This window comes from Ostrea edulis, chromosome 1 (genome assembly GCF_947568905.1).
Source record: "Ostrea edulis chromosome 1, xbOstEdul1.1, whole genome shotgun sequence".
Taxonomy (NCBI): domain Eukaryota; kingdom Metazoa; phylum Mollusca; class Bivalvia; order Ostreida; family Ostreidae; genus Ostrea; species Ostrea edulis.
In genome coordinates this window covers 109,533,593-109,596,062 of record NC_079164.1, presented here as the reverse complement: position 1 = coordinate 109,596,062, position 62,470 = coordinate 109,533,593, and the positions used below count along the sequence as shown (strand labels likewise).

The following is a 62,470-nucleotide window of genomic DNA, read 5'->3' as shown; positions in this document are numbered from 1 at the left end:
TGGATCAGTGGTTCTTGAGAAGATTTTTCCATTATAAACACATGTGAAAATGGTTTCCCCTATTGTGGCCCCAACCAAATCCTGGGGGTGGGAGGGGGGGAGGGGCATGCTGGTTCTGGAGAAGATTTTTAAAAAAAAAATAAGTGTAATTTCACTCTTTTGGAGAAGGGTGTTCCCCTTCATTTGAAAAAACTTGAATCTCTTTCCTCCAAAGATGATTTGTGGCCCTGTGGTTCTGGAGAAGTAAAAAATGTAAAAGTTTACAGACAGATGGATGGACAGACAGGTGACCGACAATGAGTGATCAGAAAAGCTCACTTGAGCTAAAAATGAAACTCTTGGCCATGAGTCCCCCTGAAGCAGAAAACATATCAGACACCTGCAGGAAACAGGGTTGTATAATGAAAAGACTTTAAAAATACAAGTGCTATAGGCCAAAAAAGAATTCTTTAGTTTCTTAGGCCAAAAATTTCAAAATTAAATGCAGCAGGCAGGTTCCCACCTTTTTTTCTTTTTAGGTCCTAGATCTTTAATATCTCTTGTAAGTCAATAAACAAAATATAGCTCTATCATTTGATTATTATACTCTTTTGACTTTTTACATGTACAGTGGAGCCTCATTAATCTGGACAATTTTTCTAGGGAACAGAATTTTTACATGTTATATTGCATCAGTAATCCGGAAATTTGTGTTTCAGATCCGGACGGTAATTTTTTTTAAAACCACAAAATGTTTTAAAAATGCATCATTGAAAATTGTACCGTTAATCTAAACAGTAATTTAAATTTTTTTGGGAAAGATCTGCCTTGGATAATTTTAGTAGGGTGTGAATTATAAAAAAAAAACCATACATCATCACACAGCCTAATTGAAGTGATTATCTGTATCTTGTCAACACTTACCTTAACTTAGGTCATGTATTGTGATGACTGTCAGATAACGCACTAATTGAGACATTGTATTGAAAATTATATAATGCGTGCAGTGTTTGCAAATAAATCTGTAATATATTATAGTCTTGGTCAGTAGTGTATTAATAAATCAATGATATATTCCATGGAACAGCTTTGTTACACATTTATAGCACCCTATTCAAATCAAAAATGTGCATATTATACCATTGGTCCACATACATGGATTTCATATTATTAATTGAAGTGAATTGGCATATTGGTAACTTATATAAAGATCCAGAATATGTGATTCAGTTATCCGGATGCTTCATTTATACAGACAATTTTGCCGAGAACCAAAGTGTCCAGACTAATGAGGCTCCCCTGTATCTAATAAAAATGTTTATCTGCTAGCATATGTTTGACATGATGTGATGGTGCAAGAGAAATTAAAGATTAAAGTTTTGCCTTAATTAATACAGAATTTCAAAATTTAATTCTAAATCAAAATATGGGGGGGGGGGGACTTTGATTGCTTAGGCTCTCTACAAAAATTCTGATTACTGCAAGTGTAATTACTATGTTTCCATCTTCAGTATTAGCTGCTCAGAGGCAGGGGTATCATCTGGTGCCACCAGACTCATTGTAGCTCATTTCAGAGTGCTCATGGGAAGATCATGACAATTCATCACATGAAAGCAAACAATATGAGACATGGGTGAAAATTTGATACTGTACAACAAATAGCTAGTAAGAGAATTAACTGATTTTAAGTAAAAATTATATGGGTGGTGGCAGTGCATGCCATCCTAACATCCCTCCCAATACATATTTCAGCTAGCTGAAATATCATCTGGGATAATTCCAGTAAAATTATGACCTAAAATTTGTGTTCAAAGTTTCTAATGCACTGCAATATGAAAAAAGATGTGTTTGTGAAACATAAATGCCCCCGATAATGGGCAATTCCAAAGATGGCCATGGTCACAAGGACAAATAACTTGGTACCAATAGAAAGATCTTGTCACAAGAAATGCTCATATGCAATATGAAAGCTCTAATATTTACCATTTAGATGTTATGACCAATGTCATTTTTTTTAAAGTAGGTCAAATGCCAAGGTCAATAGGTTTAGTACCCATGGCGAGAGGTCTTGTCACAAGAAATACTCATGTGAAATATCAAAGCTCTAGCACTCAACTGTTCAAAAGTTATTAACAAGGTTAAAGTTTTCAAAAAGTAGGTCAAACTCCAAGGTCAAGGGCTATAGAAGCTGAAGCTAAATCTGAGGAAAAGAACCCAAGAAAGAAGAAATCTCATGAAATGGGCTTCCAGAAAATAACTGCCAAAGAACTTCAAATAAAGGAATTGATGGCTTTTGCATGAATTGACTCTATATTCCCAACATCTCATGTGCTATCACCTGCAAAGGAAAAACAGTGCAACTCCACAGAAAAGGCCTCAGCTTATCAACCAAAGAGACTCGAGACAGCAACAAAATCTGTGACACCAGCAAAGGAAAAACACAATGCAACTTCACAGAAAATGACCCCAGCTTATCAACCAAAGAAACTCGAGACAGCAACAAAATCTGTGACACCAGCAAAGGAAGAACACAGTGCAACTCCACAGAAAATGACCTCTGCTTATCAACCAAAGAGACTCGAGACAGCAACAAAATCTGTGACACCAGTAAAGGCACAAAAAGATCTGTCATATTTGTCCGTCCATTCGTTTGAGCTCACATCTCCTAAAGCTTTCATCAGAAATTTGATAGACATGTAATTGATCACAAATATCAGGGTTCGAAATTAACTCATGTCCGTAAGTCCGAGACTAGTAAAAAATGTGTCGGACTAGTGAACTCTCTATAGCACTAGTCCGTACGGACTAACGAAAATCCGGAAATCAATCTTGAATATGGTAAATATTTTTAACAAGATTTGTCCGAGTCTCTTAGATGTTTGAACTTATGGTCGATTAATTACCTGCATGGTTAAGTGTTTGCGTGACTATGACATCCTGATCTTCCAAACACATGGAGTGCATTCAAGACCACCGTTCTTCGAACGTGCACAAATTGTCAAATTCCTGCCAATTCCGAACGCCGAGTACACATCACAAGAACGTGTTCTAGGTGCAGGAATTGCAAGTAGTGTGGTCTGAGAACATGCACGTTTGTGTACACATGTTTTCATCATTCGCGACTCTAACACAGTAGTTCATAACACTATAGCTCATGACTTGGTCAATCGAGTGAATTTTATTGACTTTATTGATAACATTTCGAACTCCTGTGGCTCTAAGATCTGAGCACCAAAACAACGGGAACGTCGATCTCGAACGCACTTATGGATTAACTCGGAGGTTAATATTGTATGCTTCTGAAGATCTTGAATGCGAAATAAAATATGGTGGTCTCTTTTATTTGTAGGTGTCAGAAATTAAATTGATTGCAAATGTGATGCGTTTGGTTTCATTAAATACTGTTGAATAAAATGAAGATCATTTAATATGATGTACTGGATTGCGAATGTGATGTGTTTGGTTTCATTAAATACTGTTGAATAAAATGAAGATCATTTAATATGATGTACTGGACGGACTAGTGAAATGCTTTGCGGACTTGTGAACATCAATAGTGACTAGTCCGTACGGACTAGTGCTTGAAAATGTTAATTTCGAACCCTGAATATTCCTTGAGACAAGGACTTATGGACCATGGTCATTTTGGAAAGATCAAGGTCACTCAGAACATATAAAAGTTTCTAATTTCAACAGTTTTTGATATAAAAGTTTCCATCTTCTAAACCTTTCATCAGAAATTGATATAATTGATCACAAATATTCTCCGAGACAGGGATTTTTGGACCAAGGTCATTTTGGAAAGGTCAAGGTCACTCGGAACATATATACATATATATATACACTTTATATAATTAAAAAGTTCTTTATTTCAAGTTTTTGAACAGGTATTGATCATATATCACACGAATAAGTAATAGGCAAATGGGTTTCAGGCAAAGGTCAATCAAGGTTATTTTGTAAAGCTCAAGGTCACTCAACATATACCTTCTATATAAAAAAAAATTCATTTCAACAATTGATCATTTTGACCAAGGTCTCTCAAGGTTAGTTTGTCAAGGTCACTCAGAACATACTTATATGAGGAAAAAGTGCCTTATTTCCAGTTTTTGATCATATATTGCACAAATAAGTGATAGGGAAATGGCTTTCTGACAGACAAAGGTCACTCAAGATCATCTTCTAAAAGTCAAGGTCACATAACATATACCTTCTATATGAAAAAACCCTTCATTTCAACAATGTTTCAATCGTTATTAATCATTGCACGAGTCATTCCTTATATGTAGGAGTTCATTGGTTAGATGTATTTCGGGGAGCATCCATCAGTTTTACTGATATTCTTGTGTTTGTGACACGGTCGATATTTTCCACAAAAAATGTTGAGTTGATGCATTGTGACATCATCTACTGATACGGAATCAGAAAACCACAGTGTGGTGATCCAGAAAATGTGAAATCAACAGTATCAAAAAACGAAACATTGATGGGTATATATAATACTTGGTTGTGACTACCTCATGCTCAGTTATCTAAAACAATGGACTTTAATTGGAGTGAATTAATTTACACTGAATTTATAGGACTAGACATGAAATCTGCACAATGGACTTTTCCTTGTTGTGCCGACTTTCTTAAATGTTAACTGTAGCACACTCGTGCTTGTTGCTCCAATGGAAGCAGCCATTTCGGACATAGTAAGATCCGGATTGGACCAGAAACATTTGTTCTGGAATTTGAAAGAAAAAAATTGAAGTTGGGGGTTTTGAGTCCAGGTCGGTCGGGCAACAGGACAGACATTATAACCCTGAAGAAACAGGCTTTAGAAGAATACACCAAGAAAATGTAACAAGAGGCCCACAGGCCTTATCAGTCACCAGAGTGCTAGTGAAAAAAGTACCACTACTCCAAAGGGCTATGAAATCTAGATTTTTTTTTACTCTTCTGAATATCTATGCTAAATTCTAATGTTCAGCAACAGTATAAAACAAGATGTGTAAAATTACCATTTTTTGTACATCCTTTTCTGCTATTCCTATGTATGCATTTAGATTTTATACAGTATCGGCAAACTTAGATAAATACTGTATTCTAAGTTTTGAACTTTGATTATAATTCCACTCAAATTTTTGAAAATTTTAAGGACTGGAGGGGGGAATTTTCTGTACAATAAACATACCATCTCATCTTTTTTATGTGATGAGATTATGATGTGATTATGAGAAATACATTCATTTAACGTAGTTCCACACTCCTGTGACGGCATAAGATTTTGCAAAGTCAATGATTTAATGACTTGAACATAAATTTTGTTGGAGTCTTTTTCAATAGTTATTTTTAAAAAAATTGTCAGCCATAAAATATTTCAAAAGTCTTAGTTATATTTGAATAGTCAATGATATGTTTCAAAATATTGAATCCAAGGACAATAACTCCGTTTTCAATAAATTATTTATCAAGCCCATTATGCGATAGATTTCCTTTATTTTTCACAAACATTTTACCAAGGTGATAAGGAATCATTATCTGTGTCTTTGTGAAATTACATAAAATTTTAATCCATGAGTGATTTTGAATAGCTCAGCTGTATGGTGCCAGAATTCGGTTTTTTATGGGGGTATACATACTCTAGAAGCTATAAATTCGAAAATATCAAGGAAAGGTATGGATTTTTTTTCGATAAATAACTATAATAGATGTACATGTACTAATATAAACAGAAAAAATGATATGTAAACCATGCTATAAGGAAACTGTGTCCACATTTATTTGTTTTTTAACATTTTGGAGAACAACGCTAATTCAATAATTCTGCACTTATTATTCTAAAACTTGATGAACATATTGAAAATGACATGTGTTTTAAAATAACGACAAATAACTGTTTCCAATGAATTTCATAAAAATCTACATAGGGGTACATTACTTCAGTAGTGTCTGTAATGAAAATTAATATGGAAATCCTTAACTAATTTGCCTTTTTTCATTACTCTGAATGTTAATTTATTGATTCCAAACAAAAAAATGCTACCTAAACCCCAAAAATCCAGGACTAAGGACCCACCTTAATGCACCTTTCAAAAAATGCTTATGGCCTCAAGCCTGAAATAAAACAAATTTTATTCTTTTACTTCTGGTAGTTTTGAAGTCCTGATATTTCATCAAAAGTCCTAGGATATGGGAATGTTGTTAAAATACATAACTCCTGACTCTCAATCAAATGTACTGGCAAGAGTTGGATTTGATTAATGTAACAAAAAAGTCCTGAGATATCCCAGGAAGTCCTCTGTTCATATGTCAGGATTTCTCAGTCTCAGGAATTCCTAAAAGCAGATTGTGAGGATATCCTAGGAATTCTTGGGATGTCTTAGGAATTTCTGAGATGTATTTCTATGTTAGGAATAATTTCTGCAAGGGTTAAGGGGCCAAAATTGACCAATTTTCAAAAATCTTCTCTACAACCGCACATGTGTAAGAAATACTAAATGCATAGTGATATAGAGCAGGAAGGCCTCTACCGAAATTCTAACTTTCATAGTCCCCTGGGGTATGGGTTCTGACTTCAGGGTGGGGCCAAACTTGTTATATAGTGTTTATGTGTAAAACACTTGAATAACATCTTCTTTAGTGTGGTTGATACTAAATTGAAACTAAATGGATGTTTAGAAAAAAACAGGTAGTCCTTTACCAAAATTGTAAATTTGATGATCCCCAAGGTAGCTAGGGGTTTCTGACCCCAGGGTGTCTTGCAGATTATGTTTCACACCTAGGCCCTTTGTAGTGTTGGTCCTGTTTTCCATTTGAAGATCTTAATGGCGCTCTACTTCTGTACATGGAACAGGAAATGTCTGTTTGCAGATACTCTGAACAGTTCAAGCCCAGAAGAGATTGTCAGTTGATTCCCAGTTTATTGTTGGAAGGTCAGTGAAGGCAAAGTCCACCGCAAAGAACTGTAAAATTGCTGGACATCTGCATCCTGAAGCAGTTGATAACGAAACTGCTTTCAAACTAAAACTTGCACTTGGCATTTCACCAGACAGTGATTTAGGAGATCTTTTTAAAGCTTTCAGAGTAGTTGTAGGCATTGATTGCATCATTTATAGTGAAAAGTACTTTCGAATGAGCAAGCGCATAGAATTTGTTGTTCTCGCATCTATTCAAGATTTGAAACTAGCTATATGGTGAGTCATTTTTTATTTCATGCTTCAAGCAAGATATGTTTTGCTGTTTTCAGGAAATTGGACTTGAATGATGGAGACAATTCATTGCTCCATCCCTCCGTATCACATATGATGAAGATAAAGCCATTTGAAAACCAACATAAAGAAGAGCACCTAATCCCCACTGATACAATTATGGAAAAATTGTTACTTTTACAAGGAAACAAAAATCATATTTGTATTGCAAGACTGTCAAATTTGTATGGTCAATGCTTTTGAAACTACCATGCTTGAATTGGATTCAGATTGTTTTCAGCCCAAGCCAATGGAAGTATTATTTAAGAATGTGTTTTTTGGACATAATCATAACTTTCCAAAATGCCGAAACATAACCTATCTCCGAATGCTCCTGCAGCAAAGAAGACAAAATATCTAGCAAAGTTCAACACTGCTTGGAAATCCGAATTTAAGTGGTGCCAAGCCATCAAGTCTGCCCCTCTGAAAATAAATCCCTCTTTCTTGATTATTTGAAGGATATCCCTGGAAGTCCTGGGATTTCCTTTTCCAGTCCTGCTTCTTTCTGTCCTAATGCAGTGGGATAATACAGGACTTCTTATTCCTGCATTTGTCCCTTAATATCCCAGTAACATTGTGACTTTGTAGGAATTTGTAGGACATATACATTACTCAAATGTCCTGCGAAGTCCCACTACCATTGCAAGAGGATTTTTCAGGACTTTCTTTTGTTTTTCAGGACTTAATAATGAAATTATAAAAAAAAGAAGTCCCATAAATTTCCTAAAAGTCTCACACATGATATATTCAGGACAATACAGGACTTTATATTGTTTTTCAGGACTTATTGATAAAAGTAAGTGCAGAGAAAAGTCCTGCAATTGCCCTTAAAATCTTGTAAGTGGTTAAGTAAGATTTTACAGACTTTGAAGAGTGAAACAGAATTTCCTGGGAATGGAGTTTTAAACTTAAAAAGCCTAACATAATATAAACAAAAAGATCAACATTTCTCTTTAGTAGTTGACAAAATTGCTTCATAGCTCAAACAACAAAATAACAGTGGCATTTTGGGGTTCAAAAGTTTACAACAACAACTGACATAGCAATTTTTATGATGGTATATTTATCCAAAAGCTGACATGTAAAATTCTGGATGTGAAAAGATCTCTAATAAGAATCAAGAATGACAGAATTCCATACTTGAATAAAAACTCTCTTAGACCTAAAATTTCAAAACAATAAATACAGTTTTTTAATATATACTGTGCAAGTTTATAATGTTTTGAATAAATATAGATGTCTATTACTAAATTACCCTGGAGAGTTTGAAAGCTGAAATTGTTCATGAACACAATCCATATAAATTTGGCAATCGAGCAATGCAAGCATAATCTTTGTTTCCATTAAGAAACAACACTTTTTCACAAATACTTTCAACAAGGATCACTTTCTCTTGGTTGTCTATCTTCTCAACTCGGATAAGATGGTGTACTTCATTATGAACATATGGGCTGCCTTCATGGATACGAAGAGGGCGAATTACTGCAAAACATTTGTTTGTTGCATGGTGGAGGATAAAATACTGAACTGCTGCAAGATTAATTCCAGAGGCTGCAGGGTCAGTTGTAACAACATACGCAATCCTTTTTTTCATGCGACTGTAATGTTCACTGTAGAATACTACATCACCACGAACAATCCTGAGTGCTTTTGATAGCCTTCCCAAATCATGTTCAATGTCTAACAATGCTCGGATATCATTTTCGAATGGAAGATTTTCTGTAGAAATGCCTGTTATTCCCCCAGCTATTTGACAATTCTCAGCTCTTTGTTTGATGGTGACAGTCCTTCTATTAGAATGGGTCATTTCCTCCACAAAAGTTTTGAAAATTGGATTGGAAATATGCGAGGCATCCAGAGAGAGACGTTTTTGGGCTTGCACCATCCACATTATTTGCAAGCAAACATCTCCTGTACCATGGACGGAATCAAGGATGGAACCATTCAGGTCCTCAAACTGAAAACAGGACCATGCCCATAAAGGTCCAAACTTCCTAACATATGTTGTTAAATGGCAGCCAACATTATGCAAGTTAAGGGTGCAATTGTTTGTACCATATAAAACTGCAAATTCCCTGTAAATATCGGCAAGAACATAGTCTGCTCTTTGCAAATCTTGGTTTGTTATCTTGTCTGACAGAAGAAGATAGCTGCCTTCTACAAGGAGGCCTAAATGGTGCAAATATTCCTGGGGCAGAAAGATCATCAGAGATGGAATTGAATAATACAGCAGCCACATCTGTAGTTCAGAAGCTTTAAAATGATGGAGATTTTTTTCAACTTTTCTTGGCAAACGAGAAATTTGATCTGTTGGTTTCATATTTTTTAGAATTTTGTCAATACTTTTGATGTTTTTTCCAATGAAGTATGGTTTTTTTTAGAATTTGATGGTGAAAACAACAGGGAAAGAATTTTTTTGGTCACTCCCAGCAACAAACCGTGCATGTAGTCAGGTACCATTCCATACACCATGTCGAACCAATCTAACTCAAGTAGGGAAGATACACCTTTAATGCCCATTTCGACATTCCCACTCTCCATCGCCGACAACCCATGCTGTAGAATACCTATTGAACACAAAAACTTTGATATATAACAAGGTATTATGAGAGAACTCAACAAAATATAACAGGATAACTTGCTAAATTATTTTGTTTCCAATAATATGGAGTATATCCTGAACCACAGATAATTTACATCCCTAATGGGGTCGAATTTACTATATAAATAGAAAAGCAAACATTTAAGTCAAAAATGGAGACCAATACCACGAGGTATTCAGCAGAGTCTGTATCCAAAGTATAAACTTAAAGAATTAAAACAGATCACCAACACATAGTGAGAATGCAGGATACACTTTTATTAGTTGACCGGTTTCGACCAGGGGGCAGTCGTCATCAGAACCACTATGTGTTGGTGATCTGTTTTAATTCTTTAAATAAATAGAAAAGGTACAGAACTCTAAATGTAGAGTACACAAGTAAGTAGCTGATGTAAAAAGCAATTGCCTGTGGCCTGAACTATATTACGGTATATATTATAGTTACCTGTCGTTGTTCGAATGGTTTGTTCATGCATGTTTTTGAATGGATAGACTCTTGTGTGGCCTTTCCCCTGTTTTACAACCTCTCCTTTGTAAAAGAAAAGAAAATCATTGTCCAACAATTGCAAGTAATAATTAAGAGTTAAATGCGTCAAATTCTATTATGAGAGATTCCCTTCGAATGTAGGATTTGTAGTGAATTCATTAAAAAAACCTTTAAATTTTATAATAGTCTATCAGAAACAAATGACAAACCAACCAAATTTGATTTATTCTTAAAGCATAAGACCTAGAAAAAGAGAGGTTGCCACTTTCAGGCTGATTCGGGTATTATTAAGGTAGGTCCCATTTCAAATGTTTAAGAAAAATTGTGTGTTGATGAAAATCAAGTTTTATAAGACTTAAGTTTGTACCTTCATCTTCACATGTAATGCAACCATGTCTACCATTGAACATGGTCATTTCTGTCAAATAGGCTTTTGCCTGTAGATCTACGGTTCCTAGCAAAAGAATTGCTTTGGAACAGATTTCCTGTCCATGATGTTTCCAAACAACTCCTGTTTCTTTCAGCTGCACCATGTGTTTGATAAAGGGCTGAAAGAAAGTTTGGAAAACTGGTTTTCCACGAGCCTGCCATACACCCCATAATATCATATTCTTGCGTGAAAAACGCATAGATGGAGGAAGTTCATTAATTGCCAAGTAAACTGGCCATAAACTTATTCCAGAGGATTGATAAAGTGGAATTCCATCCGTGTTGAAAATCAATGAGAGATTATGCTCACTATCCAAGAAGTTCCCTCCGCTTTTCAAGTTTTTACATACTTCGGCATTTAAAATGTCTGATATGAAGTTTTCTTCCGCACATTTACTTTTGTAACTTGTAAGTGCTTCCCAAATACCTTCTCTCTCGCGAAGGTCCCTTATCTGCCTTGTAACAGAAAGACTTGTAAAGAAACTTTTTTTCTGCTTCTTAACTTGGTTCTCTTCACTGCCTTTGTATCTAAGTCCCGGACATCCTTCTTGTGTACACTTGTACACTTCCAAATCTTCTGGAAAAATTGTGAAACACTTTTCACAAAAATGAATAATATCTGCATCACATGCTCCAACCAATTCTTTAAGTTTTTTTAATGACATATCACCCATCTGGTGTTCACTTTTGCCTAAAAGTTTCAATAAGGTTAGTAAATCACTTGAAGCCTGGCCACTTAAGTGATGCTTCATTGTGAATGAAAGAGTAACCATGAAGCTTTCATCGCACTTTGAAAAGGTTGGCACATCTTCTTCTGTTTCACTGTCTTCAGTGTCCTGTGAGCTAATGTAATCCTCACTGTCACTTGACAGACTACTGTAAATTGAGTCTTTGGATTCTTCATCACTAGAGAAGTTCGAAGGTTTGTCAAGATCAGAACATATACTATCCCGTACATCAACAAGATCCTGTTGGTAACCATGGATATCTTCATCAAAATATGGTGGATTCTCTACGGTGAACATTTTTTCAAATTCTGGTCTATTATCTTCAGAAAATTCTGTGGTGGCTTTCTCCATCTCTAGAGATGATGCAGTTTCTATGTTCAAAGCTGAACTTGAAGCGTCTGTAAATGCTGGTGATTCTGGCTCAGGTGATGATGAAAAGTTAGGATTCATGGATGTATCGCTTGAAGTACTAGGCATATCAACATTGGAAGCTCCCATAGAGTCTTGCAATTTATGTCTATATTTTGTGCGTTCAGGAATTGGTATATTCACATCCTTCTTGTATAGCATATACCTTCTAGGTTCTCGATCTCCTGCAATAAAATTAAGAACATTAAACCTAGCGAACCTTGAATTAATCTACCTTCAGGTAAAAGTATTCATTTTATACCCTACATATTCATTAAGAAGGTTTAAGTGCTAATATCTGTTTAGTTAACAATTATAATTGATATCGGCATTATAATAAACACTCTCTTGGTCAGAAATGTAACAATCATATAGAATTTGTTGTTATGAATAATATATCTATAAATCTGAAACAAAACAATTTATAAATTCTCACAACATACCCTGAATCATCATGGAGTCCAAGTTTGCAATCTAACTTCGAGGTTAAACAAATCAATTGACAAAAGTTTTCATCCTGTTTGATTGTGGTAACATTTTTAATTTCTAAAACTTGATTTCATTTTGTATCACTATAGTCATGTGCCTTGCATGTGATATAGCAGAATTTATTCCAAAAACTTCTACGCGAGAAGAAAAATCTCTTGCTGTGACCTTCAATTTGACATTTAGATATATCGATGACGTATTACCTAATAAGAATAATAATTTTGATTCATATGTCGATTTGACCAGTGAACTCGAAATAAAAGACACCACAGTCGTCCACTTCTGCTTCATACTTAAGATATTTTATTCAAAGTAGATATTAACGTCGAACTAACAACTCAACTTTATGACAAACGGGATGATTTCAGCTTGTCCATCGTCAACTTCCCATATTTATGTAGCAATATTCCATTACCTCATGCATTATGGTGTTTATATATCTCAGCTGATTCGATACGCAAGAGCTTGTTAATGCTCATGATGCTTATGGTTAGTTTTTAAATTGAAGCAAGCTACTGACAAACAAGTTGATGAGTGAAGGTATTCGTACTTAAGTCTCATTTAAAGTCAGCATTTCGCAAATTCTTTGGTCGTTATAACAATCTAGTTAGCCAATACAACCTATCCTTTGGGTCAAATGCTGTTTTACGTGTTTCATACCAATTATTGGTATGAAACACGTAAAACAGCATTTGATCCAATGTCAGGCCATTCTCGGCACACTGATTTTGACTACAGATAACTCAATCTACCTGATCAAGATATAATGAACGGCGGGGGTGACCGGTCGACAAGGGATGCTTACTCCTAGACACCTGATTCCACCTTTGGTATTAATCTAGGGGTCAGTGTTTGTTCAACTCTTTATTTCATATTACTTATATGAGATTGATCACTGTTCGTTATCTTCACCTAAAGTTCACAGTATTAGAATACAACAAGTACATCACACATATTTCTATCTATGTCAATAAGTGCGTTCATACAAGACTTTTAATAAATACATTGTACTTGCCTTGTATACCATGTGCAGTCTGTAAATGCGTTTCTAGTCACTGCTTCCGGCTTAACTTTCTGCCACATATACTGCATTCAAAGGTCAACTGTTTCTCCATCTTGCAAACTAAGTGGCTAAAAACACTGAAATGTAAACATTACAAAGTGTATTCAAACTGCATGATTTAATTTAACTTCTTATGTTCACACACGTGCATGTTGGAATTCATTTTACGACTTGAGAACTTATGTTAATGGCTATTCATTATTCCAACCATTTAATATTAATACGATGTTCTGGAAAATAACATTAACAGTCACAATTTAAGTAAACAAATAATTAGATTGTTACATTGTTAAGCCCTATACTTAGAATCTTAAGAATCTATAATATATATACTCTGTATTTGTATGAGTACACTGCAGATCCCGATTCCGATTTGCTAATATCGCAAATGAGTACGGAGAAAATTCGAGTGGTCAAATATTTTTCATGGCAAAATCATTATCGTGTTGTACTTACATAGAACTATTTGTTTATGAAGAACTCCTTCGTTTATTTCGTCATTCTTTCCACATCAACGTCGTTATTTTGTCACAAATCTCTTGTTCAGTTGTTGTTCACATCTTGAAGCTGTTCAATATTGTCCCAAAATGACTTGTCTCTAACTTCCGGTGCTGATGTTCTGCCAAAATGGGTACATCGTCCGGGATAACATAGTTAATTTCGATCATGTTTATAACGATAGCCATAACATCTAATTATTTTTTCTTTCTCATTTAATTTTGGAATATCAAGACATCAGATTTTCCAAAGCAAATGGTACTTACAGTATTATTGGCCACGAATTGGCCGTTGTACGAGTCAGTCGTTACGCGACTTGGCCTTTTATGATTTAGGCGCGTTTTTCGATTGTCTTCTGGGCGTGAATTTACAAGGATGGAAAGAACTCAACAAAATCAGTATGCCATAATGGAGTGGCTTAACGATGGAAACAAGTTATCCATACATCATCTTAAGCATGTTGTGGAACCTGTGAAGTCGTGGAATGATTTTCAAGCAGGGGATTCAGGACTTGCCTTGTATCCAGGAACTGGTGACAGTCGTTGGCAATTCAAAATTCACGATGTTGGGGGTAAGTTTTTTCTCTTTCAGTTTGTGTACTAACTTGAATGATGTAATTATATTATTAACTTTTCAGCATTTCGATTTTTGTTGTTGTTGCTGTGTTTTCATTTTGTTTGTTTTGAAATAAGTTACTTGTATCATGTGCATGTCATAGTATATGGATCCAAACACCTTATAGGGTCTATGCCTATAAAAATAACCATGGTGGATGAAAAAAAGAAAGTAATAAATATTGTCATTTTAATTTTCAATGGGGAAATATTGGCATATCAAGAGGGGGGGGTGAAATTTAGCTGACTGTGACGTCTCCATTTGAGTGAAATATTCTCGAGAGCAGTTTTTGTTTTTCAAACTACCTGACCCTCCTTTTGAATTGGGAAAAAAATAGCGACATTTTCCTCAAATTGGGAAAAATCATTCATAGTAAATTAAAATGATAAAGATGCATAAAATAATCAAATAACATTTTCTTTGTTTAAAGTTTATTTCAGATTTGATTTAAAATCATAAAACTAAAGAAATAATTATTTAACATTAAATATGTATTGGAAGTCTGTATTTCTCTTTTTCTACTAGTTTTTTTTAAATTTATGTTCATATTAACCCCTGCATTTTTGTTTTATTTAGTTTAGATTTGCATTGCTACAAAAGTTTCTGAGATGACCAGTGTCAGTTTCCAACACAGATGTATCAAGATGTAAGATAGTAAATATGTCATTGTTTGACATTACATAATTTTCATATTATAGATGTATCATTTAGCAGCTTTATTATCACAATGTTTCACTTAGATGTAAATGTTAGATTGAGTAGACTTTTCTTTTTTTTTTTAATAATTTTTTTTTTTTTTTTTTTGGTTACATACATTACATCAAACACTTACACAAACATACCTTTCATAGATTGAGTAGACTTGATATTAAGGTATAGATATAGATAGAATGTACTCAGTCTATACGAAAGTTTTTTGGACCACATAGGACATTCGGTCCTATGTAATCTGAATGAACACACCGGACCGAACCAAATTTTGTCAGACCGAAATTTAACCTAATGTACAAAAGAGAAACACGTGAAAATGCAAAACCAAGGCAATCTTATTTATTATACTAGTAATACTATACCAGGGATCCCTCCCGCATAATACTTTAGACGGTCCATGCGGTTTAATCACATTCATTTACGTATTTGGATTTGTGTGATATTTTTTACTTATAACAAACATTTAATTGACTCCGCGTCAAAATAATAAAGCTTAAAACCGAATACTGAGACATCGGACATTCCGGTCCGGTGTAAAAAATGACACATCGGACCTGAGGCACTGCACATCGGTCAGGTCCGACGGTCCGATGTCTTTCGCATAGACTGATGTACTATCATTGAAATGATGTCAACAGACTTTAAACGAAAGAATTTATCCCATGTGTTTGCAGTCACAGTAGCAAAATAAACAAGGGCAGATAATTCTGATCTACAACTATACTATGAACATGATGAACAATCCAGAGAGTTCTGATTGTGAAAATTTGAAATGAGGTTAAAGGGAGGAGGGTGGGAAGTATTGATTTTTTTTTTTGATTTTTTTTTTATACATTTTATGAATTTATTGTGTCAAAGGTATTAATTAATCTCAAAAAGGTTTGCTATGATTTAATTTCATGTTTATTTCCAAATGCTGCTTCCATTCTTTTCTCCAAAATCAGAAGTGATTCTGCTACAATTTTCTACTACATTCTGGGTACATGGGAGGCACTCTTTAATACAGTGGTTTAGAACCAGTAATGTCCCCAGACACAGATTAAAGTGATGTCTGACAAGAATCGTTTTCAATTATGAGAATGGTTTATATATATGTTAATTAATGGGTATCCATGCAATTTTTGTAGCATCTAGGAAGGATCTTGCAGATTTATTAAAAAACATCATTAGGGAGAGAGAATCAGAAAATGTGAATGCATCAGGTAAGAAAAAAAATACAGTTTTAACTTTTTTTTATTCATTTCATTGAAAAAATAATTCCAAGCTATTTGAATATCAAAATTTAATATTATACAACTTTAAACAACAAGAAATATATGTACTGCAAGAAAAACAAGAGATGTTTGTACAACACATGCCCCTATTGCGCAAAATTGAAAAGGTTATACACACACACATTATTTAATTCATAGTAGCATCATCAATTCAAAATATTGAGCAGACAATATCTTCCTATGTCAAGAGTGGATTGACCATGTGACCTAAAAATCAATAAGGGTAATATAATCCTTATGCTGTTACACCAGTGTTAAACCAAGTTTGATGTCAATCAAGCAAATAATTCTTAAAACATAGGAGACAATATATTACTATGTCCTGTTTAACCTTTGACCATGTCATAATGTGACCTAAAAATCAATAGAGGTCATCTACTTCTAAGGATGTACCTGGTGGGTCAACTGTACCATGTTTGACATCTGTCAAGCAAATTCTCAAGATGTTGAGTGAACTGTGAGTATGATATTCCTATGTCCAGAGTAGATTGACCTTTGGCCTGAAAAACAATAGGGGTCCAGTGCTTCTTACTCAAAACCAACTAACATATGGAATATCAGTGACTTTTTAGGCCCATTTTGGGTCTGGATTTTGGCCCTTTCCTCTCCTAAAATTTTTCCCCAATTTAGCTTGCATTTTCCCCAATAATAAAATTATTGAAAAAAAAACATATTTGAAAAAATCATTCGATGTGAATTATATACCTGTATATGACTTAACAAAAAGTTATGGGAATGATGATTTGGATGGAATAGTTGAAAATTTTAGAAGGTTAAAGAAATTTAGATGTGTAAAATAAAGATAATATAATGTTTGATTTGATTTTAAAACTTATTTACGATAAAATTGATTTTTCCCAATATGACTGAAATGTCAATAATTTTTCCCAATTAGAAAGCCCGGCGTCAGGACCCATGTAAAAATGTAGAAAAATCATTGAATATCATTACGATCAAGTGAATGGTTCTCAAGATATTGAGCGGACATGTGGTGTACTGACCGACAGGTGCAAACTAATATGCCCCTCTCCTTTGAAGGGGGCGTAAAAATTATTGCAGTGATTCACTTTATAATTTCTAAAGATAGATAAGAGGTTTTCATCTCATGTCAGTGTTTCACTGTGTTAGATATATTCATCACTGATTGTGTTAGATATATTCATCACTGATTGTGTTAGATATATTCATCACTGATTGTGTTAGATATATTCATCACTGATTGTGTTAGATATATTCATCACTCAATACCTAATAGTAATATTTTCTGCATTGTTTTTTTAAAAGTGTGTGGATTTAGTATAAGGAAACACAATATGACATTTTCTCTCTCGTTTCAGAAACAGTTGACAATTCAGGGCTCATTTCCAACAAAGAAAGGCCAAAGATGTGAACCAACCCCAAGAATTGGATCCGAAAACTTGAAATCGGGGGTATGTGAAGCATTGTTCCCCGTGTATTTTGATGTCAATGTCTTTAGTCAAAATCTCAATACCTAATAGTAATATTTCTGCATTGTTTTTTTAAAAGTGTGTGGATTTAGTATAAGGAAACACAATATGACATTTTCTCTCTCGTTTCAGACACAGTTGACAAATCAGGATTCCTTTCCTTCTGAACAAGGCCAATCATATGAACAAACTCCAAGATCCCAAAACTTGAACTCAGGTGTAGGTGGTATTGTTCACAGAGTGCTTTGTTGCTAATGTCTTAATTGGCCAAAATCTCATAATGTAATGTTTTATGCATATATATTGGAATTAGATATAAGGAATGTCAATTAAGGGAATTTTCTTTTTTCAGACTGAGTTGACATTTCAGAGCTCATTTCCAACAGAGAAAGACCAAAGACGTGAACCAATTCCAAGATTTGGATTCCAAAACTTAAACTCAGAGGTATGTGAAACATTGTTTACAATGTGCCGTGTTACCAAAATCTTGGATGAAGATTTCATCATTTAGTATATATATATATAAATGTTGTGAAATAAGCATAAGGAATTACAATAGGATATTTTCTCTCTCTTTTCAGGCTGAGTTAACATTTCCTAGCTCAATTCCTCCAGGAAAAGACCAAACATATGAACCAACCCAAAGAGTAGGATTCCAAAACTTAAATTCAGGGGTAGGTGGAGCATTGTTCACAGTGTGCTTTGTTGCCATTATGTCTTAAAACGCCACGGTGGTCTAGAGGTTACAGCATTCGCCCTGCATGCGGAAGACTCAAATCCTGACCTTGACAAACCTAAGTTGTTAAAATAAGTAGTCTCAGTTCCATCGTCAAACACTCTACATCAGGTGTGACTGTCGCGGGTCCTCGGAGATGACCATAAAAATGATGTGATTGTCCCGTGTCAAAGTAGGGGTGGCATGCTAAAGAACCCTCGCTGCTCATTGGCCGTAATGCCGAGTATAGGTCTAAATTTGAAGCCCTTTCCCTGTCTTGTTGATGTCTCTATATGAGTGAAAAATTCTCAAGCGAGACATTAAACAAGATACAATCAATCAATAAATATTTTTTAATAGACTATTATAGTAGCATTGGGTATTAGAAAATTTAATGACATTTTCTCTATCGTTACAGACACAGGTGACAATTCAGGGCTCATTTCCTGCAAGACAAGACTACTCACATGAACCCAACCCAAGATTTGGCCAAAACTCAGGGGTAGGTTGTCACAATTATTCACAGTGTACTTTGATGCTAATGTCTTTGGCCAAAATTTCATTTAATATTTCTTGTAATTACATTTTAATTGTGTGTGGAAATAGTAAAAGGAAACCCATATGACATTAAATTCTCTCTGTTTGCAGGCAGAGTATACTTTTCCATCACTGCAAACTGTAAATTCTGGGGTAGGTGGGGAAAAAACCCATTCATTTCATGGTTTGTGCTTCATAGTTTTCCTTTTTAGTTCAATCTTTGACATTTCTGACTTACTAAGAGTGCAACTTACTACATGTATATTCTAAGTAAGCAAAATCTAAGAATTCTTTATCTACCACAGTTTGCTGGGATGTTGGAATCAGTATACTCTACACCTGAGCCTGAAAGAGTTGATAATTTAGAATCAACATCAAGTGCAATACAGGGGGCGTTTTCAACCCTATATAATGAAGACTTCCCGCAGGCAACACATTCATGCCATAGCTGTGGTAATATTATTCATCAGCTTGTGCAGGATATTAAAGAATTGAGAAAAGATGTAGATACACTGAAGAAGAAAGTAAAGGCAAGTTTTTGTTATCAGTAACTTTCCAAGAAGTGTATTAACACTTTGACATAGCTATTCTTTCTTAGATTGAACAGAAAATCTTTAAAACAATCCAATCTTTTTATTTAGAAAAAAGAATTTATCAGTGATTTTTTTTAGACCCATTTCAGATCTGAATATCAGACCTTTCCCCTCCCAAAAAGTACCAATTCTCCTCCAATTAACTTACACTTTTCCCAATAACAAAAACTGGCAGAAACTGTATTTGTTAAAAAATAAGTTCAATGTACTACATGATGAATCAATTCTAGATGATTTAAAAAGAATTACGAGTAAAATTTATATATATATATATATATATTATAAATATATATATATATAATTTTTAAATAAAGAATCACATCAATTTGTGTTTGATTTCTAAATGTTTGTTATGACATTTTAGAATAATTACAATGACTATGTTTTCCCAATTTTAATGTTAACAATTTTCCCCAATTCAATAGTCACAGGACCCTTTTAAAAAATCAATGTGTGCATCATAACATACTATTGTAATACCTAGTCTCAAATTTCAAATTACTTTGTAGAAAAGCAAGAGTCAAGGAAGTGACATAGAAGAAGCTAGTTACAATGGCTTTACCAAAGTAGGTGTAGATAAATGTACATTTAAGTAATTTGTGGCTGAATTTCAGAGAAAATTGATCTTTTGTCGGGAAATCTCAAACTATAAAAAATGATTATATTTTATATTTGGCAAAGTGTTCTCTCAAAAATATTAAATCTTGTCACTAAACAAATATTTTTCTTTATCTAATCCTGCTCTCTTTCATTGTAGCATCAACTAGGAGAAATGGTTACCAACTTGACCACCCCCAGTGATGTCATCAAATGCCTTTTTAAGGCACTATTTACTGTTGAAGAATTGACGTCATCAAGTGTGACGGGGAAGAAGACAGTGAAAGGGGACATGAAGGATGGATTAGAGGAAACTAAAAGACAATGTGCAGAAGGTACATTTACAAACCCAAATCGATATTATAAATTGTGCATGGTGAATTTGTTTTAAAACCTCTCAATGTTTTCTTTTTGCTATCTTTTCAGCCGTTGTTCAAAATAAATTTCCTGAAATGTCCATCAAAGAAATTTGAAATAAAATGAGGGACAGACTAAAGATGTTCAGGAGGAGCCACCTTCCCCAACCATCAGAATAATGAGATAAGATTTCTCAAAAACAATTTATATTTTGAACTATTTTAGTTGTTATATTAAGTAGTAGTTTTATTTTAAGTATGAAGTTATGCTTTGGTATGGAAAGATAATACTTATCATTTCCATTAGTGGAACTCTTCAAATTAAAGGCGCGTAAAGTCGTGCTACCGGGACAACATACGTAAACATTACTTAGGCATACGTAATATAAATTGTTATCGAATACATATTATAACCCACTGCAAACCACAACACTGATTAAAATTCTAAAGGCAAATTTAGGAATTGATTATTCTTACAAGAAAACAGACGAACTTACTAAACTATGTGAAGGAGTGCAGGTATTAATCTGCCAAATCTGACCGATATAAAGCATCAATCGCAAGAAGAACTGTGAAGGGGAAAACCAAAACGCACATCCGACACAATAACTTTTCTTGTAATTAATGGGATTCATATGTTATTAAAATTATTCTGTCAGATTATGAAGACATTCTATTTTATACAATTTGGACAGGTTCATATATGTCATGGACTTTGTAATTGTTAATGTACCCCCCCCCCCCCCCTCGCTCTCTCTCATTTTCAAATATTTTTGAGTAAGTTATATACTTGCCAAACTGCATTTTTAAAGACGTTTATAACACTAATTAACACAACAAATGCGTTTCTAAACTGCATCTAAGCTATTTTGAAAATTGCAAAATATTGATTGACTTAGGACAGAGAACATCCATCGTTGTTTGGAATTTTTATAATAGGTGTAGTGGAGTTTAAAAAAAACCCATGTAACATCCTTGATAAACTAGTGTTAGTATATTTTTAAAATACAGTTTGACCAATGGCTATTTTATTTAAAAGTACACCATGTACTTTAACTTAAAAAAAAGTGGGGGGGGGGGGGGGGGGAGGGGGGGGGGTCCATGAACGTTTCGTTTCAATCTCTACCCAGAGTTATTGTTCCTTACACTCGTAAGTGAAAGCAAGGAACGACAACTCTGGGTAGAGATTGGTTTCGTTTATGTCCCAGTAATCTCGCACTTGCTCGCGAGACTTGTGCATTCTCTTACCAATGACGCACAAGAGTCATCAAAGCGCGATAACTCTAATGTGATGGTAATGAGAAGTATTAACAAAACATGTATATTAGAAAATTTCTTAATTAAGTGAAGGAGTGAACATTAATCAAAATTAACTTTTTAAATCCATATTATGCTTTGAATTTGTTAACATTGTGAATAACGATGACAATAGTAAGAATGATTGTGTAATATTTTGATGAGATAAGAGGTGTATTGATAATTGTTCATTAAGGTGGTATGCTACACCAGAGAAATTTGATATCGATGAAAAGTGGAGGATATGTACAACAATATTTTGAAATTAAAAACTTTCAAATTTACTTTATTTAGTCCAAAATTGTACTTTTAGTTGATAGCAATCTGAAAAAAATTTAAAACTCCTGGACTCGACATGGAACCTACTGAGCTACTCAGCCTAAGGCAATTTATTTTTAAAGGAATAGAGAAATATTGTTGATATTCTTATATTTTCATTAATGTTTTAAAAGGAAGTCAGTCATTATGACGATGTAGAGTACCTCCTTACTCATTAGTCCACCTAGACTTCTTAATCTTTTTTATTTTTTTTACAAAGAATCTGCAATTCAAATGCACTGCATTTGGTAATCAAAGTATCTTATGGTTCATACCTGTTTTTTTATATATTCTGGTTGTGTTGGCGAATTTATGTGCATTATTCTTAAGATGTGAAATAAATTGTTTTGTTTATCATTGTAAATGAAATTTTCCTTGTCTTTAGCTTAAAAAGATGTAGCAATTTCTACATTAGGCTGACAACAGGTTTGTAGGATAAAGTGGGATTTTCCAGGAGTCCCAATATGAATTAAAAGCTGGATTTTTAGGGATGTCCCATCAAATCCTGCAAAATCCTACATCTTGTGTTGTCCTGTCCACTGGGACTTTCCAAGAGAAGTCCAGAATAATCCCACATTCTCCCTATTCAAACTGCAGGATTAAGTGGGACTCTGCAGGTACCGGTATAATATATTGTGCAGATGCTCAGTTTATCCCTAAAATTCTTGAAATGTCCCACTGCCAATACCGTCCCTCTTATTCCTAGTAAATCTCGGCTTCAAAGAAGCAAGAACTTTCAGGACAATCCTGGGACTTTGTCTCAAGACTTCCTGGGATATCCTGATGAATTTATCTCTAAAATTCTTGAAAAGTCCCACTGCCAATACCGTCCCTCTTATTCCTTGTTAATCTCAGCTTCAAAGAAGCAAGAACTTTCAGGACAATCCTGGTAAATCCTGGGACTTTGTCTCAAGACTTCCTGGGAAATCCTGATGAATTTTCAGAGGGGTGATGTTGCTTGATCACTCAAGTGATAATTATGATGAACAAGAGGCCCATGGGCCACATCGCTCACCTGAGTCACCTTGGTCCATATCAGAAGATTTTCCATATCTATTTGCATGTAAAACCGTAGTTCCTATTATGGCCCCAAACCTACCCCTGGAGGCCATGGTTTTTGCAAACTTGAATCTACACTATGTCAGAAAGCTTTCATGTAAATGTGAACTTCTTTGGCCCAATGGTTCTTGAGAAGAAGATTTTTAAAGATTTTCCCTATATATTTGTATGTAAAACTTTGACCCCCTATTGTGGCCCCATCCTATCCCAGGGGGCCATGATTTTAACAAACCTGAATCTGCACTATATCAGAAAGCTTTCATATAAATCTCAGCTTTTCTGGCTTAGTGGTTCTGGGAAGAAGATTTTTAAAGATTTTCCCTATATATTTGTATGTAAAACTTTGACCCCCTATTGTGGCCCCATCCGACCCCTGGGGGCCATGATCTTAACAATTTAGAATCTGCGCTATATCAGGAAGCTTTCATATAAATCTCAGCTTTTCTGGCTCAGTGGTTCTTGAGAAGAAGATTTTAAAAGATTTTTCCTATAAATTTGTCTGTAAAACTTTGATGCCCCCCTTGAGGCCCCATCCAATTCTCGGGGTCCATGATTTTAACAAACTTGAAGCTTCACTATATAAAAAAAAAAACGAGAAAAAACCCCCCAAAACAACTTTGACCCCCTATTGTGGCCCCATCCGATCCCCTAGGGCCATGATTTTAACAATTTAGAATCTGTACTATATCAGGAAGCTTTCATATAAATCTCAGCTTTTCTGACTCAGTGGTTCTTGGGAAGAAGATTTTTAAAGATTTTTCCTATATATTTGTATGTAAAACTTTGACCCCCTATTGTGGCCCCATCCGACCCCCGGGGGACATGATTTTAACAATTTAGAATATGTACTATATCAGGAAGCTTTCATATAAATCTCAGCTTTTCTGGCTCAGTGGTTCTTGAGAAGAAGAATTTTAAAGATTTTTCCTATATATTTGTATGTAAAACTTTGATCCCCTATTGTGGCCCCATCCTACCCCAGGGGGCCATGATTTTAACAATTTAGAATCTGCATTATATAAGAAAGCTTTCATATAAATCTCCGCTTTTCTGGCTCAGTGGTTCTTGAGAAGATTTTAAAAGATTTTTCCTATATATTTGTATGTAAAACTTTGACCCCCTATTGTGGCCCCATCCGACCCCCGGGGGCCATGATTTTAACAATTTAGAATCTGCACTACCTAATAAAGCTTATCTATAAATTTCATCTTTTCTGGCCCAGTGGTTCTTGAGAAGAAGATTTTTTAATGACCCTACCTTATTTTTACCTTTTCTTGATTATCTCCCCTTCGAAGGTGGCCTGGCCCTTTATTTTAACAATTTAGAATTCCCTGTACCTAAGGATGTTTTGTGCCAACTTTGGTTGAAGTTGGCCCAGTGGTTGTTGAGAAGAAGTTGAAAATGTGAAAAGTTTACAGACGGATGGACGGACGCCGGAATACGGGTGATCAGAAAAGCTCACTTGAGCTTTCAGCTCAGGTGAGCTAAAAATGAATATCTTAATTAAGAATTATAATATGACAATAATTGTTCATAATTTGAACCTATGAAATAGGATTGAGATTAAAAGACATGTACTTACTCTTGCAAAGCTAGGGCTTCTTTGTCTGAATTTGATACGTCATTTGTTATTTCCACTGATTCTGTGGGAAAATTACTGAAGTTTTGTTGTTGCCAAGTCTCACTTTGATCCAAATCAAGGAGAATTTCCGACGACTGGACAAATGTTCCATCCCATCTTGAGTCATTGGTGTAATTTTTGACGGGGGATATACTAGTATTTTGGAAGTCTTCAAATTGGCTGGCAAAATTAGCAGATTCTGGCAGAAAAACAAATCTCTTTGGTGTTGACCCTAAAAAGAAAATTGTGGCATTTTATTGAAAAGCGATTTAAAAAGTAAACTACTCGTCCAAACCTGACCGACGTATTTCTTACGTTTCATGTGTGTAGGTGTGTGTGTGTGTGGGGGGGGGGGGGGGGGGGCAAGTCTCCTACATGCATATATGACTCTCTTTCCCAGGGGTCCTTGTTTTCTAGGGGGATACAAAGTCATCTTTTTACTTTCCTTACTTTTCGTTTAATGTTACTTTCATTGAAAAAAAAACTAAAATTCTTGGGCAAAACATTTTGAAAATAGAATTTGAAATTAATTTGTTTGTCATATATATTTTTATTGAAAAGAAGAGCAATTGAAATTGCAAAGAATTGCCAGAGGCAGCTGGAAGATGGGCAAACACTGGAGGAAATTAGGGCAGAGTACAACAGTCAGCAGAAAAAGAGACTCTGCAGGCAAAATGGCTGCCGCCATTCTTGAATTGCAAGAGGATGCAAGCCAGAAACCTGCATGCTCAACCACTGCATCAGAAATAGATGTCCAAGCCACAAAACCAAAGAAAGCCCGACAAAACAAAAAGAAAAAAACACCAAAGAAAAAAAAAATGCATGCAACTCTGCCATCCAAGCCAGCTATCCATCCAGAAAAACTCGCAGAGATGATGGAATTGGTAGGTGAAGATTATACAAGTTCACATTCCACCCCCAAGATAAAACAACCAACAAGAACATCGATATCGACCACTCAAAGAACGCCTATAAAAGTGATGAACACCTCAACCCCAAACAATGAATCTACACCGAGAAGTGTGTCATCCGCCAAAAATACTCCAAGGAAACAAGCAAACATATTGACCCCAGAGAAGCAACCTATGCCTACAATTTCATCAACCTCCAAAAATACCCCAAAGAAACGAGCAAATGTTGTGACCCCTAAAAAGCTACTTGTACCAGAAAGTACATCAACCACCACAACAACGCCTAATAAACAAGGAAACATTTTGACCACAAGGAAGCAACCTGTTTCTTTCAACATACAGCTAATTCATTTGCTGGGAAACAGAGCAGCATGACATTCTAAATTGCAATTCACTTATAGTGAGCAATATTGCACAAGTTAATAGAAAAATTCATTTCCTTGATAGGAGAGACCCGTACCAAACATCCTAACAAATGCTCATTAGAGCAGCTCATGAGCGTAATTCACTTATAGTGAGCAATATTGCACAAGTTAATAGAAAAATTCATTTCCTTGATAGGAGAGACCCGTACCAAACATCCTAACAAATGCTCATGAGCAGCTCATGAGAAGCACATAAAAATCTGGTAAGAATCGTATGCAAATTAGTTAGCATTTAATTTTGCTCATGTGCAGATTGTTAGTCTCTGTTAGGGAGGAAAATACTAACCAAAATGCACATGTGCAAAATTTTGCTCACCTGAATGCTCATGAGCAAAAGTCGATTCAAATTGCTCACATAAGCAACTGGCTATGAAGATACATCGATGTTGGATTAATTTTTCTAAGTTCAACTTTCTCACGTGAGCAAGAGGTTAGGAAATTGGACTTAGTCAAAATATGCAGCATTACAGCTACACAAAAACGAAAAAATTACAAGTCCTATTTCCTCACGTGAGCAATTTATTTGCTCACGTGAGAAAAGTGGACTTGGTCATTTAACTGATGACCATTATGAAAAGTTTTCACATTATGCGCATGCTGCAAAAAATATGTTTAACTAGCACTTTATACATCTAAATATTTATTATTATTATTATTTTTATCTCTGAACTATAAACACACATGTAGCAGTGCTAATAGAAATTTGTCGTTTTTCATTAAATATACATGACTTGTTCCACCTTTTATGTTATTTACATAATCTTCAAATCTACAATCAGTCTTTTTCCAGTTTATTCGGGATCATGACAAGATAGCAAACTGGTTTTCCAGTCACTGGTATCATGACGCATAAATCAAGAATGTCCACTACAGGAATCGCTACAGACTGAATGTTGTTATCAGGGGCATTGCAAACAAATATATGTTCCATTAATTCCTGATCTGTCACATCGTCCCGTGGAAACATAAATGCTTCGTCATTGTTAACATGCAGTGGGTTTACGATGGCAAGCGTCTAATTCTGTTCTTTGGGTTTAGAATAGTACTGTGCGTATAGCCTGACCATTCCAAACTCAATCATTCCTTGCTTTAGTTGGTATTTAATTGTAAAACTGTTCCTCACTCGCACACGTGTGTACTCTTGTGAATGAAAAATTCTATTTCCTTTCTTCCGTCTTTTAAATATTTTGACAGGGCCATCTAGGGGCTGATTCATAAATCTTGCCAACGCAACATAGAAGTCCTGTGATAAGTCGTGTCGATTTTTTTCTATCGTCTTTCCCATAATGTACATATTATCCTGTATTAATGTAATATATTTTTCAGAAATATTAAGAATTTTGTTCAGCACTTCCTCTTCTTTTGAACCTTGAGTGATGCAATTTTTCCAAAGAAAAGGCATGCCATGGGTAATGGAAACGGAATCTATTATTTGAGACTCCACTGACTGTGTTCCTTTTACTAATTCAAGTAGATACCCATTTGCATCTTCGAAAGGAAAACATGAATAAGCCCATAGAGGACCAAGGTTCCTTACATTAGCCGGCAGATGTAACAATAAATGCAAATTGAGTGTCATACAGCGATCTTCATAGAGGTCTGCGAATCTTGAAACAAAGTGTTCTAAGAAGTTTTCTGCTCTTTTAATATCATTGTCACTAATTGAGTTTTTAAGTAGCAGGAAAATTGCATTACTAAACAACAAAAAGTGTTCATAATGTTCCGTTGGTAAAATACCAAGCATTATGACAGGAGCGTAAAAAAAAACAACCAGGACCGGAACTCTGAAGCTTTCCAGTACTACCCCTGCGAAAACATGTTCCAGTGTTCTGGAACTGTTCTTGATTTTCCTGAACTGTTCCAGAACTATACCAATCAAGGTTTCCAGAACTTTTTTCCATGAACTGTAACAGAACCTGCATCAGGAGCTCTTGTAGAACAGATTAAGGATTTTGCTAATCCCCTTTCTGTTCTAGAACAGTACCAGAATATTTTTAAGACAGTTCTTGGACAAAAAAATGGGAAAGTTGCTTAAAAAATGTTCCAAAAATGTAATAGAACAGATCGTGATGAATTTTGGAACTGAATTGTGACAGATCTGTGACTGATCTGTTCCATAACATTTTTATCGAACAAGTTTAGAATTATTATAGTACAGTACATGCAGTAATTCCTGGATAAGAATATACATTCGTAGGGAGGATGCTACAAAATAGTATGTAAATTATCACTTCCGATTAATTTTCTAACATGACCAATTTCTTTTCGAAAATTTTATTTAAATACGAAAGAAAATAAGTACACAGCATGTGTCCTAGTAAGTAGCCGTGCCACGAGCAGCGAGACGTGACTCATACACTGCTGCCAATACGCAATGGTTTAACACGTGACAAAAGTGTAGACTGAAATTTCCATTCTCAATAGCGGGGAAAATACAAACGGGGGTAATTTAAAAATCATATAAAATAAAAAAAAGTCATATACTTACAACAATGTTGATGGACTTGATATGCTGTAGGCATCGCTGTTTAGAGGACAGTACCTTATTACACGTGCAGCACCTAAATTTCTTTGGTGAAATGTGGTGCCAAATACTTCTTTCTGCCATCTTTTACATAATCAACGTTGGCAAAATACTTTCTTGACATCATTTTTTGATTAATGATAATAAAACATTAAAGAGAGTCAGATTATTTCTTCGCGCTATATCGATTGAGCATGCGCATCAACGCAAGTTGAGCATGCGCATCAATGCAAGTTGAGCACGCGCGCGTCTACAGTCGAAGAAAATGGCGAGATACGCAATAGTGCACTGGGAGGACCATTTTGTGAGTTTAATCAACTTAGAAAACGTAAAAGAACCAAGAAAACCTGTACAGAAGTATAAAGTGGGAGATTATACCGAGCGAAGCTCGGACGGGCCGAAGGCCCGTCCGCGAAGCAAGGCTCTAAAGGTAACACGTATGTAAAAGAAAAAAGTCAAAATCAGCAAAAGAAAAAGAGATAATCTCTATATACGTTCACTGAAATTTTCGTGATCCATATGGGCGCCGCCATTTATTTTTTCATTACCTGCTTCAACAGTTATTCGTGTTTTATTTTGAATGCCAATAATAGAAGACTCTAACGTGCAATTCGTAATTTAAACACTCAGTTTGTTCAAAGTGAATAATATAATTATCGTTGTAACAAGTTTTAGCAAATAAATACATATAAAACCGTAATACGACTAAATAGATGAACGAGTTCATGAGTTTCTTTGAATAAGAATAGACGATAAAATTACGGTTACTTTTTTACCATTTTGAATCTATTGATTAACTTTGTTTAGTTTTAACGGCCTTTTTCATTGCATACGGAATGTATTATTGTTGTTTATAATTGTTTACTTTGAAAAAGAGAAAAAAGTCGAGGCTAAATGTGACGTCACAATGCACAATTTACGTCGCCTTGCGTTTTATTTCCCACGTTCAATGAATAGGCGGATCATGTAAAACTGTTGTCCCCATATAAACTCCTTTAAGGTAGTGATTGCATGGCATCACGTGGTTTAATTCATGTATTATCTAAAAAGAGACTATTTTCGTTTCCGATTCCGGAATACGTCAAACGCTAAGCATCAGTAATAATGAGAGACAATGGAAACAAAGACTTGTCAGATATAACCAGACACAGGATAAAGTGAAAATATGTTTAGAAATATACAAGCAAAATAAAATACAAATGAAAAATCCCTTGTGTTTTGATTATTGAATTAGGCCTGTCTTATAAATAATAGTCATAGTTTACGTCTCCATGATTCATATAGACCCCCCCCCCCCCTCCCCCCGGTTAATTTTCAGTCTTACAAAACGTAAATTTAATTCACAAACCACTAAGCCTATTAAATTATGATATATAATGCTATAAATTTCATAACATGAATATGGTGTTTGTGCACATAAATCTAAAATGCTGGGTGTAATATCCAAGGGAAACTGTTAGGCCAAGGAATCACGTACGGGTTATGTAAACACGTCATTTTGAGCAAAAAATATCGATAATATTAATCATATACATAGATTTAAAACACTTTATTTTGCTACAAATAATCCCATCCTCCACTTTGAGATCGTCAGCTAAGAGGCTCCGAGTCGGGGAATCGAGGAAATCTACTATGTAAATTAACGTGGATGTTAAAAGAAATCAAAAAGTGTGAATTTCGAAAACAGCACTTGCTGTTAATATGATTTTCTCAATTAGTTCAGTTATTTCTTATAATTTAAAAAATAATGAAAGTTTTGTTGTTTTTCATAATCGCCTGGTTTGAAAAAGAGAGAGAAAAAACACGTCGTAGGTAATACGACGTCACAATGCACAGCTTACACCGGCTGTGTTATATTTCCCGCGTTTTTAACATACGCTTACAAAGCATGAATATACAAGTAATTTCAAATAAAAAGTAATAAAAACATCTCCAAAGCAACAGTACTATCATTATATGTAGAATAAATTCAATAATAAACATCAAAACATTTTCATAGTTTTAATATGAGTTGAAATAAATGCATGTAAGATGCATATCTATTATAATTATCACCTGCAGCATTTATGTAAGGAGGGGGGGGAGGGGGTAACTATAGTGATCATAGCGCCATAGTAAACCTGAAAACCAATATTGATACTTTCAGGAAAAATTCCTCCTAACATATGTTAAAACATATTTAAAAATTAAAAAAATTAATTGGTCATTTATTCCTCAGGGGCTGAAATTATGTCTGCTTTGGTGAATAATTGCCTTCTAAAAATTGCGAAATTGCTCATAAGCAGCCCTGCTTCTACTTCATATGAAAATAAATGGACATATTGATACAAATTATATATCATTTAAGGCTTTAACTTCAATTTGATATAAAATCTGTATCCCTTACCCCTTTTGTATCATTTTTAAACATCACCTCAAATACATGTACCATTTATTACGGAAAGTCAACAAGAGGGGTTACCATGACAACCGTAGCGTCACAATTTCCGTGATAACCATATATGATACTTTCATAATGAATTGCAGATACTGTCAACTACAAAATATGTAAAAATAAAAAAAATTCATAGATTCATTAATTTTCAATGACCCATGCAATCACTACCTTAATATTGAGATGTTACTAGGTGTTTAGCGCAAAGAAATTTCATTCAAAATATATATTTTTAAATGAATCATAATCTACCGTACTTAACGGAATTATGATTACCACTCGGGACACAGAGTTACGTACATGCTTAGCTCGGTCCAACGGTTACACCGTATACATATTATCACAGCTACATACGGAAAAAAAACATATAAAGCCCGAATTTCTGAAATATCTGGTACGTACAGTTGTATACCGCGTGTATCATTTTCGTTTTATACAGTAGATTTAGTTATAGTTAGCAGGATTTCGATGTTTTAATGTTTTTTGTAATTTCGATGTTTTACATGCATTTTCTGTTTGTTTGTAAAGCATTGACTTGTTTTATTGATGTTCCTTTTTTGCTGATGTGTTATAGTTGCACATTTTATAATTTTATCGCTACCCAGTGACAATGACTATGTAAGGTGTACGTCCACATAAGTGAGACACAGCAAAATACATCGAACCATGAAGAAGTTAGAGGCTTATATAGGGGAGAAGAAAGAAAACATGACAGACAAGGCCCTTTACCTGCCATGTTTAACTTTAATATTTATTACACTACAAATAGGTCATTTTTCTTTTGTTTCTGTTCACAAAAACGAAGCCTTTCAATTGCCAAAGATGAGCACTTTTTTGTTGAATTATGAATAACATTAACTTGTGAGACTCTTCAACTCCTCGTCCCCTTAGTATGTGAGTTAAGTTTTTTTTATCCGACAATGACCTTTTGATCTCACCCAAGATTTGCAACACTTGTTATCATGATTTACAATTATCTACATTTTTCATTCAGCAAGATAAGAAAGTTGGAAAAAAAGTATAAGGAGTTGGAGAGGGATGTTACACGTTTAAAGAAGAAGATGAAGGATTCCAGTGATGATCAGGGCTCCTCAACCAGCAGTGAATCGACCACGATAAATCCAGGACCCAATTCAGATGAACTTCTGAAAGGAGTGTCGCATTTATCAACAAGTGATCTGGCGGTCGTCCTCAGGACATTAGTACATAAAGTTTTTACTACAGAAGAAGTTCTCGGCTGCTCCAGGACAGGCAAAAAAAACAGTAAATTCTGGGGAAACCCCCAGACCAGCATTAAATAAAGATAAGTTTGAGGCTCTTCAAACAGCAGTTATGAAAAAATGTCAAATAAGTATCGATGTATTTAAGAAAAAATTTGATAATTTTTTAAAAATGGAAAGGAGGAAGAATCGAACCTATCCAGCTGTTCTTAATCAGTAAGCTTGTATCCTTGATAAGATGCGTCTCGGTCTAGATTTGTATGACACTAAGTTATCAGTACGTGTTATATTTGACTTCAATACAGTTAATAAAACTTTGACAATTTTAGTTCTTTATAGTTTTTACAGCAAAGACTAATCCTGTTGTAAGAGAAAAAAAGGAAGAACGACACAGAAGGTATTAGGAGAGGAATTTCTAGTATTATATACTGGAAGAGTGAATGAATTGTTCTAGATCATTAACTGGTAACTGTGATGTTCTAGAACAGTTCAGGAAAACTAGAAGATACAGGTCAGGAAGTCTAATTCTAAAACTGCTCCAGAACAATTCTGATTTTGTTCCTTATCTGAGTTCAAAGGGACAGTTCTAGACATTTAGTACCAGAACGTTAAATATAATGGCAATCCCATGTCTCATTTAACATACCAGAACTGTTCCAGACCTGTTCTCGGTAATTTTGTTCTGGTATTTTTGTTCTAAACCAATCCCTGTCCCTGGTGTTCTAAAAGAATCCCTGATCCTGGCTGTTCTAGAACTGCTGTGCCTAGGACTTGTTCATGAACTCCTTTGTTCTGGTACAGTTCAAGTAATGTCTCATTTAACATAATTTAACGTTCTAGTAATGCACCACATAAGTAATGGAACACTTGAAGGATATTTCAGGGTGTTCTTATCCAAAAGTACTAGAAATATTCTGGGACAATTCTATAAAAGTTCAAGATGTTTTCGCAGGGGCTTAGATCATTAATAGACCTTGGTTTTCTTTTGATGTTTAATGGTGGTTTTATATTTTCCAGTCTTTCGTCAACAATCTGCAGCTTTTCTGACACACTGTATTCTTTTCCACTCGAGGATTTTAAAAACCAAATGGAGATTAATAATTTGGTAACGCCGAGTAGTACACAATGCATATAGTCTATGCAATTTCCTAGAACAAAGTCATATGACCTGAGACTCGTTAACCAACAAGGGCCTTTAATTCCATATTCAGTTTTGCCTGTTGTCACTGCTACTTCTGCCATGTTTAAAGAATCCTCATGCGTTCTTTCAGGACCAACCAGATTTTCAAACTGGAATGGAAATACTTGGCATCGACCTTTACCTGAAGCTGCAGACTACCCAGGCTGAATGCAGCAAGGACAGCTGTATTTTCCATTGTACTGCATCATATTGCATACGGCGCATTTTGTTGGAAGATCAGCTGTCCCTGCTAGTAGTAACCCTTTTACTGTTATGATTTGATTTTCATCTGTTGGAACGAGAACTCCATTTTCCAGTGATTCCAAATCTCCGATAAAAGGTTTTAGAAATGTCATCATTTCAGGTTTTTTTGGTCCAATCCAAAGCCCAGCCAACAGCATATTTTCTGGTTCACGTCTCATTTTAAACGGAAGTTAATTAATGACGAAATAAAGAGGCCACATTGACGTTTTTGAACTTTTGAACAGTGGTACTCCATCTGTGTTCCATATAAATGACATGTTGTTAGGATTTGATAGAATGTCCTCGAACTTCATGTAATGTTTCCCGTCGTAAATATCCTCAATGTTGCCTGTTATTTTCTTCTTCCTCCTGAAGCGGAATGTCAAAGATTTCCTGAAATTTTCGTCAAACATTTGTTTTCGAACTTGATCTACTAATGGAACTTCCACAAAAAAGCTTTTATCCATTTTTTTCTCGAAAGTTTTCCCACACTTTGGATTCTGACATTGATTAGAAGTAAGATCATCAATTCCTAACAGTATGAATGTTTTTTGGGTGTTATCTTCAAATCTTGAAACCACTGTTTGAATAGATGGACTGAAGTCGGAACTGTGTTTTTATGTTTACAGTGTATTGATATAAGATCCAACAGATTAGAAAAGCCATCACCACTTAGATTATGTTCCAAGACAAATGTCATTATCAACAGCATGCTCGCTCCTGTTTTCAAATCAGCTCCTTCATATATGGGGATATTAGGAAAATTTTCTTCAGTGTGGAGAATTTCCTCTTGCTCTTCCTCGGAAAGTGAAGAATATAAGAAATTTTTATGCATCCAATTTTTAAGAATGTACAGAAGCTAATCAATCTTGTAGTTTTAATTGACGAAAACAAAATTAATATAGAAACTAGTTCTAATTGTAACGGGGACCGTTACAGATGTTCCCCAAACCTCCCCCAATTAAAAAGTGATGTCCTTGTGAATCTATAGGAAAAAATCATTTTATTTTAGCCTTTAATTACATGTAGTACGTTCAATATGGTCATTTCAGTACCAAGAAATGAAAGAAAGCGTTGCACGTGCATACACGCGCACGCGTGTATGATTCCGAATTTTTGTTGATGTCGTTCAACAGGCATTTGTATCATATACCCACAGTATGAATTTCATAACGTTTCCACCAAATATAAGGAAGTTATAGCGATTTTAAAATCGTCCAATCAGAAATCAGCACACGTGCATGCACGTACTGAGCAGTAATTCTAACCACAGCAATTTGTAAGGAGTACCAAGATACATCTAAACCCCTAATATGAATAGAATTTGATGAAAAACAAAAACGTTATCGTCCTTTAAAAATTGAACATTTAAAAAACGTTGCACGCGCATGCGCGTGTGCGTTGGCATTTTTTGTTACACCAACATATAGATACACATATTGTCTACATATGCTGTGAATATCATCTCATTCCCTTCATAAATAAGAGAGTTACAAACCTTTTAGCATTATCCAATCAAAATGAAGCTCACGTGCATGCGCGTGCAAATTGGTAATTTTGACCATGTAAATCAGTTAAGGGTCTCAATATCTACCTATGATATGAATTTCAAGCCATTTCAATGAACAACAAAAAAGTTAGACTAATTCCAAAGTTAGCGTACAAATTTTGTAGTGCGCGTGCTGGCAAAATAACTATTATTTTTCATATGTACAAATGATATACTATCATCCTATTTAGGTTTTATATCGCTTCCTTCAATATTCTGATTTTCCATTTTTTGTACCAAAATTGCAATGCACGTGCGCGCGCGTGCATGCACGTGCAAACAAAATGACTATCATTATGCACATCTACAAACGCTATACTATCATCCTGGAAAGTTTCATATCGATCCCTTTTGTAGTTTCTGAGAACACTACCGGACAAAAAAGTACCGGAGAAAAAGAATAATAATAATAATAACTAGAAACTCATTACTAGTAATGAGTAGGTCTTCCGTTAGACCACTTCCGGTAAAGAGCTTTCTGTTCCTACGAAAACCATTTAAATATATCAGAAAATAAGCCTTAACAATGAATGAGAAATGTATTATCGAACCTTTTACTCATTTCTCGTAACTTCCGGTGATGACCGGAAGTACTTTTATTATGCGTTTTCCCATAAATGACAGCGACTCTTTACTGTCTATATTCCCTGAAAATTTCACGTCTCTATCTCAAAGAGTTCTCAACAAAAAGAAGTAGACTAAAGAAAGAAAAAGTAGTAGGTTACTACCGACCGGAAGTCAATTTTGAAAAACAAAATGATCAAAACTTTAGAAGTTGATACTTTTATTATGACATGTGAAAATCATATGAAAGACTTCAAATATAAGCGAGATTTATGGGGACAAAGAGATGAAAAGTAAAAAATATTTTATCAAGAAACCGGAAGTAGTTGTTTTGACTACCAACGGAGTCAATATTCTTTTGACACTTTCAAAGAGACTTAATAAACTAGTATAGGTTTCAATTTAAAAGAAAAAATTTGAAATTTGCGATTCTTTCAATCACTTCCGGTGACGACAGGAAGTGACGGTCGACATGTTCAACCCTCTACTGCACGACTGCAAACGGAGATTTATAATTTCTGAATAATTGATGAACCTATATTTTACCTTTTCCAAGAAAATTGCTGGACAAAATTCCTTTTGAGAAACAGAAAATCGGCCATATTTTCCGACCAGAAGTGAATTTTGTAAAAAGAAAAATAGTTATAGCAAGGTCCTTTCATAAGACATTATTCCTGAAAATTTCAAGAAAATCTATCCACCATCTCTGAGAAATCACTGGAAGAAATCGGATAATCGACATTTTTCAAATACTTCCGGTATAGACCGGAAGTGACGGACAAAAAAATTGAATGTATGTGTACAATGGACTAATGTTAGTTGATCAACTCTACAAGTTTCAAACGTGTATCTATATTCATTATTGAGAAACTGAAAAAACAAGGTTTGAATATGTCCACCCCATATCTCACGACCGGAAGTGAATTTTACAAAAATATTTAAATTTACTCTACACATTTATAGTGTCTATAACATATGTAAAATTCAAATCATTAACTTGTTTTATGACCGAGATTTATGGCACTGAAAAATGAGAGAATGAACAGGCTTTCTTTGATATAACCGGAAGTTGGAGTTTCAACTTCCGGTGGGGTCAATAGTTTTTGAGAATTACAACGATACCTAATAAACCGATATAGGTTTCATTTTCAAAGAAAAAAGTTTTAAATTTATAATTTATTAATCACTTCCGGTGACGACCAGAAGTGACGGCCGACATTCTTACCCCCCTACTACACGCCTACAAAGTGAGATCTATTAAATCTGAAAATTTGGTGACTCTATCTTTTACCGTTTCTGAGAAAAACGCTTGACAACGAAAACAGCTCATAAGCCGTATTTGCCGACCGGAAGTAAATTTTACAAAAATATTTGACATTACTCTAGACATTTATAGTGACTATAATATATGTAAAACTCAACTCATTAACTAGTTTCATGACCGAGATTTATGGCACTGAAAAATGACAGAATGAATAGTCTTTCTTTGATATAACCGGAAGTTGGAGATTCAACTTCCGGTGGGGTCAACATTTTTTGAGATTTAGAACGAGATATAGTAAACCAAAGTAGGTTTCAATTTAAAAGAAAAAAGTTTGAAATTAATGATTTATTTAATCACTTCCGTCACGACCGGAAGTGACGGCGACAAAAAATATTACGTGCATGCACCATAGAGAATATAGATCTATCATCCCTAAAAGTTTCATTCGATTATCTTTAGTGGTTTTCAAGTTTACCTCCGGACAAAGTTTCTTTCAAAAACCGGAAAATCGGACGTATCTGACGAACGGAAGTGAATTTTGAAAAAATGAAAAAAATGACTCGAGGTACCATCGTTCCCTATAACTTGTGAAAGTTTCAGGAAAATCCATTCAACGGTCTCGGAGACGAAAGGGAAAATAATAATAATAATAATAATAATAATAATAATAACTAGACACGATCTCGTTGCGAGCAACGAGTAGGTCTTCCGTCCGATTTGTTGATGCACTCGGAGTTAAAAAAAAAAAAAAAAAAAGACAAATGAGTCCCAATTTAGTTTCCGACTTTAAGACACTTTAGATATAATCAATTTTTCATATCATAAGCTTCTGAAGCAAAGTTGCGGTGAAATTCGTTTGAAATTCGACTCTCCAGGCGAGCCATAAGGCCCGCGGGCCTATTTCTTGATGTCATTTGTTAGCCCTCTATAGACTCAACAACTTTAGTTCTATATGTTTTTACAAAATATTTACCTGTAAAAAGTTATTGAGATCGACCGATATCGACAAAAAATCGACTCTACAGGCGAGCCATTAGGACCATAGGCCTATTTCTTGATATCAATCGATTGATCTCGATAAACTGAACAACTTTTGTTCAATATGTCCTTACAAAATATTTACCAGTTACAAGTTTTTGAAATCGACTGATATCGACAAAAATCGACTCTACAGGCGAGCCATGAGGCCCACAGACCCATTTTTGGATATTGATCGATAGGTTGTGACACATTGAACAACTTTTGTTCAATAATGCTTTTCAAAAAATATGTCGTTTTAAAGATATGAGGCGTCAAATATTTACGATTTTGGCCCTTAAAATCTCTAATTACGTAACATATGACCTACTTTTTGATTTGATAAGATCAAGCTCGTTGAGATGAACATTTCCGCTTATACAACTTATTACAAAATATTAATAGTTTCTGAGATATTCTCAAAAACATTTGGACCCTTCTGAACCCCTAATTTAAAGGGCCAGCCCGTTTTGCTTGATATCGTAAGAAAGGTCATGACATTTCAAACATTTTTTGTTCAACAAGTATTTAGAAATTCTTTACCGTTCTCGAGTTATTTCTAGAAGTAATTTTTAGGGGCCAAACTGTAGCTCCCTAACGGGGCCACATAGGGTAAAAACGAAATATGCATATTGTTCAGATCATCATTCTGAACAACTTTTGTTCTTTATTGCTTTTCAAAATATTTGTCGTTTTCGAGATACAAGGGGTAAAAAATTTATGGTTTTGGCCCTTAAAATCCCTTATTACGCAACATATGACCTAAATTTGTATATGAATAGATTTGGATTGTTGAGATGAACATTTTTTGTTCTTTGACTTATACCAAAATATTAACGATTTTTGAGATATTTGATGTAGACTTTGAGCCCTTCTAGATCCCTAATTGAAGGGACTAGCCCCTAAATCTTGATATTTTCGAAAAGATCTCGTAAATGTGCACAACTTTTGTTCTACATGTCTTAACAAAATATTTGCAAGAAAAAAGATATTGGAGATCAAAGGTCAAAAATCGCCGAAATCGGCGAACAATTTTGGCATCCATTTTTTCAGGTCCAGACGAGCGTTTAGGCAAATCGCCTCCGGTAAAATCGAATCCCCCACAAATCTTCTAAAATGTTTACTCTATCTTGTGTAGAAATTTCAAGACTCTAGCTTCAAAACTAATGGAGGAGATGTGTGGACAACAAGGCCCTTCAAAAAGTCACTAAAAGAGAGATAACTCCTGACCGGAAGTGACGTCAAGAACGAAATTTTGCAAGCAAAGTCTCGTCACCAAAAGACATCTTTCCTGAAAATTTTGTGAAAATCGATCGAGAAATGGCTGAGAAAAACGCGTGTACTACCAAGGAAAATAATAATAATAATAATGAAGAAGAAGAACGCGAACAATAATAGTAAGGTCTACCGAAGGAGACGGAAGACCTTAATAATGAAGAAGAAGAACGCGAACAATAATAGTAAGGTCTTCCGCAGGAGACGGAAGACCTTAACTAGAAACTCATTACTAGTAATGAGTAGGTCTTCCGTTTGTTCACTTCCGGTAAAGAGTTTTCTGATCCTACAAAAACCATTCAAATATATCAGAGAATGTACTTTAACAATAAATGAGAAGTGTATTATCGAATTTTTTACTCATTTCTTGTAACTTCCGGTGACGACCGGAAGTACTATTCAGATGTGTTTTCCTATAAATGACAGCGACTCTTTACTGTCTATATTCCCTGAAAATTTCACGTCTCTATCTGAAAGAGTTCTCAACAAAAAGAAGTAGACTAAAGAAAGAGAAAGTAGTAGGTTACTACCGACCGGAAGTCAATTTTGAAAAACAAAATCATCAAAACTCTAGAAGTTGATACTTTTTATTAAGACATGTGAAAATCATATGAAAGACTTCAAATATAAGCGAGATTTATGGGGACAAAGAGACAAAAAGAGAAAAGGTATTTTATGAAGAAACCGGAAGTAGTTGTTTTGACTACCGACAGACTCAATATTCTTTTGACACTTTGAAAGAGAGTTTATAAACTAGTATAGGTTTCAATTTGAAAGAAAAAGTTTGAAATTTGCGATTCCTTCAATCACTTCCGGTGACGACAGGAAGTGACGGTTCAACCCCCTACTGCACGCTTATAAACGGAGATTGATTATCCCTGAATATTTGATGAACCTATATTTTACCTTTTCCAAGAAAAATACTGGACAAAATTCCTTTTGAGAGACAGAATATCGGCCATATTTTTCGACCGGAAGTGAATTTTGTAAAAACAAAAATAATTATAGCAAGGTCATTTCATAAGACATTATTCCTGAAAATTTCAAGAAAATATATCCAGCCATCTCTGAGAAATCACTCGAAGAAATCGGATAATCGACATTTTTTAAAACACTTCCGGTATAGACCGGAAGTGACGGACGAAAAAATTGAATGTATGTGTACAATGGACTAATGTTAGTTAATCAACTCGACAAGTTTCAAGCGTCTATCTATATTCATTATTGAGAAACTGAAAAAACAAGGCTTCAATATATCCACCCCATATCTCACGACCGGAAGTGAATTTTACAAAAATATTTAAGTATACTCTAGACATGTATAGTGTCTATAACATATGTAAAATTCAAATCATTAACTTGTTTTATGACCGAGATTTATGGCACTGAAAAATGAGAGAATGAATAGTCTTTCTTTGATATAACCGGAAGTTGGAGATTCAACTTCCGGTGGGATCAACATTTTTTGAGAATTAGAACGAGACCTAGTCAACCGATATAGGCTTCAATTTGAAAGAAAAAAGTTTGAAATTGATGATTAATTTAATCACTTCCGGTGACGACCGGAAGTGACGGTCGACATTCTTAACCCCCTACTGCACGCCTACAAAGTGAGATCTATTAACTCTGAAAATTTGATGACTGTATCTTTAACCGTTTCTGAGAAAAACGCTGTACAACGAAAACAGCTAATAAACCGTATTTGCCGACCGGAAGTGAATTTTACAAAAATATTTAAAGTTACTCTAGACATTTATAGTGACTATAATATATGTAAAACTCAACTCATTAACTGGTTTCATGACCAAGATTTATGGCACTGAAAAATGAGAGAATGAATAGTCTTTCTTTGATATAACCGGAAGTTGGAGATTCAACTTCCGGTGGGATCAACATTTTTTGAGAATTAGAACTAGACCTAGTAAAACGATATAGGTTTCAATTTGAAAGAAAAAAGTTTGAAATTAATGATTTATTTAATCACTTCCGGTGACGACCGGAAGTGACGGCGACAAAAAATATTACGTGCATGCACCATAGAGAAGATAGATCTGTCATCCCTGAAAGTTTCATTTGATTATCTTTTGTGGTTTTCAAGTTTACCCCCGGACAAAGTTTCTTTCAAAAACCGGAAAATCGGACGTATCTGACGAACGGAAGTGAATTTTGAAAAAATGAAAAAAATGCCTCGAGGTACCATCGTTGTCTATAACCTGTGAAAGTTTCAGGAAAATCCATCCAACAGTTTAGGAGACGAAAGGGAAAAAAAAAATAATAATAACTAGTTCTAATTGTAACGGGGACCGTTACATATGTTCCCCAAACCTCCCCCAATTAAAAAGTGATGTCCTTGTGAATCTATAGCAAAAAATCATTTTATTTTAGCCTTTAATTACATGTAGTACGTTCAATATGGTCATTTCAGTACCAAAAAATGAAAGAAAGCGTTGCACACGCATACACGCGCATGCGTGTATGATTCCGAATTTTTGTTGATGTCGTTCAACAGACATTTGTATCATATACCCACAGTGTGAATTTCATAACGTTTCCACCAAATATAAGGAAGTTATAACGATTTTAAAATCGTCCAATCAGAATTCAGCACACGTGTATGCACGTGCTGAGCAGTAATTCTAACCACAGCAATTTGTAAGGAGTACCAAGACACATCTAAACCATTAATATCAATAAAATTTGATGAAAAACAAAAACGTTATCGCCCTTTAAAAATTGAAAATTTAAAAACGTTGCACGCGCATGCGCATGTGCGTTGGCATTTTTTTTCTTACACCAATATATAGATACACATATTGTCTACATATGCTGTGAATATCATCTCATTCACTTCATAAACAAGATAGTTACAAACGTTTTAGTATTATCCAATCAAAATGAAGCGCACGTGCATGCGCGTGCAAATTGGTAATTTTGACCATGCAAATCAGTTAAGAGTCTCAATATCTACCTATGATTTGAATTTCAAGCCATTTCAATGAACAACAAAAAAGTTAGACTGATTCCAAAGTTAGCGTACAAATTTTGTAATGCGCGTGCACGCGCATGCGTGCACGTGCTGACAAAATAAATATTATTTTTCATATGTACAAATGATATACTATCATCCTATTTAGGTTTTATATCGCTTCCTTCAATATTCTGATTTTCCATTTTTTGTACCAAAATTGCAATGCACGTGCGCGCGCGTACATGCACGTGCAGACAAAATGACTATCACTATGCACATCTACAAACGCTATACTATCATCCTCGAAAGTTTCATATCGATCCCTTTTGTAGTTTCTGAGAACACTACCGGACAAAAAAGTACCGGAGAAAAAGAATAATAATAATAATAAGAAGAAGAAGAAGAAACAGAGTAAAAACAATATGTTCCCAAACTTTGTTTGGGGAACATAATAATAATAATAAACAGTAGAATCACTAGAAGGTCTTCCGTTGGAAACGGAAGACCTTAACCTACAAAGTGAGATCTATTAACTCTGAAAATTTGATGACTGTATCTTTAACCGTTTCTGAGAAAAACGCTGTACAACGAAAACAGCTAATAAGCCGTATTTACCGACCGGAAGTGAATTTTACAAAAATATTTAAAGTTACTCTAGACATTTATAGTGACTATAATATATGTAAAACTCAACTCATTAACTGGTTTCATGACCAAGATTTATGGCACTGAAAAATGAGAGAATGAATAGTCTTTCTTTGATATAACCGGAAGTTGGAGATTCAACTTCCGGTGGGATCAACATTTTTTGAGAATTAGAACTAGACCTAGTAAAACGATATAGGTTTCAATTTGAAAGAAAAAAGTTTGAAATTAATGATTTATTTAATCACTTCCGGTGACGACCGGAAGTGACGGCGACAAAAAATATTACGTGCATGCACCATAGAGAAGATAGATCTGTCATCCCTGAAAGTTTCATTTGATTATCTTTTGTGGTTTTCAAGTTTACCCCCGGACAAAGTTTCTTTCAAAAACCGGAAAATCGGACGTATCTGACGAACGGAAGTGAATTTTGAAAAAATGAAAAAAATTCCTCGAGGTACCATCGTTGTCTAAAACCTGTGAAAGTTTCAGGAAAATCCATCCAACGGTTTAGGAGACGAAAGGGAAAAAATAATAATAATAATAATAATAATAACTAGAAACTCATTACTAGTAATGAGTAGGTCTTCCGTTAGATCACTTCCGGTAAAGAGCTGTCTGTTCCTACGAAAACCATTTAAATATATCAGAAAATGTGCCTTAACAATGAATGAGAAATGTATTATCGAATTTTTTACTTATTTCTCGTAACTTCCGGTGATGACCGGAAGTACTTTTATGATGCGTTTTCCTATAAATGACAGCGACTCTTTACTGTCTATATTCCCTGAAAATTTCACGTCTCTATCTGAAAGAGTTCTCAACAAAAACAAGTAGACTAAAGAAAGAAAAAGTAGTAGGTTACTACCGACCGGAAGTCAATTTTGAAAAACAAAATGATCCAAACTGTAGAAGTTGATACTTTTATTATGACATGTGAAAATCATATGAAAGACTTCAAATATACGCGAGATTTATGGTGACAAAGAGATGAAAAGTAAAAAGGTATTTTATCAAGAAACCGGAAGTAGTTGTTTTGACTACCAACGGAGTCAATATTCTTTTGGCACTTTCAAAGAGACTTAATAAACTAGTATAGGTTTCAATTTAAAAGAAAAAGTTTGAAATTTGCGATTCTTTCCATCACTTCCGGTGACGACAGGAAGTGAGGGTCGACATGTTCAACCTTCTACTGCAAGACTGCAAACCGAGATTTATAATTCCTGAATAATTGATGAACCTATATTTTACCTTTTCCAAAAAAAATGCTGGACAAAATTCCTTTTGAGAAACAGAAAATCGGCCATATTTTCCGACCGGAAGTGAATTTTGTAAAAACAAAAATAGTTATAGGAAGGTCCTTTCATAAGACATTATTCCTGAAAATTTCAAGAAAATCTATCCACCATCTCTGAGAAATCACTGGAAGAAATCGGAAAATCGACATTTTTCAAATACTTCCGGTATAGACCGGAAGTGACGGACGAAAAACTTGAATGTATGTGTACAATGGACTAATGTTAGTTGATCAACTCTACAAGTTTCAAGCGTCTATCTATATTCATTATTGAGAAACTGAAAAAACAAGGTTTGAATATGTCCACCCCATATCTCACGACCGGAAGTGAATTTTACAAAACTATTTAAATTTACACTAGACATTTATAATGTCTATAACATATGTAAAATTCAAATCATTAACTTGTTTTATGACCGAGATTTATGGCACTGAAAAATGAGAGAATGAATAGTTTTTCTTTCATATAACCGGAAGTTGGAGATTCAACTTCCGGTGGGGTCAATAGTTTTTGAGAATTAGAACGAGACCTAATAAACCGATATAGGTTTCAATTTGATAGAAAAAAGTTTGAAATTTATGATTTATTAATCACTTCCGGTGACGACCGGAAGTGACGTCCGACATTCTTAACCCCCTACTACACCCCTACAAAGTGAGATCTATTAACTCTGAAATTTTGGTGACTCTATCTTTTACCGTTTCTGAGAAAAACGATTGACAACGAAAACAGCTCATAAGCCGTATTTGCCGACCGGAAGTGAATTTTACAAAAATATTTGACGTTACTCTAGACATTTATAGTGACTATAATATATGTAAAACTCAACTCATTATCTGGTTTCATGACCGAGATTTATGGCACTGAAAAATGAGAGAATGAATAGTCTTTCTTTGATACAACCGGAAGTTGAAGATTCCACTTCCGGTGGGGTCAACATTTTTTGAGAATTAGAACGAGATATAGTAAACCAAAGTAGGTTTCAATTTGAAAGAAAAAAGTTTGAAATTGATGATTTATTTGATCACTTCCAGTGACGACCGGAAGTGACGGCGACAAAAAATATTACGTGCATGCACCATAGAGAATATAGATCTATCATCCCTGAAAGTTTCATTCGATTATCTTTAGTGGTTTTCAAGTTTACCCCGGACAAAGTTTCTTTCAAAAACCGGAAAATCGGACGTATCTGACGAACGGAAGTGAATTTTCAAAAAAATGAAAAAAATGCCTCGAGCTACCATCGTTGTCTATAACCTGTGAAAGTTTCAGGAAAATCCATCCAACGGTTTAGGAGACGAAAGGGAAAAAAAAATAATAATAACTAGACACGATCTCGTTGCGAGCAACGAGTAGGTCTTCCGTCCGATTTGTTGATGCACTCGGAGTTCAAAAAAAAAATATAAAAAAAAGACAAATGAGTCCCAATTTTGTTTCCGACTTTAAGACACTTTAGATAGAATCAATTTTTCATATCATAAGCTTTTGAAGCAAAGTTGCGGTGAAATTCGTTTGAAATTCGACTCTCCAGGCGAGCCATAAGGCCCGCGGGCCTATTTCTTGATGTCATTTGTTAGCCCTCTATAGACTCAACAACTTTAGCTCTATATGTCTTTACAAAATATTTACCTGTAAAAAGTTATTGAGATCTACCGATATCGACAAAAAATCGACTCTACAGGCGAGCCATTAGGACCATAGGCCTATTTCTTGATATCAATCGATAGATCTCAATAAACTGAACAACTTTTGTTCAATATGTCCTTACAAAATATTTACCAGTTACAAGTTTTTGAAATCGACTGATATCGACAAAAATCGACTCTACAGGCGAGCCATGAGGCCCACAGACCCATTTTTGGATATTGATCGATAGGTTATGACACATTGAACAACTTTTGTTCAATAATGCTTTTCAAAAAATATGTCGTTTTAAAGATATGAGGCGTCAAATATTTACGATTTTGGCCCTTAAAATCTCTAATTACGTAACATATGACCTACTTTTTGATTTGATAAGATCAAGCTCGTTGAGATGAACATTTCCGCTTCTACAACTTATTATAAAATATTAATAGTTTCTGAGATATTCTCAAAAACATTTGGACCCTTCTGAACCCCTAATTTAAAGGGCCAGCCCGTTTTGCTTGATATCGTAAGAAAGGCCTTGTCATTTTAAACATTTTTTGCTCAACAAGTATTTAGAAATTCTTTACTGTTCTCGAGTTATCTCTACAAGAAATATATAGGGGCCAAACTGTAGCTCCCTAACGGGGCCATATAGGGAAAAAACGAAATGTACATATTCTTTAGATTATCATTCTGAACAACTTTTGTTCAATAATGCTTTTCAAAATATTTGTCGTTTTCAAGATATGAGGCGTCAATTATTTATGATTTTGGCCCTTAAAATCCCTTATTACGTAACATATGACCTACTTTTTGATTTGATGAGAACAAGCTTGTTTAGATGAACATTTCCGCTTCAATGACTTATTACAAAATATTAATAGTTTCTGAGATATTCTCATAAACCTTTGGACCCTTCTGGGCCCCTAATTAAAAGGATCAGCCCCTTTTGCTTGATATCGTAAGAAAGGTCATGACATTTCAAACATTTTTTGTTCAACAAGTATTTAGAAATTCTTTACCGTTCTCGAGTTATTTCTAGAAGTAATTTTTAGGGGCCAAACTGTAGCTCCCTAACGGGGCCACATAGGGTAAAAACGAAATATGCATATTGTTCAGATCATCATTCTGAACAACTTTTGTTCTTTATTGCTTTTCAAAATATTTGTCGTTTTCGAGATACAAGGGGTAAAACATTTATGGTTTTGGCCCTTAAAATCCCTTATTACGTAACATATCATCTAAATTTTTATATGAATAGGTTTGGATTGTTGAGATGAACATTTTTTGTTCTTTGACTTATACCAAAATATTAACGATTTTTGAGATATTTGATGTAGACTTTGAGCCCTTCTAGATCCCTAATTGAAGGGACTAGCCCCTAAATCTTGATATTTTCGAAAAGATCTCGTAAATGTGCACAACTTTTGTTCTACATGTCTTAACAAAATATTTGCAAGGAAAAAGATATTGGAGATCAAAGGTCAAAAATCGCCGAAATCGGCGAAAAATTTTGGCATCCATTTTTTCAGGTCCAGGCGAGCGTTTAGACAAATCGCCTCCGGTAAAATCGAATCCCCCACAAATCTTCTAAAATGTTTACTCTATCTTGTGTAGAAATTTCAAGACTCTAGCTTCAAAACTAACGGAGGAGATGCGTGGACAACAAGGCCCTTCAAAAAGTCACTAAAAGAGAGATAACTCCTGACCGGAAGTGACGTCAAGCACGAAATTTTGCATGCAAAGTCTCGTCACCAAAAGACATCTTTCCTGAAAATTTCGTGAAAATCGATCGAGAAATGGCTGAGAAAAACGCGTGTACTACCAAGGAAAATAATAATAATAATAATAATAATAATGAAGAAGAAGAACGCGAACAATAATAGTAAGGTCTTCCGCAGAAGACGGAAGACCTTAATAATAAACAGTAGAATCACTAGAATCACTTAATCCAACGGAAGACCTTAATAATAATAACTAGAAACTCATTACTAGTAATGAGTAGGTCTTCCGTTAGATCACTTCCGGTAAAGAGCTTTCTGTTCCTACGAAAACCATTTAAATATATCAGAAAATGTGCATTAACAATGAATGAGAAATGTATTATCGAATTTTTTACTCATTTCTCGTAACTTCCGGTGATGACCGGAAGTACTTTTATGATGCGTTTTCCTATAAATGACAGCGACTCTTTACTGTCTATATTCCCTGAAAATTTCACGTCTCTATCTGAAAGAGTTCTCAACAAAAACAAGTAGACTAAAGAAAGAAAAAGTAGTAGGTTACTATCGACCAGAAGTCAATTTTGAAAAACAAAATGATCCAATCTCTAGAAGTTGATACTTTTATTATGACATGTGAAAATCATATGAAAGACTTCAAATATACGCGAGATTTATGGTGACAAAGAGATGAAAAGTAAAAAGGTATTTTATCAAGAAACCGGAAGTAGTTGTTTTGACTACCAACGGAGTCAATATTCTTTTGACACTTTCAAAGAGACTTAATAAACTAGTATAGGTTTCAATTTACAAGAAAAAGTTTGAAATTTGCGATTCTTTCCATCACTTCCGGTGACGACAGGAAGTGACGGTCGACATGTTCAACCCTCTACTGCACGACTGCAAACGGAGATTTATAATTCCTGAATAATTGATGAACCTATATTTTACCTTTTCCAAGAAAAATGCTGGACAAAATTCCTTTTGAGAAACAGAAAATCGGCCATATTTTCCGATCGGAAGTGAATTTTGTAAAAACAAAATTAGTTATAGGAAGGTCCTTTCATAAGACATTATTCCTGAAAATTTCAAGAAAATCTATCCACCATCTCTGAGAAATCACTCGAAGAAATCGGAAAATCGACATTTTTCAAATACTTCCGGTATAGACCGGAAGTGACGGACGAAAAAATTGATTGTATGTGTACAATGGACTAATGTTAGTTGATCAACTCTACAAGTTTCAAGCGTTTATCTATATTCATTATTGAGAAACTGAAAAAACAAGGTTTGAATATGTCCACCCCATATCTCACGACCGGAAGTGAATTTTACAAAAATATTTCAATTTACACTAGACATTTATAATGTCTATAAGATATGTAAAATTTAAATCATTAACTTGTTTTATGACCGAGATTTATGGCACTGAAAAATGAGAGAATGAACAGGCTTTCTTTGATATAACCGGAAGTTGGAGTTTCAACTTCCGGTGGGGTCAATAGTTTTTGAGAATTACAACGATACCTAATAAACCGATATAGGTTACATTTTCAAAGAAAAAAGTTTTAAATTTATGATTTATTAATCACTTCCGGTGACGACCGGAAGTGACGGCCGACATTCTTAACCCCCTACTACACCCCTACAAAGTGAGATCTATTAAATCTGAAAATTTGGTGACTCTATCTTTTACCGTTTCTGAGAAAAACGCTTGACAACGAAAACAGCTTATAAGCCGTATTTGCCGACCGGAAGTAAATTTTACAAAAATATTTGACATTACTCTAGACATTTATAGTGACTATAATATATGTAAAACTCAACTCATTAACTAGTTTCATGACCGAGATTTATGGCACTGAAAAATGACAGAATGAATAGTCTTTCTTTGATATAACCGGAAGTTGGAGATTCAACTTCCGGTGGGGTCAACATTTTTTGAGATTTACAACGAGATATAGTAAACCAAAGTAGGTTTCAATTTAAAAGAAAAAAGTTTGAAATTGATGATTTATTTAATCACTTCCGGTGACGACCGGAAGTGACGGCGACAAAAAATATTACGTGTATGCACCATAGAGAAAATAGATCTATCATCCCTGAAAATTTTATTCGATTATCTTTAGTGGTTTTCAAGTTTACCCCCGGACAAAGTTTCTTTCAAAAACCGGAAAATCGGACGTATCTGACGAACGGAAGTGAATTTTGAAAAAATGAAAAAAATGCCTCGAGGTACCATCGTTGTCTATAACCTGTGAAAGTTTCAGGAAAATCCATCCAGCGGTCTCGGAGACGAAAGGGAAAAAATAATAATAATAATAATAACTAGACACTCATTACTAGTAATGAGTAGGTCTTCCGTTTGACCACTTCCGGTAAAGAGCTTTCTATTCCTACGAAAACCATTTAAATGTATCAGAAAATGTGCCTTAACAATGAATGAAAAATGTATTATCGAATTTTTTACTCCTTTCTTGTAACTTCCGGTGACGACCGGAAGTACTATTCAGATGCGTTTTCCTATAAATGACAGCGGCTCTTTACTGTCTATATTCCCTGAAAATTTCACGTTTCTATCTGAAAGAGCTCTCAACAAAAAGAAGTAGACTAAAGAAAGAAAAAGTAGTAAGTTACTACCGACCGGAAGTCAATTTGGAAATATTAAATTATCAAAACTTTAGAAGTTGATACTTTGATTAAGACATGTGAAAATCATATGAAAGACTTCAAATATAAGCGAGATTAATGGGGACAAAGAGAGGAAAAGTAAAAAGATATTTTATCAAGAAACCGGAAATAGTCGTTTTGACTACCGACAGAGTCAATATTCTTTTGACACTTTGAAAGAGAGTTAATAAACTAGTATAAGTTTCAATTTAAAGGGAAAAGTTTGAAATTAGCGATTCTTTCCATCACTTCCGGTGACGACAGGAAGTGACGGTCGACATGTTCAACCCCCTGCTGCACGCTTACAAACGGAGATTGATCATCCCTGAATATTTGATGAACCTATATTTTACCCTTTAAAAGAAAAATGCTGGGCAAAATTCCTTTTGAGAAACAGAAAATCGGCCATATTTTCCGACCGGAAGTGAATGTTGTAAAAACAAAAATAATTATAGCAAGGTCATTTCATAAGACTTTATTGCTGAAAATTTCAGCCATCTCTGAGAAATCACTCGAAGAAATCGGAAAATCGACATTTTTTCAAATACTTCCGGTATAGACCGGAAGTGACGGACGAAAAAATTGAATGTATGTGTGCAATGGACTAATGTTAGTTGATCAACTCTACAAGTTTCAAGCGTCTATCTATATTCATTATTGAGAAACTGAAAAAACAAGGTTTGAATATGTCCACCCTATATCTCACGACAGGAAGTGAATTTTTTCAAAAATATTTAAATTTACTCTAGACATTTATAGTGTCTATAAGATATGTAAAATTCAAAGCATTAACTTGTTTTATGACCGAGATTTATGGCACTGAAAAATGACAGAATGAATAGTCTTTCTTTGATATAACCGGAAGTTGGAGTTTCAACTTCCGGTGGGGTCAACATTTTTTTGAGAATTAGAACCAGACCTAGTAAACTGATATAGGTTTCAGTTTGAAAGAAAAAAGTTTGAAATATATGATTCATTTAATCACTTCCGGTGACGACCGGAAGTGACGGCCGACATTCTTAACCCCCTACTGCACGCCTACAAAGTGAGATCTATTAACTCTGAAAATTTGATGACTCTATCTTTTACCGTTTCTGAGAAAAACGCTGGACAACGAAAACAGCTTATAAGCCGTATTTGCCGACCGGAAGTAAATTTTACAAAAATATGAGAGGTTACTCTAGACATTTATAGTGACTATAATATATGTAAAACTCAACTCATTAACTAGTTTCATGACCGAGATTTATGGCACTGAAAAATGAGAGAATAATTGGTCTTTCTTTGATATAACCGGAAGTTGGAGATTCAACTTCCGGTGGGGTCAACATTTTCTTAGAATTAGAACAAGACCTAGTAAACCGAAATAGCTTTCAATTTGAAAGAAAAAAGTTTGAAATTGATGATTTACTTAATCACTTCCGGTGACGACCGGAAGTGACGGCGACAAAAAATATTACGTGCATGCACCATAGAGAATATAGATCTATCATCCCTGAAAGTTTCATTCAATTATCTTTAGTGGTTTTCAAGTTTACCCCCGGACAAAGTTGCTTTCAAAAACCGGAAAATCGGACGTATCTCACGAACGGAAGTGAATTTTGGAAAAATGAAAAAAATGCCTCGAGGTACCATCGTTCCCTATAACTTGTGAAAGTTTCAGGAAAATCCATCCAACGGTCTAGGAGACGAAAGGGAAAAAAAAAAAAAATAATAATAATAACTAGAAACTCATTACTAGTAATGAGTAGGTCTTCCGTTAGATCACTTCCGGTAAAGAGCTTTCTGTTCCTACGAAAACCATTTAAATATATCAGAAAATGTGCCTTAAAAGTGAATGAGAAATGTATTATCGAATTTTTTACTAATTTCTCCTAACTTCCGGTGATGACCGGAAGTACTTTTATGATGCGTTTTCCTATAAATGACAGCGACTCTTTACTGTCTATATTCCCTGAAAATTTCACGTCTCTATCTGAAAGAGTTCTCAACAAAAACAAGTAGACTAAAGAAAGAAAAAGTAGTAGGTTACTACCGACCGGAAGTCAATTTTGAAAAACAAAATGATCCAAACTTTAGAAGTTGATACTTTTATTATGACATGTGAAAATCATATGAAAGACTTCAAATATACGCGAGATTTATGGTGACAAAGAGATGAAAAGTAAAAAGGTATTTTATCAAGAAACCGGAAGTAGTTGTTTTGACTACCAACGGAGTCAATATTCTTTTGACACTTTCAAAGAGACTTAATAAACTAGTATAGGTTTCAATTTACAAGAAAAAGTTTGAAATTTGCGATTCTTTCCATCACTTCCGGTGACGACAGGAAGTGACGGTCGACATGTTCAACCCTCTACTGCACGACTGCAAACGGAGATTTATAATTCCTGAATAATTGATGAACCTATATTTTACCTTTTCCAAAAAAAATGCTGGACAAAATTCCTTTTGAGAAACAGAAAATCGGCCATATTTTCCGACCGGAAGTGAATTTTGTAAAAACAAAAATAGTTATAGGAAGGTCCTTTCATAAGACATTATTCCTGAAAATTTCAAGAAAATCTATCCACCATCTCTGAGAAATCACTGGAAGAAATCGGAAAATCGACATTTTTCAAATACTTCCGGTATAGACCGGAAGTGACGGACGAAAAACTTGAATGTATGTGTACAATGGACTAATGTTAGTTGATCAACTCTACAAGTTTCAAGCGTCTATCTATATTCATTATTGAGAAACTGAAAAAACAAGGTTTGAATATGTCCACCCCATATCTCACGACCGGAAGTGAATTTTACAAAACTATTTAAATTTACACTAGACATTTATAATGTCTATAACATATGTAAAATTCAAATCATTAACTTGTTTTATGACCGAGATTTATGGCACTGAAAAATGAGAGAATGAATAGTTTTTCTTTCATATAACCGGAAGTTGGAGATTCAACTTCCGGTGGGGTCAATAGTTTTTGAGAATTAGAACGAGACCTAATAAACCGATATAGGTTTCAATTTGAAAGAAAAAAGTTTGAAATTTATGATTTATTAATCACTTCCGGTGACGACCGGAAGTGACGTCCGACATTCTTAACCCCCTACTGCACCCCTACAAAGTGAGATCTATTAACTCTGAAATTTTGGTGACTCTATCTTTTACCGTTTCTGAGAAAAACGATTGACAACGAAAACAGCTCATAAGCCGTATTTGCCGACCGGAAGTGAATTTTACAAAAATATTTGACGTTACTCTAGACATTTATAGTGACTATAATATATGTAAAACTCAACTCATTATCTGGTTTCATGACCGAGATTTATGGCACTGAAAAATGAGAGAATGAATAGTCTTTCTTTGATACAACCGGAAGTTGGAGATTCCACTTCCGGTGGGGTCAACATTTTTCGAGAATTAGAACGAGATATAGTAAACCAAAGTAGGTTTCAATTTGAAAGAAAAAAGTTTGAAATTGATGATTTATTTGATCACTTCCGGTGACGACCGGAAGTGACGGCGACAAAAAATATTACGTGCATGCACCATAGAGAAAATAGATCTATCATCCCTGAAAGTTTCATTCGATTATCTTTAGTGGTTTTCAAGTTTACCCCCGGACAAAGTTTCTTTCAAAAACCGGAAAATCGGACGTATCTGACGAACGGAAGTGAATTTTCAAAAAAATGAAAAAAATGCCTCGAGCTACCATCGTTGTCTATAACCTGTGAAAGTTTCAGGAAAATCCATCCAACGGTTTAGGAGACGAAAGGGAAAAAAAAATAATAATAACTAGACACGATCTCGTTGCGAGCAACGAGTAGGTCTTCCGTCCGATTTGTTGATGCACTCGGAGTTCAAAAAAAAAAAAAAAAAGACAAATGAGTCCCAATTTAGTTTCCGACTTTAAGACACTTTAGATAGAATCAATTTTTCATATCATAAGCTTCTGAAGCAAAGTTGCGGTGAAATTCGTTTGAAATTCGACTCTCCAGGCGAGCGATAAGGCCCGCGGGCCTATTTCTTGATGTCATTTGTTAGCCCTCTATAGACTCAACAACTTTAGTTCTATATGTCTTTACAAAATATTTACCTGTAAAAAGTTATTGAGATCGACCGATATCGACAAAAAATCAACTCTACAGGCGAGCCATTAGGACCATAGGCCTATTTCTTGATATCAATCGATAGATCTCGATAAACTGAACAACTTTTGCTCAATATGTCCTTACAAAATGTTTACCAGTTACAAGTTTTTGAAATCGACTGATATCGACAAAAATCGACTCTACAGGCGAGCCATGAGGCCCACAGACCCATTTTTTGATATTGATCGATAGGTTATGACACATTGAACAACTTTTGTTCAATAATGCTTTTCAAAAAATATGTCGTTTTAAAGATATGAGGCGTCAAATATTTACGATTTTGGCCCTTAAAATCTCTAATTACGTAACATATGACCTATTTTTTGATTTGATAAGATCAAGCTCGTTGAGATGAACATTTCCGCTTCTACAACTTATTATAAAATATTAATAGTTTCTGAGATATTCTCAAAAACATTTGGACCCTTCTGAACCCCTAATTTAAAGGGCCAGCCCGTTTTGCTTGATATCGTAAGAAAGGCCTTGTCATTTTAAACATTTTTTGCTCAACAAGTATTTAGAAATTCTTTACCGTTCTCGAGTTATCTCTACAAGAAATATTTAGGGGCCAAACTGTAGCTCCCTAACGGGGCCACATAGGGAAAAAACGAAATGTACATATTGTTTAGATTATCATTCTGAACAACTTTTGTTCAATAATGCTTTTCAAAATATTTGTCGTTTTCAAGATATGAGGCGTCAATTATTTATGATTTTGGCCCTTAAAATCCCTTATTACGTAACATATGACCTACTTTTTGATTTGATAAGAACAAGCTCGTTTAGATGAACATTTCCGCTTCAATGACTTATTACAAAATATTAATAGTTTCTGAGATATTCTCATAAACCTTTGGACCCTTCTGGGCCCCTAATTTTAAGTGTCAGCCCCTTTTGCTTGATATCGTAAGAAAGGTCATGAGATTTCAAACATTTTTTGTTCAACAAGTATTTAGAAATTCTCTACTGTTCTCGAGTTACTTCTAGAAGTAATTTTTAGGGGCCAAACTGTAGCTCCCTAACGGGGCCACACAGGGTAAAAACGAAATGTACATATTGTTTAGATTATCATTCTGAACAACTTTTGTTCAATAATGCTTTTCAAAATATTTGTCGTTTTCAAGATATGAGGCGTCAATTATTTATGATTTTGGCCCTTAAAATCCCTTATTACGTAACATATGACCTACTTTTTGATTTGATAAGAACAAGCTCGTTTAGATGAACATTTCCGCTTCAATGACTTATTACAAAATATTAATAGTTTCTGAGATATTCTCATAAACCTTTGAACCCTTCTGGGCCCCTAATTTAAAGGGTCAGCCCCTTTTGCTTGATATCGTAAGAAAGGTCATGAGATTTCAAACATTTTTTGTTCAACAAGTATTTAGAAATTCTCTACTGTTCTCGAGTTACTTCTAGAAGTAATTTTTACGGGCCAAACTGTAGCTCCCTAACGGGGCCACATAGGGTAAAAACGAAATATGCATATTGTTCAGATCATCATTCTGAACAACTTTTGTTCTTTATTGCTTTTCAAAATATTTGTCGTTTTCGAGATACAAGGGGTAAAAAAATTATGGTTTTGGCCCTTAAAATCCCTTATTACGTAACATATGACCTAAATTTTTATATGAATAGATTTGGATTGTTGAGATGAACATTTTTTGTTCTTTGACTTATACCAAAATATTAACGATTTTTGAGATATTTGATGTAGACTTTGAGCCCTTCTAGATCCCTAATTGAAGGGGCTAGCCCCTAAATCTTGATATTTTCGGAAAGATCTTGTAAATGTGCACAACTTTTGTTCTACATGTCTTAACAAAATATTTGCAAGAAAAAAGAAATTGGAGATCAAAGGTCAAAAATCGCCGAAATCGGCGAACAATTTTGGCATCCATTTTTTCAGGTCCAGGCGAGCCTTTAGGCAAATCGCCTCCGGTAAAATCGAATCCCCCACAAATCTTCTAAAATGTTTACTCTATCTTGTGTAGAAATTTCAAGACTCTAGCTTCAAAACTAACGGAGGAGATGCGTGGACAACAAGGCCCTTCAAAAAGTCACTAAAAGAGAGATAACTCCTGACCGGAAGTGACGTCAAGCACGACATTTTGCAAGCAAAGTCTCGTCACCAAAAGACATCTTTCCTGAAAATTTCGTGAAAATCGATCGAGAAATGGCTGAGAAAAACGCGTGTACTACCAAGGAAAATAATAATAACTAGACACAATCTCGTTGCGAGCAACGAGTAGGTCTTCCGTCCGATTTGTTGATGCACTCGGAGTTAAAAAAAAAAAAAAGACAAATGAGTCCCAATTTAGTTTCTGACTTTAAGACACTTTAGATATAATCAATTTTTCATATCATAAACTTCTGAAGCAAAGTTGCGGTGAAATTCGTTTGAAATTCGACTCTCCAGGCGAGCCATAAGGCCCACGGGCCTATTTCTTGATGTCATTTGTTAGCCCTCTATAGACTCAACAACTTTACTTCTATATGTCTTTACAAAATATTTACCTGTAAAAAGTTATTGAGATCGACCGATATCGACAAAAAATCGACTCTACAGGCGAGCCATTAGGACCATAGGCCTATTTCTTGATATCAATCGATAGATCTCGATAAACTGAACAACTTTTGCTCAATATGTCCTTACAAAATATTTACCAGTTACAAGTTTTTGAAATCGACTGATATCGACAAAAATCGACTCTACAGGCGAGCCATGAGGCCCACAGACCCATTTTTTGATATTGATCGATAGGTTATGACACATTGAACAACTTTTGTTCAATAATGCTTTTCAAAAAATATGTCGTTTTAAAGATATGAGGCGTCAAATATTTACGATTTTGGCCCTTAAAATCTCTAATTACGTAACATATGACCTACTTTTTGATTTGATAAGATCAAGCTCGTTGAGATGAACATTTCCGCTTCTACAACTTATCATAAAATATTAATAGTTTCTGAGATATTCTCAAAAACATTTGGACCCTTCTGAACCCCTAATTTAAAGGGCCAGCCCGTTTTGCTTGATATCGTAAGAAAGGCCTTGTCATTTTAAACATTTTTTGCTCAACAAGTATTTAGAAATTCTTTACCGTTCTCGAGTTATCTCTACAAGAAATATTTAGGGGCCAAACTGTAGCTCCCTAACGGGGCCACATAGGGAAATAATGAAATGTACATATTGTTTAGATTATCATTCTGAACAACTTTTGTTCAATAATGCTTTTCAAAATATTTGTCGTTTTCAAGATATGAGGCGTCAATTATTTATGATTTTGGCCCTTAAAATCCCTTATTACGTAACATATGACCTACTTTTTGATTTGATAAGAACAAGCTCGTTTAGATGAACATTTCCACTTCAATGACTTATTACAAAATATTAATAGTTTCTGAGATATTCTCATAAACCTTTGGACCCTTCTGGGCCCCTAATTTAAAGGGTCAGCCCCTTTTGCTTGATATCGTAAGAAAGGTCATGACATTTCAAACATTTTTTGTTCAACAAGTATTTAGAAATTCTTTACCGTTCTCGAGTTATTTCTAGAAGTAATTTTTAGGGGCCAAACTGTAGCTCCCTAACGGGGCCACATAGGGAAAAAACGAAATGTACATATTGTTTAGATTATCATTCTGAACAACTTTTGTTCAATAATGCTTTTTAAAATATTTGTTGTTTTCAAGATATGAGGCGTCAATTATTTATGATTTTGGCCCTTAAAATCCCTTATTACGTAACATATGACCTACTTTTTGATTTGATAAGAACAAGCTCGTTTAGATGAACATTTCCGCTTCAATGACTTATTACAAAATATTAATAGTTTCTGAGATATTCTCATAAACCTTTGGACCCTTCTGGGCCTCTAATTTAAAGGGTCAGCCCCTTTTGCTTGATATCGTAAGAAAGGTCATGACATTTCAAACATTTTTTGTTCAACAAGTATTTAGAAATTCTTTACCGTTCTCGAGTTATTTCTAGAAGTAATTTTTAGGGGCCAAACTGTAGCTCCCTAACGGGGCCACATAAGGTAAAAACGAAATATTCATATTGTTCAGATCATCATTCTGAACAACTTTTGTTCTTTATTGCTTTTCAAAATATTTGTCGTTTTCGAAATACAAGGGGTAAAAAATTTATGGTTTTGGCCCTTAAAATCCCTTATTACGTAACATATGACCTAAATTTTTATATGAATAGATTTGGATTGTTGAGATGAACATTTTTTGTTCTTTGACTTATACCAAAATATTAACGATTTTTGAGATATTTGATCTAGACTTTGAGCCCTTCTAGATCCTTAATTTAAGGGGCTAGCCCCTAAATGTTGATATTTTCGAAAAGATCTCGTAAATGTGCACAACTTTTGTTCTACATGTCTTAACAAAATATTTGCAAGAAAAAAGATATTGGAGATCAAAGGTCAGAAATCGCCGAAATCGGCGAACAATTTTGGCATCCATTTTTTCAGGTCCAGGCGAGCCTTTAGGCAAATCGCCTCCGGTAAAATCGAATCCCCCACAAATCTTCTAAAATGTTTACTCTATCTTGTGTAGAAATTTCAAGACTCTAGCTTCAAAACTAACGGAGGAGATGCGTGGACAACAAGGCCCTTCAAAAAGTCACTAAAAGAGAGATAACTCCTGACCGGAAGTGACGTCAAGCACGACATTTTGCAAGCAAAGTCTCGTCACCAAAAGACATCTTTCCTGAAAATTTCGTGAAAATCAATCGAGAAATGGCTGAGAAAAACGCGTGTACTACCAAGGAAAATAATAATAATAATAATAATAATGAAGAAGAAGAACGCGAACAATAATAGTAAGGTCTTCCGCAGGAGACGGAAGACCTTAATAATGAAGAAGAAGAACGCGAACAATAATAGTAAGGTCTTCCACAGGAGACGGAAGACCTTAATAATAATAACTAGACACGATCTCGTTGCGAGCAACGAGTAGGTCTTCCGTCCGATTTGGTGATGCACTCGGAGTTAAAAAAAAAAAAAAAGACAAATGAGTCCCAATTTAGTTTCCGACTTTAAGACACTTTAGATATAATCAATTTTTCATATCATAAGCTTCTGAAGCAAAGTTGCGGTGAAATTCGTTTGAAATTCGACTCTCCAGGCGAGCCATAAGGCCCGCGGGCCTATTTCTTGATGTCATTTGTTAGCCCTCTATAGACTCAACAACTTTAGTTCTATATGTCTTTACAAAATATTTACCTGTAAAAAGTTATTGAGATCGACCGATATCGACAAAAAATCGACTCTACAGGCGAGCTATTAGGACCATAGGCCTATTTCTTGATATCAATCGATAGATCTCGATAAACTGAACAACTTTTGTTCAATATGTCCTTACAAAATATTTACCAGTTACAAGTTTTTGAAATCGACTGATATCGACAAAAATCGACTCTACAGGCGAGCCATGAGGCCCACAGACCCATTTTTTGATATTGATCGATAGGTTATGACACATTGAACAACTTTTGTTCAATAATGCTTTTCAAAAAATATGTCGTTTTAAAGATATGAGGCGTCAAATATTTACGATTTTGGCCCTTAAAATCTCTAATTACGTAACATATGACCTACTTTTTGATTTGATAAGATCAAGCTCGTTGAGATGAACATTTCCGCTTCTACAACTTATTATAAAATATTAATAGTTTCTGAGATATTCTCAAAAACATTTGGACCCTTCTGAACCCCTAATTTAAAGGGCCAGCCCGTTTTGCTTGATATCGTAAGAAAGGCCTTGTCATTTTAAACATTTTTTGCTCAACAAGTATTTAGAAATTCTTTACCGTTCTCGAGTTATCTCTACAAGAAATATTTAGGGGTCAAACTGTAGCTCCCTAACGGGGCCACATAGGGAAAAAACGAAATGTACATATTGTTTAGATTATCATTCTGAACAACTTTTGTTCAATAATGCTTTTCAAAATATTTGTCGTTTTCAAGATATGAGGCGTCAATTATTTATGATTTTGGCCCTTAAAATCCCTTATTACGTAACATATGACCTACTTTTTGATTTGATAAGAACAAGCTCGTTTAGATGAACATTTCCGCTTCAATGACTTATTACAAAATATTAATAGTTTCTGAGATATTCTCATAAACCTTTGGACCCTTCTGGGCCCCTAATTTAAAGGGTCAGCCCCTTTTGCTTGATATCGTAAGATAGGTCATGACATTTCAAACATTTTTTGCTCAACAAGTATTTAGAAATTCTTTACCGTTCTCGAGTTATTTCTAGAAGTAATTTTTAGGGGCCAAACTGTAGCTCCCTAACGGGGCCATATAGGGTAAAAACGAAATATGCATATTGTTCAGATCATCATTCTGAACAACTTTTGTTCTTTATTGCTTTTCAAAATATTTGTCGTTTTCGAGATACAAGGGGTAAAAATTTTATGGTTTTGGCCCTTAAAATCCCTTATTACGTAACATATGACCTAAATTTTTATATGAATAGATTTGGATTGTTGAGATGAACATTTTTTGTTCTTTGACTTATACCAAAATATTAACGATTTTTGAGATATTTGATCTAGAATTTTAGCCCTTCTAGATCCCTAATTTAAGGAGCTAGCCCCTAAATCTTGATATTTTCGAAAAAATCTCGTAAATGTGCACAACTTTTGTTCTACATGTCTTAACAAAATATTTGCAAGAAAAAAGATATTGGAGATCAAAGGTCAAAAATCGCCGAAATCGGCGAAAAATTTTGGCATCCATTTTTTCAGGTCCAGACGAGCGTTTAGGCAAATCGCCTCCGGTAAAATCGAATCCCCACAAATCTTCTAAAATGTTTACTCTATCTTGTGTAGAAATTTCAAGACTCTAGCTTCAAAACTAACGGAGGAGATGTGTGGACAACAAGGCCCTTCAAAAAGTCACTAAAAGAGAGCTAACTCCTGACCGGAAGTGACGTCAAGCACGAAATTTTGCAAGCAAAGTCTCGTCACCAAAAGACATCTTTCCTGAAAAATTCGTGAAAATCGATCGAGAAATGGCTGAGAAAAACGCGTGTACTACCAAGGAAAATAATAATAATAATAACTAGACACGATCTCGTTGCGAGCAACGAGTAGGTCTTCCGTCCGATTTGTTGATGCACTCGGAGTTAAAAAAAAAAAAAAAAGACAAATGAGTCCCAATTTAGTTTCCGACTTTAAGACACTTTAGATATAATCAATTTTTCATATCATAAGCTTCTGAAGCAAAGTTGCGGTGAAATTCGTTTGAAATTCGACTCTCCAGGCGAGCCATAAGGCCCGCGGGCCTATTTCTTGATGTCATTTGTTAGCCCTCTATAGACTCAACAACTTTAGTTCTATATGTCTTTACAAAATATTTACCTGTAAAAAGTTATTGAGATCGACCGATATCGACAAAAAATCGACTCTACAGGCGAGCCATTAGGACCATAGGCCTATTTCTTGATATCAATCGATAGATCTCGATAAACTGAACAACTTTTGTTCAATATGTCCTTACAAAATATTTACCAGTTACAAGTTTTTGAAATCGACTGATATCGACAAAAATCGACTCTACAGGCGAGCCATGAGGCCCACAGACCCATTTTTTGATATTGATCGATAGGTTATGACACATTGAACAACTTTTGTTCAATAATGCTTTTCAAAAAATATGTCGTTTTAAAGATATGAGGCATCAAATATTTACGATTTTGGCCC

The 62,470-nt window shown here is 34.7% G+C and overlaps 2 protein-coding genes, 2 long non-coding RNA genes and 1 pseudogene across 4 annotated transcripts; 3 read left to right on the top strand and 2 right to left on the bottom strand.

Moving 5' to 3' along the window:
- Positions 1–8,206: 8,206 nt before the first annotated feature.
- On the bottom strand, positions 8,207–10,344 carry LOC125664736 (uncharacterized). The gene is made up of 2 exons (XM_048897548.2): positions 10,262–10,344; positions 8,207–9,781 (listed from the first exon to the last, which is right to left on the bottom strand). The coding sequence occupies exon 2, from the start codon at positions 9,532–9,534 to the stop codon at positions 8,497–8,499; it is 1,038 nt and encodes a 345-aa protein (XP_048753505.2). The 5' UTR covers positions 9,535–9,781; positions 10,262–10,344; the 3' UTR covers positions 8,207–8,496.
- Positions 10,121–15,295, bottom strand: LOC125665789 (uncharacterized; annotated as a pseudogene).
- A 5,023-nt stretch (positions 15,296–20,318) lies between these two features.
- Positions 20,319–21,020, top strand: LOC130051316 (uncharacterized). Its single transcript, XR_008799776.1, has 3 exons — positions 20,319–20,377; positions 20,569–20,743; positions 20,835–21,020. It is a non-coding gene; the product is annotated as an uncharacterized LOC130051316 (long non-coding RNA).
- A 4,643-nt stretch (positions 21,021–25,663) lies between these two features.
- On the top strand, positions 25,664–26,344 carry LOC125664585 (uncharacterized). Its single transcript, XM_048897407.2, has one exon. The coding sequence runs from the start codon at positions 25,664–25,666 to the stop codon at positions 26,342–26,344; it is 681 nt and encodes a 226-aa protein (XP_048753364.2).
- Positions 26,345–31,351: 5,007 nt separating this feature from the next.
- On the top strand, positions 31,352–32,900 carry LOC130051315 (uncharacterized). The gene is made up of 2 exons (XR_008799775.1): positions 31,352–31,746; positions 32,347–32,900. It is a non-coding gene; the product is annotated as an uncharacterized LOC130051315 (long non-coding RNA).
- The last annotated feature ends 29,570 nt before the right edge of the window (positions 32,901–62,470 follow it).

Coding starts and splice junctions, on each gene's coding strand:
- LOC125664585 (XM_048897407.2), top strand. CDS start 25,664: ATGGGCAAACACTGGAGGAAATTAGGGCAGAGTACAACAGTCAGCAGA.
- LOC125664736 (XM_048897548.2), bottom strand. CDS start 9,534: ATGAAACCAACAGATCAAATTTCTCGTTTGCCAAGAAAAGTTGAAAAA.